We start from the raw sequence: 72089 nt of genomic DNA, 5'->3' as shown, positions 1-72089 counted from the left end.
TTTCGGTATTAAGAAAACATACACGTTTATGTTTTTTGAAAATGAATTTAATGTTATTTTTTCATTACTCGCTACTATATTTTGTTGTATATGAAATTTAGGGTACAAGTCGGTTATGTGGAATACAGCGGGAAACACGTTTTGAAAATACCCGATATACTGGATTATTTGTTAGTTTGGGTTAATTTAGGTTAAGTTAGGTTAGGTTTGGTTAGGATTAGGTTTAGGTTAACCTAACTGCTGTATTCCACATAACCGACTCCAAACTAACAAATAATCAAGTATATCGGGTATTTACAAAATGTGTTTGCCGCTGTATTCCACATAACCAACTTGTACCAAATTTAGTGTATAGGAGTAATGCTGCCAAAACGAAAATATATTAACTAAAACCAACAAAAATTAAATAATAATAAAACAAAATCCCTCAAATATACTTGCGAAAAAAAAACATTCATGGCAAATATTTCCAATATTTATTCTATAATTATTGATGCAACATTGAAAGTACATCCAACAAACGTTTAATTTGAAAAAGATTTTCCTGTTACCTGTACGTATAGTGTTTGTAAAAATTATCAGTTCTAAAATATTATGATCTGTACATATTTATTAACGTCAACATAATAAATGTAGAGGTTTGTTTTAAAATAGTGTCTTCAATAGATTTTAAAAGCTTTTTTTTTTTACTATAATATGTTTTCAATAAGAAATACCGAAATACCGATATTGATATACCTATTCATTTTGCATTGCAATCCCTACGTATATGCCTAATTTGAAACACTTCTGCCGTTATTTCATTGTATTTTTCCTATAAAATTTAGTTTCATGTCTTCATAATATTATTTTTAAGTTTCAGGCTTATGAATATTGTTTACCACCACGGCATTAAGTTACGTACCATTACACTATAAACATAAACACACAATTCTAGCGGAGAAATGTTCCTTGAATCACGTTAATGGCTTGTTTACTCAAGCGGGATGTTTACAGGTACACTTTGCCTACAAGGCATGTACGGGACTTGGAAAGTATGCTGTCAGGTGTCTGGATGATGTGACGAACGGAGTATAGCATTATATTATTATTACTATAATATTGTGTTCGGCATTCATGCACCGAACTGATTTGTCTTCATTTGGCTTCACTTAAATTTCCGAATTTTACCGATAACTTAATCAATAAATGTCACCGTCCTGATTCCAATAGATGCAAATTCAAGTGACATATGCGTCACATACGCGAATACCACGAGAAATTTGGTGAACCCAACATAGTCCAAACATTCTTCTTCTTCGATGGCGCTACAGCTCAAGTCGAGCCCTGGCCTCCTCCGCCGCCGTCCTCCAGCCGGAACGGTCCTCCGCACGTCGTTTCCAGTTTCTGATTTTTAGCAGCTGGTTACTGGCCTTTTCCCCCCTGGGTTTCCTTCGAGCATCTTCTTCGGTATCCGTGACTCAGGCATGCGCTGGACATAGCCTGCCCAGTTTAGCCTCTTATGAAGGTGGAGAGTTTTGAATCTTGGTATAAGCGGTATAGTTCCGTGTTGTACCTAATTCTCCACTCCCCACCATCATTCATGGGTTCGTATATCCGCCTCAGGATCTTTCTCTCAAAGTAGTCCACCATTTCAGCTGCTTTCATATTTAGCGTCCATGACTCGCACCCGTATGCAACGACTGTGCGTATGACGGTTTTATAGAGCCGGGTCTTAGTTTTTCTGTGGAAATTTCTGGATTTGAATATGGGCAGCAATGAGAAGTACCATAGTCCAAACCTCAGAGTGATAATAATAAAGAGAGTGGGCATTGTTCGGCAAAATGAAGTCTCTTTCGTATAATGTACAGTAGAACCTCAATTAACTTATGTGCTCCGAAGGGTAAGAGATACTCTAGTTGGCCCGACCAGCTGTTGGGCCCATCGAGCCGTCCGACTTGGTCACCATAAAGGTCAACTTTGTGCCAAATGTGACATCTTATTGCGGACGTGAAGATCTCTTCACATAGTTTTTGTATATCCGTATTACTTTAGCTTTTTTGTATTATATAAATAAATAAAATAAAAAATAAAAAAGTCTTTTTATTTCTTACAAACAAAAAAAGTAAATGACAGTGAATTGACTATATCTAATGTATATTATATACCTATCTATCTATGATTTTTCTATGATGATCTATGATGTTTGTATAATACATATATTTACTAAGATTTTTATTTTGTATATAATACTAACAAATAATTTTTATATATTAAACAGTGCTATTAGTTTATATTTTTGTATTTGTAACTTAAATAATATTTTTAATGCTAAGATACTAGTTTGTTTGGTTTGTAAGAACCCCTCTTCGGGTGAAGGCCTCCTCTAAAGAAAGAAATCCCACTGGACTCCAGCTAACGTCTTTGGCTATTTGTAGCCAAATTGGGCCCGCTGTTTTTGTGATGTCGTCTTGCCAACTCGCATGGGGTCTTCCTCTATAGCGTTTCCCTTTTATTCTATTGTAGGTTGATATGTAAAGCTTGGTTGGTGGGATAGATGCAAGGTTTGTTAGCGTGGTTGTATTTTCGTTTAGAGGGTTAGGGTCGTGATCTTCCTCGGTGACCAGCCGTATTGGAAGATGGTTTTTGTTTCTTGTTATAATATTCCATTGACATTGACATTTCAGGCGTAAAAAAATCTGATGCTTCACATCTAAACGTTGTGCCTCATGATGCACTCGATGGAGTGTGGTGCGGGGCGGATTGGTTTGGAAGGGTATTTGTTTGTGTTGAACAATATAAAAGTTATGTTGGGATAATAATAAATATTAAAAGACAACTCACTTTCAGACACGATGTAAAAACCCCGTATTCAGAATGCTGATAGTAGATAGGAGCGAATAATAGCGAGGGTGGGATCCAAGACACGAGCAGAGGCTCTTGAATAGCTGAAAAGACTTTACCGCTCCACTGAGTTTAATGAGAGAGAGCCTTATTGAAAATTATCCCTACCTGCCTGACCGAATGTCTCAGCCTTTGAGATCTTGTCTAGATAATAAAATTATATTAAAAATACAATCCCAGTTAGAATCTTTTCACATTTTCATTAAGAGATCGACTTGGTTATGACATTATGAAAAGAAAGAATAAAGTCAATTTAGATATTATTATTCTATTTTCGAAATCTTTTGAAATATCCACTCGTAATAGCATGTTAAGCACTGCGGAATTAAGTAGGTCATTCGGTTAATAATTTTTGATGAATTTTCTAGTTATCTATTTTTTTCTTTTAACAGTACACCAGCTCATGAGGCCTAATAACAGAAGTGTTTTTTTTCGTCCGATCCTAATAAGATCATAATATTATGGGCCCCACAGAGTGGAGGTTTGTATTAACAGATTTGTTTTTACGAGAAATGTATGTTAGCCACTTGCCTAACATATTAGGTCCATACTCTGATACAAACACAAATTGAAAAACAATATGTGTATTTGCCAGACCACAGAATAGATAATCAATAGAATTCCGATAAGTTATTCAATACGTATATTTTTATGCAAGGTTTTGAATGTGTGAGTGTCTTACGACGTGAGATGAAACACGCATTATGCACGTGCAATAGTTTGTGTAATACACCAATATTAAATGAGAGTTAATGCATAAACCGAGAGCAGTTGTCAGTATTCGAAGTATGACGTATTCTTGACACGTGTTTAAGTTTATCCCGTTTCTTCCTTACTCGAGATCGGTTACCTGATACTCCTTACTCGTTAGGTATTTCAGTTCCCATTATTTGTGAATTCCCTGTGCCAGACCCAGAATTCGAACCTGGGACTCATGACGTTATAGACCGACGATTAAGCGACGCTTCTATTATGAGTGGGGTGGATGATTGTACATTAGTGTAGTAGCACTTGAGCAGGCACAAAAAAACTTCCAGACTTTGACAAAATTACATAAATTTTTGGTTAATTTTGGAATGGAATCCATTGCGTTAAGCATTGGCCGCTCATAATTATCAGCTTGAATCAATACAATACTGAATGAAGGCCTTTCTAAGCTGATCCCATTGCGTTATCGCACACGGGCCTAATTAGTTACGCCGACTTCAAGTACTATTGACTTCGACTATCAACCAAGGCCAACTTTGATACATTTAAAAAATTACTTCATTTACTAAAATTTGCTACATTAGTCCCGTGCATTTTTTTATTGAAACTAGAACGTAATATGTTATTAAAATATTTCCATTCAGACACATTTCTAGCGTCATGGAAGACAGCCTTCCACAAATCACGGCTGCATATAAATGACGAGTGAAGATGAGATAACTGAAATCGTTGTTCGAGCACAGCAGTTTAGGCACAAGGAAGTTTACGTTTGAAGAGGACGAGATAACTGGGCGCCAAGACAGCGAATGAAATAAATAGACGTTCATTACGATTTTATACAGAAAGTAGACGAGGAATTTTAATCAGTTTCTATCTACTACTGCTTAGAAGAAGCTCATATTGATTTTCATAGTAACGCACGTATATATTAATAAATTTGTTGCTAAGACCCACTTAGCAACCAATAATAGTGTTTTACTTTTTTTCCGAAATAACTTCAATTCTGCTTAAAGATGGCTAAAAGTATTAAAAGAATGCACGTGTTTTGATATATTCTAAAAGTTTCAAATGTCTATCTAGTCGGAAAAATCGATTGCAAGATTTGTATTGGACAAACAAGAAAAAATTTTGTACTGGACAAACATGAATACGAGCTAATAAAAACGTGGTATAATAAAAGAACTCTCATCTCGTTGGAACTTAAACATATGTACAAAAATCATTATTTACGTGTGCATATTTAAATTCTCACCAAGTAATAATAATAATTTAAATATAAATATTAATATTAGATGTATACATTTTAAAGTACCTACCTATCTATAATTCACAAACCTCTATTTATTTTCGAATTTCATTCGATTACGTGGCGCCCGGTTGTCCCGGCGCCGAATCGTCCTAGACCCCTTTTGAAGACATTATTCAGGCGGCCAAATACGCTTTTATTGCTCAGCTTTGTTTTACAAACAATTTCATTCAATATACATCCAACTATATTCTATTAATTTTACACATTTTTTGATTTTAGTAAGTTGTTCCTTCTCCCAGGATTTATCGTTAAGATAAATCAATACCAGTTTCATCCGTAACTACATCACCAAGCAGAAATCTACATCAATAGTAATAGAATACTGGTTTAAAAAATCTATCGCAAATGCTCTGAAATATTATATCTTCTTCGAAGAAATTATGTAATATCTAATAATAATATATTCCTCATATGATCATTTCTATTAGAATTATTCCAATATCCTTTTAGAGATCAAACGTCTCACATGTTTATAGAAATAATAATAATATGTCATTGAAAAGAATCTTGTACTAAGAGTAATATAACAATATTTATACAGTCGAAATATTTCAAAAGATCATTCAAAGAAAGGTACAGACTATTATTCACTATTTGGATAAATTCAATGTGATTTTTGTACGATTGTATGTAGGTAGGTACATCACGTGAAAAGAACATATCAATAATAATTATTATAAACAATTAATCTAGTCAAAATGCTTTACTATTTATTACATTCAATAAAACGAGATATAATATTATTCTTTGCAAGACACTTTCTATTCGAATGATTGCCATTAAAAATTTAGATAGAAATGTTTTGCACGAATACCTAATAATATTTGCTTCAAAATAATCTCGCACGAGAATGATTGTTTTAAAATATCTAGCCAAATTCTCCGCCGAATTACATCTCTTCCAATGAAAAGATATACATTATAGTACAGACTTTGCATGGTTATTTATTACATTAAAAATCAAATGGCAGTGCCACCTTAGATTTTGTGATATCTTAGTACTACACTGTAAGCCAGTGGCGAATGGTGACTTTTGGAAAGAGGTAGGCTGTGGAGATCTGATAAAAAGAGCACACTTGTCAGGTATACTTACGAGAATAGTACGATATTTAGTACTAATGAATAGGTACACACTAGTAAATGACAACGACACACTAATTCAATGAAACTTCAAAAACTCATTGACGACATAAAAATGAGCGATGTGTTTAAATTACGTATTTTTCAAAACATGTATACCCATCAAAAATCATTAGATAAAATTTATTTATATTTATAAAGACAATCTATACTTTCTTATATATTAATATTCGATTAAACGCCGTTGAAATTATTTTTTTAATTTTCTAATTATTAATGATTTTGGACAAAGTGCGCAGTCGTGACAAAATTATTATGCGCGAATGCTTTATTCTCTGCGATAGGAGCTTACCTTATTTCGTAAAAATCAGTAGACTGCTGCGGTTACGAGAAGTAAAGTCCATACGAAAAAAATTCAGAATTATTTCACACATAATCGGAGATTTATTTACGTCGAGACGCGGCGTTTATTATTTATTTACGGCGCGCTGTGGTATATTCTTTAATACCTTTGCAGTTGTTTTGTAAACTGTATAAAACTGTAATACATTCCTACATATACGACATCTCTCGTTGGTAAAATAAATTATTTTTATATAACATAAAATAATGAAGTGATTAAGTATATAAATATGTCAATATGCAATTAAAAAATATTTTTCTTAAGAAGGTAGGCTTTAAATAATCGCCTAGTATGGAGTCTTCGCCACTGCTGTAAGCATCTGTCAAACTATCATGAAAGTATTCTATCATTAGTTTTCTTTCGCGGTCCGATTAAAATAAGCGATTCCTTTATTTGCATTTACGTGTATGCTTTCTTTCATCTTACCCTTTTTAATACGTCTTCTCCCTGTCTCACTCTCTTCTACACATTGTTTGTTTGTTTGTTCTTATTTTATGCGCTGCCAAACCGTTCATCCTATTGCGATAAAACTTTGTCAACTTATTGCTTGCACTTGCGCGAAGAGTATAGGCTATATCTTATATATAAAAATGAATGTCTGTATGCCTGTCTGTCTGTCTGTCCTGTCTGTCCCGTATGCGTTCCTATACCATTCATCCGATTGCGACGAAATTTTCGTCAGTTATTGTACGCACACCCGCAAAGGTTTCTAAATCAGAAAAACCATCTTCTTCTTCATTATATCTTATTTTATTTGAATGGTTCCTATACCATTCATCCGATTGCGATGAAACTTGACCAGTTGTTGTGCGCACGCCCGCGAAGGTTTCTGAATTAATACAACCATCTTCTTGTTCTTCTATTCGTATGCGTTATTATACCATTTATCCGATTAGAATGAAATTTTGATCAAGTGTTGTGCTTACCCCCGCAAAGGTTTCTGAATTGATACAACCATTTTCTTCTTCTTTTTCTTCTATTCTATCTTCTTCTATTCGTATGCGTTTTTATACCATTCATCCGATTGCGATGAAATTTTGACCAGTTCTTGTGCGCACGCCTGCGAAGGTTTCTGAATTAGGACAACCACCTTCTTCTTCTTCTATTCGTATGCGTTCCTATACCATTCATCCGATCCGAACTTTTGTCTGTTGTTGTGCGCACATCTGCGAAGTTTTCTAAATTAGTATCATATAAACACAAAGTTTGTTGTTTGTTTGTTCCATCCAACTTAGATTTTTTTTAATGCATAATAATATTATTAATAACGTTTGCATATTCTGGATTCGATTTTAATTTAGTGGTCTTTTGTTTGACATTTACTCCTATATTTTCATATTGCCATATTGTATTACACAGATATTTTAATATTAAAAAAATAATTACCTCTTATTATTTTTTTAAATATCTAAGATACATATAACCACAAAGCGACCCTTTTGCGAAGCCGGGTACTTCAGTTAGTTAGTTATAAAATATCTAGCCCGCCGCATTATATCTCCTTCGAAAATTATATAATATATAAATATATTTCTTGCAAGATCATTTCTATTTGGATAATTCCATAGTATTATACTCCCCAGACAAATTTGCGTGCGAATTAATATTGTATAAAACACAATTCCAACGTGTCATTACGATTTACGCCGTTAGTCTCTCGTTCTCTCGCTCGCGAGAAAGGGCTCGCCTGCATTAATTAAGGTGTGCCCTCCGAATTGTGTTTACACTCAGACAAATATCGCAACAACTTCTGTTTCTTCAGACGCAGAACGTGGAGAAAGTGTATCATCCCTTAAATATTTGAATAAACATTTCTTGGGAGAGGTGGATGGGCACAGTGGCATTCGCGAGAACGAAGATGGCAGCAAAAAAATCATTAATTTAATCAATTAAAAAATTACATTCCAAAACGATAATTTGATTGATAATTGAACGTAGTTATGCAGAATGTAGCCAGTCCAGTGTAAAATGTCAAATTGTAAATAGTATTTTATTTCAAGATTTTTTTTTGCGGCTTGGCTATTTTCAGCAGAATGTAGAAAAAACCTTCTCGCATCTGATCTATTTCATATTTCATATTTAATTTTTTTTTGTGGACTAGCTACCTTCTGCGTAACTATGTCCAATTTTAGGAAAATATTAACAATTAACAATGACACAGTCATCTAATTGTATGTGTATTTTATAAAAATGAGTGTGTTAGAAGTTTTATTGTATGACATATCTCAGACGGTCAATTTAATATTTCTACGATAATCTTGACGATTTTATTAACCGGAACGGCGCTCCGTTTCATTTCTAGCCATGTCATAATTACTGTTTCGGTCAATAATAAAAGTGACTCGTAATCGAACAGTTGATACAAGCAGATGTTGTCCATCCGCTATGATATAAAACTAACACAATTCATTTCATTATAATATTATAAAATTGCATAATCATAATCTAGTCCGCGATAGTGAACAAACAATAAACAAAAAAAAATAATTTCCGTATTTTAATAAAAAAAAATATATGCCCATTAAAAATTAAGGTTAGTAGTTGTGTGTAGTAACTTAACCGTAAATTAAATCACAGACAACTCTAATTAATAATGACGTCCGCGACATGAAACTACAAACTACAAATTAAGGGTCCAAGCAATGACGGATTAAGATGACCGTGTGTAAAAAATAAATCAATCCAAACGGCATACAGCATATCAGCTGTATCGTAATAAGATGCATTAAAGTTTGTCACGTAAATATAACGTGCATTCAATATTTGAGGACAGTAGACGCGCTTTATTTTACTTGTGTTTTATGACCACCATAAAATTGCATGAATTGGTTTCTCATCTACGATATTCCTCGGAACCACATGCGACTTCTTAGTGTTAATGAATTTAAAATGTTGGCATGGTTGGGAGAATCTAAAAATATCATCGACGCAGTCAGTAAGAAAATAGTTTAACAAAAACTATTTATCTACTTTTATGAAAAAAATTAGAACATGGCACTAAATATATTATTATCTAAAAATAAAATTGTTTTTTTCTTTTTTTTTTCAAAAAATGTGTAATACCTACTTAGTTTTAAACATTCTTTTTAAACTACCCCTGTATAGTCTAGTAGATGTAGCTTTACCACACCTTTTACTTATTTCTTTTTTCACCCCTTGATTATAAATCCCAAGCAAGCCACTGTTTCAAGTATCTTCTACGGCGTTTTATATATCAGCAGTCAGCGTTCTAGTACCCACAAGAGAAATAAAAACAATACACTTTAGGAAAAAGAACTATACAATTTATTACATTAAGGCCTTTATTCGGAAAAAGTACTATACTTGCGTTATTTCATTCCCATTACACTGACCTTACGGAACGACCCTAAGTTAGGACCAATGACCTTATATATTTTTTTCTAATTCAAGCTAATTACATATTTATTCATAGTGTATTTTGTATCCACGACATTTTATGTATGCATGATTTTTTTTTGCTTTTTTTAGGAGAATCTCGTCCATATTGACGTCACGTCTATAGTCAATTTTGTATCATGTCATAGTGTAGATACTATAAGGGTAGAAGGGGTTGGATAACATGTTGTGATTGGAGACAAAAGGGTTAAGGGAAGGGGGGGGTTGTAAAAAATGTGACGTCACAAATCTAATAAAATATGAACTCATTTTGTTCTGAGAATAAACATTAGACCGAAATCGGACATTTTTAACGAATTTGTGATTTTATCTCGGAAATCGTATCATTTATGGACGACCCCATAGTAGTACCAGACACAATCTATTAACACAACGCAAATAATCTTTTATGCGTAATTTTAAAACACCTCAGACACATACATAATTATATAGACAGGACTCGAATATGTATCCACTGGATTTCAGCCAATGTGCTTTACTAATTTAACCACCCGCGTCCTACCCAGTCATATCTTACTATGACTAACTACTTATGCAACTGAAGCGCTTTACATGTTTTTGTGTTATTGATGACTGGTTTTTGTGATTTTGAATATTCATTAAATAAAAAAAATGTTTATATTATCTAAAGCATTATAAGTAGTCATTTATGTTCTAATCACCCAAAATTGAGTACGGTGCTTTATTTGACATGGCATTGTAGTTAGTGATTACGGAACTGATTAATAAGATATACATTTGAAATCCAGTCGCTATGGAGCAAAGCTTTGAATCCAGATACGGTATATGACATAAAACGTAAGGAAAGTAAAGCGCGCTGAGTGTTCTCAAATATTGCCAATCGTGTCCGGAAACTTGTACGTATGCAGTTCGCCGTATCACACTACATCTTTAAATATTGTATCGAAAATATATGGTCGTATATTAAAGGCCGTCCAACCTCTTTGAGTCGTATTTATAGTAGGTACTGACATAAAATTCATATTTAAATAAAACACGGTTCTTGTTGGTTTATACTTTACAGGAACACAGCAGCAAACAAATTCTGACAATAGCCAATATACTGCATTAATTGTTAGGTTAGGTTTTCATTCTTGAATTCATGAATTTTGCCAAAATCAGCTCTGATTAAGGCTATACCTCAGTTGAGACATGGCCTAAAAAGATCGTGGCTAAACGATGCACAGATTGCGGGTCGCGGGTGCAACTGACGCATGCCGAACGAAATATAATTTGTCATATAAATCCATCATGCGTCCATTTAATGTTCTGTTTATTGTTCTATTAGTAACAATAATAATATATTCATTGACAAAGTAAGTGGGTAACGTTTTTAGTCATCTTTACACGATTTAAGAATTAATACCCCCGTCGCCATCACGAAAAAAATTGATGTATGCACACGTCGCGCCTATAGTTGAAAATTATTTGCCGTTTCAGTGAAGTATCGCCTTAAATTGAATTAATATTCATATTGAATATAATAAAAATTGGAGACCGTATAGTAAACGGTTATCTCTTTCCGATTGAAAGCTCACGGCGAACTGTGCTACGGTGAAATGTTTTACGTACAATTTACATGTAATCATTATCAATATAATGCTTGTTTCTTTTACGTGTCAATTATGATACAGATATAACTATTGTAACAGTATAATTAAACCTTGTTACAGCGTTACGAAGAAGACAACCCACTTCTCATTATTTTCTTGTTGTCTGCTACTGATAATATAATATTATTTTGAAACAATTTGTTCTTTTACCTGTAAGCCACGCAAATCACAAGGTCAAGCGAAAGTGGGTCGAGAGGCGCAAAACATGATTTTCCCTGCCTCCAGTTTTCCATGCTACCTGTCCCAGGTAGTCGGCAGGTAGGTAGATATTACCTGCTATATTATTGATAACGCCACCGCGACAGGTGCTACAATGCCGTGTTTAAATCCCTCTCATAAATGTTCACCTGAGAAACATGAGTTCTGAGAAACGTGATATATATCACCTGATTATGGCATTCACGCCCTGGAAATCCGCCAAGATACTGATATCACGAATACCTGATTCTGCGCCTCTTTATCTCTTGTTGGAGATGCAACATAAATTATGACGTGATGTTTGTTATTTTTATAAATATAGTAGGTATATATAGCGTCTGTATACGTGCATGGATTTACTTGCATAAATAATAGTGTGTATTTTAAACTATCGCGATAATAACAGTTACATTTGATTTTTTAGAAGGGAGTTCTTTGAAACAACCTGTTTCAATTATTTATTATTTTAATAAATAAATGTACACATCATAATTTAGTAGAACTGTTGTTGAATAAAATGATGTTTGAACAAGTATACGTCAGAACAAAATATTCGAATTAGACAGGCTACTATTTTCATAATAACAACATGATATTATATACCTACAGGAGTCCTTGGAATTTAATCCAATGTTATATTATCACACAAATATAACTTTTCATATACATTTGAATACCTTTTCATATTATATAAATATATATATATATATACATATATTATATGGTGGCTGCCGGCTGGTAATATTATGTAAACTGCTTCTCGCCCTTAGTGAAATATAATCCTTGTTAACTTTTATGTCACTTTATTTCTTTAATCCTCAACCCACTCACATGTGCATTTTAAACAACTACATTCGCTAACTGAAAGCAACAGTGAGTTAAGTCAAAAATAGGTACTAGTTTCGAGATAATTGAACTTTGATGTTTGTTAAGATCAAATCGTTAACAATAATATGTTTATTTTGTTTGTTTTCTACGGTTTATAATAATATATGATAATGGTAATTTTTTTAAGTATGTATAACATTATTAACAGTGGGTTATTTTAGTTATCCCATTGTTGATTTGAAGTTACATGACATTTTTTTTAATAAATGCAACATTGGTATTTTTCTCTTAAATGGAGTATTACATTTTTTTAAATCTCATTGATTCATTATGTATGTATGGCTTTCAGAAATCAATTGGCATAGTGACACGGCCCCAAAATGTAGGCCCTCAGCCGGCATTTTTCCTTAATAAATTAGTGACGTCACAACTTTTCGATCCGACCGTGAATGTCGATTTTACTTGCAAAATACGTGCCTAATCTCTAAACAAAGCTATAGTTATTGTGTATTGAGTCCCGTAGTGCAGTCTGAGTGACTTATAGCCCCTCAGAATGAACTACGGATGAATTCTCTTTCAAGGGGACCAAATGGTCTTATAAGGTGAAATGTAAGTAATTGAAATGTATAGGATTAAGGTTAAAAATAGATAATAAATTGTAAACGACTTATGGGATATCATTTGCTAAACATTGTAAATAAATGTTCATTTCTATTTAATCTGATTTTGAATTATATAAAAATAAATTTTATTTTTCTAAATTGAGTCGCGATGTTTTCGCCGCGGCCAAAGTAAAATAACTTAAATAAATAAATTATGATATCAAATATTGTCGTATTTAAAATCTAATGATTACGTTTTGTAAGTACTGATTACGCACACTTAATTTAAATAACAAATTAATATTTCGAATTATAATAAAAAGGGTACCAATTTAAGTACCTACTTTTGTAAAAGTTAAATGAAGGAATTTCGAAAATAGAAATTCTGACAATGTAAGTCTAAGGACTCGGTTGCTCTCTTAATTTAAAAATAAAAATTATTCTTTAGATCTGTCAATTAACCTCGACAGATCAATATTAAATTACCCAAAGTAGGTAATTTTCAAACTTAATAAATGAAGGCTTGTCATAGAAATTTTGATTGAAACTAATGTTATACCTTTAAGTTGAAGTGTTCTATAAATATAATTGAATAAATTTTAACCGCAACCCTTTCCGATCATCCATAATTAGCCCGCAAAAGTTCTGCATAAAAGAAACGGACAAGTTTGTTTTTCTGCCATTCTCTTTGCAAATACGTAGCCAGTCGGTAGTCTTAATGATTCACGCCTCTGTTGTGTATTATTTTTAGCGAAAATATTTTCATTTTTCTTTTCCGTTAGCTCGATAAATGAACTAACAGATATTTGGACAATTTGTGCCAAAAGCCCTATAAGGACTTTCACGATTGTTATCAAACTTGTACCGCCTATAGGTATTAATTAATTATATATTTTTATTCTATTGAATGTTCATAATTTTCCGGAAAAGCCGGGAAATAAACGACTTTTCTGTGATTGGTCCAAAACTTTGGCCATTAGCTCTGTGGAGGAGGTAGAACGATCTCCCATTGGTCCATATTTCGAATGACGTCAAAATCTCGGGTTTTTCCCGCTGTGAATCTATATAACGGCCTGTATTTTATGTACCGTTAGTAGTCGATCTTCTCATATCACCGTGAGGTTTTGCCTGAGGGCCCACCAAATTCACATAGTTTTAATTATTTTCGCGAAGTAATTCGTTCACGAGGATTACGTCCGACGTGTCACGAGTTGATACGTCCTCGTAAGTGACACGTGTTCGGGCTGTCAGATGGTATAGTAAACATATCACCACAGTACGCGCCACCTATTCGCGATCTATTATATATATAAAAGGAGCATAGCTTCTTAAAGTTTACGGTCGGCGACTCTTAGTTATAAGTGTGTAATCGTACATTAATTAAACATAAAATAATTATAATTGATTAACTTTATTTAATAATTAATTTAAATAAGAGTATAAAATAATTATGTAATTATTCGAAATTAAACTAAAGTGTATAATTGTCGATTATAATTAATTAAGAAAAGAAATTAAATTTGTTATCGAGAATAATTTAATAAATAATTTGAATTGAATTACCAAAAGGAGTTTTCATTTTCATTTTGAAAAACAACCAACGAAACATTTCGTGAAAAACATCTAATACTAAGGGAAGTGACAGATAGTCAGCTGTCTTTGACGTTTACGTAAATATTTACGAAAATAAGTTCGATCTGAAAGACAATCGGATAATTAATGATCTAGGTGCTAACCTATCACTAGGTAGTGGTCCTAATTAATATAAAGTTAAATAATAATGATCAAGTGTATTCCAAAAGTGTCAATCGAGAACTTTAGTTGATCACCCTCTCCCCGAATAGTATCGAGCTAGCCAAACAAAGGTTCTTGATCGGTCCGAGGGCAGGACCGGTTGTAGATAAAGTACCTTTGAGACTATTCCAGGACCGGGGTGAACGTCAATAGTCATCTCAAATTCGACTTTCTGCTTTCAGGTAGCGATAGGTATAACAAAAACAGAATACTGACAAGACAGTACCCACTTAATCTACATACCTACATTATTAATTGTCCGTGATGAGTTCATACTCTACCGCAAAGAAATGTTAATTACAACATTAACCTTCCTCTTGCTATGCTAATAAAAATCGTTTCTTAAGGGCGGACGTGCTCAGCGTGGGTCAAAATGGAGCTTTTCTTCTATTTTCAAAGCATGATCCTGGACATTCCTTAAACGTTGTAGATAATCAATTTATATAATTTTGAAGCCTTATTATCCTTTATATTTATTTTAAATATTTGATGACTGCATAAAGTATTTTTATTACATAAAATAGTATTCCTAATTTAAACCTCTCGCTCTGATGTTTTATAATATAGTCATATTTCGGTACATAACTGTGCAGTGGTGTTAAGATTTTTACATTTATTATTTTTTAAACGCATTTATAAAACCATTAGTATAATTTATGACGAGATAATTTTTGTAAAATATTTACGATAAAAAATTATATTGATAATCTCTGTGATCCCAAAATTGACAAGAATTAGGCATTTTATTATTCAAAAAATGGGCAAGATTAACACATTTGAAGGTAATTCTAAAGATACCGATTATAAGCTATGTCTTTGACCTTTCAAATGTCATAAACATCCCACGAATAATGATTGCTGTATAATAATTATTGACCTAAGAATAAGGTAGTGTTTCTTTGAAATACGCCATTTCTTTTGGCATTCCCCAGTGGTTAAGCTACAACATACGGCCATAGCCATAAATTGACAAACTAAAACTGAAGTAGGGAGTAAGATCATGATAACGCGCGTATTTGAACTTTATGCAGTCATCAAATGTTTAAAATAAATATAAAGGATAATAAGGCTTCAAAATTATATAAATAGATTATCTACAACGTTTAAGGAATGTCCAGGATCGTGCTTTGAAAATAGAATAAAAGCTCCGTTTTGATCTACGCTGAGCATGTCCCCCCTTAACGTGCCGTGATATTGCATTACCGTGGTAGTTTCATGATACAGCAGTGTTTTAAAATTCACATGAAATTCAGCTTCAGCTATTAAAATAACAGAATGATCTAGATTCTAGAAAAAGATTTAACATCTTTGCTCATAAACTTACCAGTTCGAAAAAACTCGGATCGAATGAGATTCGATCTCTCAGTCGTCACAATCTAAACGGTTGCTCAATTATTAGTTCTATACAAGTCGACATTTTCTCACAAATACATTAGTTCTTTGATTTGTACAGTCACGTGAATAGAATAATATTAGTCTGTAGGTTTTCCTCGAAACGAAATAACATGACAGCATTAAAAAAACCTGAACCTATGAAAATGGTGGAAATATAAGGTTGAGAAGTGAAATTAATGACAGAGGTCAGTTCGAGGAGAAGAAAATAAATGGAGAATACATACTGCCCCTGTAATAAATGGTTGGAATCCTTTTCAAAACGTCTGAGCCAGGCATTCACAACTTTAACACGTCAACACCGGCATATTATTGGCTTTAAAACATTTATATTTTTCAATAACCTTCTATTAACCTAATTTTGCTTTTTTATGTATATTTATTATAGAAAAATGATTTTGAGGGATTCATTTTGATAAAATATCCATATTTTACAACGTTTTTCTTAGCTCGAATTCTTATTTTCTGGTGGTTCTTTGTCCAGTACAAATCTTGCAATCGATTTTTAACTAACTTCCCGACTAGTTAGACATTTAAACTTTTAGAATATATCAGAACACGATACCAATACATTTTTTTAATACTTTTAGCCATCTTTAAGTAGAATTGAATTCATTTTCAGTTCATTCTGTTTTGTATGAAAAGTTATTTCGACACCATTATTGGTTGCTAGTGGTCTGGGGTCCTAGCAACTAAATTATTAATATATACGTGCGTTACTATGAAAATCAATATGACATATCAAAATGACATTTCAGTATTATTTCTATCAAGTACATTTTTTTTTTGATCGTTTAAGCTAGTCAAGTCAAGTTTATATGATTCAACAGAAAATTTAAAAACGTTGTAAGTATATGAAAAGTTCTTTTTATCTTGTAATTATTTTTATTTCGGTGGTATATATTATGGAACATTGCGAATTTTACTAAGCGGTAAATAAATTACAAAAAAAACCTTTTAATAAAAATAATTCTCCTACTTATAAGAGGTTTTAACGGCTGTACGATTATATGTTGTGTAAGCCTGGTATTGCGATACCTATTCTGAGATTAATCTGCCTTTGAAAGAATTTAATCTAAAATTAGTATGAATAAAAAATTAATTACCTTACCCACATAATTTAACAATGATTATTATAATATTTTATGTTTAGAGCATTACAAACATATCCATTTACTAGTAAGTTAACATCGTTTATAATTAAAGTGAAATTCTGTATTGGTAATTCGTATTTAATTATACGATGTGCGGTGAGTAGTAAATAACATGGTATAAGTTGACAATAGCAGCCTCTGTGGTGTTTAAAGTCATGTCTGGCGTGGGTTTCTGCGATAAGGTGGCGTCGCGACGCATCGGGCGTCCGCGAGAGCCTTACGAGATGACGTCGATTAAATTACGGCGTCGGAAAAGCGATATCGATAGCGACGCCATACCCCACGGGAAACCATGGATCCCAGAGCAGGGCCTATGAGAGAAAACGTTCAAGGTACCTTTACTGGCTAGACAAGCATATATATTATATATTGATATAGATAATATAATAATAAATTGGTTGCTGTCAAATATGTAATATCTCAATAAATTACATATCTCACATGATATTGTTCGAGTATATAATAATGTGTATACTTTATTTCTGAAAGTAATATATTTTTATAATCTACACTTTTATCTTATTGATTTTTTTTTTGTTTGCTGTCGTAATGAAATACGGTGAAAAAGTTTCAAGTATAAATCAGTGGTGTTCACGTATCATCAGTGAATAACTCACAAAAGTATCAAGCCTTTCATTTTGGCCATTTTATACTAATTAATACTTGTTTTAACCACGGGAAACCCCGAGGCACTAATTTTGACTTCCCCAGCATTTATCGGCATATAAATATACCAATGTATTTCTACCAGCGCGTTGGAGCGGAGCTCGGAGCAGGAGCAGAGCCGGTGCACCGAAACTTTGTAGTACTTCACTGCTCCAGATGTTTTTTTTTATTATTAAATTTTCGCCATAAAATCCAATGAAAATATTATATTTGACACTTTGCAACACTGGAATTATTTGAAATATGGCAACACTGCCGGAAGATGCAAATATCTAATGAAAGACAATTTTCTATCGGCAATTTTGTTTATTATAATTATTATAAATGAAAATGACGATTTTAAAACCACTTATTTTTTATTTTATTTAACATTTGTATACATATAAAACTCTTTTTACCCGGAGTGGAGCAGACCCTGGAGCAAGTATTAGGTCCCGGAGCGGAGCAATTATTTTTGAAAATCCCAGTGATTGAGTCCTATTTTTGAGTGGTAGTGGGATAGGCCACTTTGATGTTTACGATATGTTGCATGGCTTTTGTTATACTTTGGAAAATATTTTATAGTAGATTTGTGATTATTATAATTTAATAATTTTATGACTAGTTTGAGCCGTTCTGATGAATCGATTGCATAACCTGCGTCAAAAAAATCGCCGCTGATGTCGACACTTTTTCTTGTCCAGTGTCCATTTGTGTTCGCCAACGACTAATAATTAAAATGCAATAATAACATTCTCAAATAAAAATAGTGTTGAATCAGCCATCGAAGGAATGACAGTTTTAACGGATAACGAAGCACAGCGCCCGGAATCCGATAGTTGCGGGTTCAAGTCCGCAGTGTAAATAGCATTCTGATATTATATAACGATTCGCGAAGTACACTCACTCAGTCGATAGTTTTTCATTATGTTTATGAATGACAATGATAAAATGACATGTTAATGACAAAATTTACCCTCAGAAAGCGCTTAAAATAATATATCCGTATTCTTTGGTTAATTTATGAAAAATTGTATTTATCATTATTATAAATCAAAAAAGGCATACAGTTTTTAAAACTTTTATGAACTCTTTTATTCGATCCAAACTCTAAAAATAATGACAGTGTTAAGATTGATGATCACTTTTTTGTTTCTTTTTTTGGTATAAAAGGAGATATTAACTTTTCAAATTACTCTAATGAAGAATAACAGTTTTTTACTTATATAAATATACCATTTACTACAGATATGATAATATTATATAATATCTGCGAATGGAAAAGTGAGGTAAGTCAACAACAACAACAAAAAAAATTGAATATGCCAAATTAACCATACTTAGCTTATTTACAAAAAAATAACCTGCAAAATTGTCCAAAACTCAATATTCTAATTATTTCATACTTATCCCCACTTGCCTTTCATACATACATAGATATATCGTAGAAATAATAAAGATAAAATAAAAACTTCAAGACGTTTTTATTTTATCTTTATTATTTCTACGATATATTCATGTATGAAAGGAAAATAGGGATAAGTATGAAATAATTAGAATATTCAGTTTTGTAATAATTATTATGGAATGTTGATTCCATCTATACAAGCAAAATTGCAAAAATAGAAAATTTGTATATTTATGGAGTTAGATTGATCAGAAGGTCATCTCTAATGGGTCTAGGACGATTCGGCGCCGGGGAAGCTGGGCGCCATACAATCAAATGAAATTCGAAAATAAATATACGTTCGTGAGTTGTAGGTACTTTTAAAATATATATTTAATAATAATATTTATATTTAAATTATTATATTATATGATTTGTGCATATTTTTAAGTTCCATCGAAAAGAGAGTTCTTTTATTTTTATATAAAGCCTCAGGCATGAAAATAGTTATCAATCCGCAATAAAAACATTGTGTTAAGAGCGTACATAAGTTAAACGGCAAATAATTTTCAACTGTATGTAGAACGAAATTACGGCCGCGTTGTCATTCAGAGAGCGATAGTCGAGGCGTCTGCACGTCGATTCGTTTTGTCATGGCGTCGGATGAAAATATTCTTAAATCGTGTAAAGATGACTAAAAAACTTTACGTATGTACTTAAAATAGGAAACATATCAATGAATATACTATTATTATCACGAATATAATAATAAACATAACATAAAAAGGACGCAAGTTGAACTTGTATGACAAATTATATTTCATTCGGCTTCCGTCATTTGCACCCGCGACCCGCATTCCGCGCATCGCCTAGTCACGATTTTTTCATACCATGCCTCAGCTGAGGTATAGCCTTAAGAGCAAAATGAATTTAAAAAGTAGTAGATAAATTTCTCGTCTACTTTCTGTATAAACTCGTAACGAACGTCTATTTATTTCATTCGACAGTGCGGCGCCCAATTTTCCTGGCGTCCAGTTGTCCCAGTCCCATCTCTTGTGGCCTAAAAGTAGTAAAACTGTCTTTTGGTACAAAAACAACATAATTCTTATTTCAAAAATTTCTCCTGTAAGTTGTTAATTTTCACTAAACCCATTTTGGTTCAGCGATCTCGGTATGTTGACAAAAAAATATACTGTTACTTATGTGTGGACTAAGTACCAGGGTCATTATAAAAACGTGCACATTCGGCGTATTCTGATTACGACCCTCGCTCTAAGGGACACCCCTGTCAAAGGCGGCATTACATGCAGCACCTAATATTCAGGGCAAACATTAGCCGTATCTGGCAGGGCAGGGCGCTATCAGCGATCTCGCATCCACCGGCTGCGGGATAAGGAACCTCATTCACACCTACGACCGCAGCGTCGCCTCCGTACCGTTTTGTATCGTGACGTCAGCACATTTCGCAGAAACGAAATATAGGATACGCCGATAAAGTCGAATGGTACACATTGCAAATTTAGGGTTGACAAAAAAATCGGAGGACCCATTCGCTTAAGAACCCAATTTGTTTTATTTGTGTATAATGTTTTCCTGAACATCACATTCGTCCTTAGAATTCACGCAGGAATAGAGTCCTGCGTTGAGCTCAAATTTATAGCCCAAAAAGAAAAAAAATATTTATCGAAAATAGTCCCTCTCTAAATATTTAACACTTAAGTACGTTGGCCTATAATAGCGTCATGGGTGCTAGGTTCAAATCCTGGGTCTGGCAAATACACATATTGTTTTTCAATTTGTGTTTGAGTCAGGGTATGGGCTTAAAATATGCTGAGCAAGTGGCTGACATCCATTTCTCGTAAAAACAAAATTTGTTATTGCAAACCTCCACTCTGTGGAGGCCCATATGATCTTATTAGGATCGGACATAGTCAGAAAAAAAATATTTATTTGCAAAAAAGAAAGTGCTAATACTTAGATACTTTCCTACCCTAGATAGCGGCCGAAAGCAGTCTTGCGTATAGAATTGATGCGCTGTAATGAATACCATATAATCGTTAGGATCCTTCAATTACATATTTTTTTATGTATTGTTTCTGTCTTATTTTCTTGTTTAGTATTTCGTGAGATTTTTGGATGTCAGTATTGCAATAATTGTGTGTCTCGTAGCTTTGTGCAGAACAAAGCTCCGAGAGCCCATCGCTCATTTTATTGTATTGGTGAGTCGTTAATGACATGCCATACTATTTGAGAAGTATTGCCATCAGTCACATACAAATCACATCATTTTTTATTAAAACGTTTTTATTAGGTCGTATTCTTATTTATCCGGTAGTTGTTTGTTCGGTACAAATCATGCAATCGATTTTTAACTAACTTCCCGACTAGCTAGACGTTTGAAACTTTTAGAATATATCAAAACACGATGCCAATGCATTTTTTTAATACTTTTAGCCATCTTTAAGTAGAATTAAATTCATTTTCAGTTAATTCTATTTTGTACGAAAAGTTATTTTGGAAGAAATCCGTAATCCAATCCACTATTATTGGTTGCTAGGGGTCTGGGGTCCTAGCAACTAAATTATTAATATATACGTGCGTTACTATGGAAATCAATATGAGTGTCAAAATGACACTTCAGTATTATTTCTATCAAATACAAATTTTTTCATCGCTTAAGCTAGTCAAGTCAAGTTTATATGATTCAACAGAAAAATTTAAAAACGTTGTAGGTATATAAAAAGTTATTTTTATCTTGTAATTATTAATAATTAACTTACATATTATTACATTTTAAATAATTATTAAAAAGAGATATTTATTGAATAGGCCATTTTGATGTAGGTAGTATATTTTATTTAAAACATAAATACTTCACTATTTATTTTTCTATTGGAGGGACTATATAGAGATACGTAGATGTATTATTTATCGTATTATATAAAATACATCAATTCAAATTACCTGTTTTATACACACTAACAAAATAACATTAAATACTAGTTTCGTTAAAATTTCCAGGTATGTAGAAGAATGGTTATCTTGAACTTCATTGATTATAACTTTACGAATACTGTGAATTGCTATATAATTCCACAAAACTTTTTATTTGTATCTCACTATTAAGCTTTGTAATCGTATATTTACTCATTATTTTTATTCGTTAAAGTGGCAACCTTGTAAGCACAGCACGTGTAGTATGTTTGTCGAGTATCGGAACAACCCGGTCTAACAAACGGGATACATTATAAATACATTTAGGGTGGTTGGCAACACTGAGAATGCTGCCGGGTGGGAAAAACGAAAATCGCACAGGAAAACCGTAGTCAATAATTTCCCATGTTAGTGCCACAGACTTGATACCGAATACTTGGGAAAGCTAATAATAATATAATAATATGTAAATATTTAAAATATACATAAGTATACACAGTTAATAAATATTTATTTACGTTATATAATTAAGTGCTTTCTAGGAAACCTCTTTATTGATGCTTCTTCTGGCCTTAATTTCGGATAAAAGAGGAAGGTTGTAAATGGGGCGAACATCTCCATCCCATATAAACAAAACGAAAATTAAACGCCATAGAATTCAGACTGCCCAATAGATGACCCGGAAAAATTATCGTCACATCGTCTAAGGTCATATATTATCAAAGATAGAAAATAATAATATACAATCATTCAAGAGGCTTTGCTTCAATATACCGTAAGGGAAACAAAGAATCGGGAATCGTTGACTACGATGATTGGACTGTGTAGCACCTAACCGATTTTTTTTTTAAAACGGTACATGTTCAAACACGCGCGTTATCATAATCTTACTACCTACTTCAGTTTTAGTTTGTCAATTTATGGCTACGGCCGTATGTTGTAGCTTGACCACCGGGGAAGGCCAAAAAAAATGGCGTATTCAAAAAAAACACTACCTTATTCATAGGTCAATAATTATTATACACCAATCATTATTCGTAGGATGTTTATCACATTTGAATGGTCAAAAACATAGCTTATAATCAGTATCTTTAGAATTATCTTCAAATGTGTTAATCTTGCCCATTTTTTAAATAATAAAATGCCTAATTCTTGTCAAATTTGGGATCACAGAGATTATCAATATAATTTTTTATCGTAAATATTTCACTATAATAATGTCGACATAAATTATATTGATGGTTTTATAAATGCGTTTAAATAAAAATAAATGTAAAAAATCTTAACACCACTGCACATTTTTGTACTGAAATATGACTATATTCTAAAACATATTAGAGCGAAAGTTTTAAAATAATACTATTTTATGTAATACAAATACTTTATGCAGTCATCAAATGCTTAAAATCAATATAAAGGATAATAAGGCTTCAAAATTATATAAATACATTATCTACAACGTTTAAGGAATGTCCAGGATCATGCTTTGAAAATAGAAAAAAGCTCCATTTTGACCCACGCTGAGCACGTCCGCCCTTAAAAGAAAGACAGATTAGTGATTCTTCTTGTTTTAATTTTTTGATTATATTATGTAGCTGTCAGTATATTATAGATCAAATATCTATTTGTAATGTATCAAATTATTCTACCGCAATAATAAATTCCCAGCAACTCATATTTCGGTAAACAACTCATTACCTGTGTCAGCAGATTGGTTGGCGATATTAAATACGGTATCGCAATGGAAAATTAGTCTAATATCCATTCCCATGTTATCATTTTATATTATGACTGTAATAATAAATAAAATTCACAGCTACTCGTATTTAAACGGCTGACTCGTTCAATATAATTATATACTAGATCTAGAATAGTTTAGGTATTACTTTTGATTGTATAAATTACGAATAATGATTTATCAAAATGTCACTCGAATATACGTTTCCAGTCTGTTACCATCGCAGTCTTTATATCGCTTCGCCCAACATCTGATTGTACCGAGATGCGGACCTCGGATCCGTACCTATCATAAGTTTCGTATTGTAACATAACTGCTGTAACATACTATTGTACCAACCGTTACGGCTAGTAAAATTCGCTCCTGCATACATCTTCGACTTCTTCATCATCATCCTCAACACCATAACCTATGACACATCGACGACTCCCAAAGTGATAACCCACACATCATACACTACAGTGGTGACCCCGAGTGGGACATCGAAAACAACATATATTTATATATTATATAGAACATTTTTTTTTTTTTTTAAAGCTTAAAACGGGTTTTTTATACTTACCTCCAAAGACATTTTAACATTCTTCTTTCGTAAAATACATTATGAGTTACTTATATCTATCACGATATCTAGCGAATCATGGCACCTTACGAATGCTCAGAGCAACCGTATACTGAGCTCCAACAACAAAATGTTTACGACGAATACTGGGTGTGCTATGACTTTAGGAGTAATGTGGAGATAAAAGATCGCACCAAGCAGCCTCACATCCCGCTGAGAGTGAAGAGACGACGTCGGAACTGACTCGGCCACGTGCTGCGGATGCCAGAAGAGAATAATTTCAACCTGGCTTCCCTGTTCTTCAAGCCAACCGGATTTCAGCGTCGTAGAAGGCCGCTAAATACTATCTATAGAGTGTATACAGCTGATAATATAAAAATCTCTTTAAAATATTAATATTTTATAGCAAACATATCTAAATATGTACATATTTTATATGTACACTTTTTAAAATGGGTAAATGTAAGATATTATAGTTGAGATGCTGGTGTTTACAAATACATAGTAGTTGAACTATTGGCACTTTCTACGTGATTATATATTATAAACGAACACTATTTAACTGGGATGTCAGATATATCGACGTAAAAATACACCTGACAACTATTTGCGAAAATATTTTGATAAATTTAAAAATACATAAGTAGGTACCCTGCCTACTAGAGGTGAGTTGGAAATACTGTCTCTAGTTTGTGTACTCAAGTTTCGGATGAAACTACCCATACTCAATGTGTGTGGCCCAATAAACTTATTCCAAAAAACTTGTGATGATATCATCGCGAGTCGCCGTTCTGTGCACTCGTCTTTTGGTAGACTTTCAACACTATTGACATTAAATGGGCACGAACGAGATAGCACTTGAATATAGGTATATTTTAATTTATTAGTCTATTGTGTTCGAATGTATGAATAATAGGTCATAAATTTTGTGTCGCAGCACAGTGGTGAGATGACGCACAGGCTTATGCTTGTTATATGACCGCTCAAAACATGTTTAAGATTTTAAAAAATCACTGATATTCATTTTTGTTAACAAGAATATTGTAACCTAACAGAAAACAACTCATAAATTTAAAATGTGTTTAAAATTTTATAACAAATGGACTTTTCAACAAGCAGAGCTCAGCGTATTTTTAACGATTCTATTGAAGCCGATACACAGTCTGAGTTCCCTAAGCCGATACGTATTTCAAATACTAATATGGTGTTGGTTTTAGTTTCAGTTGAGTATGAAACTTTCGTCACATACGCACGCCAAACGCTCTGCATAGTATTCCAAATAGTAGTAAGTATTTTGGAACAAGTTTATATACTAAGTATTTTTTTATACTGGTAGTAAGTATACTTAGTCTTCAAAATCGACCAGTTTTCCCATCTCTACTGCCTACCTTTAATGCAAATGTATTTTTCAAATCTGCACGTATCATTGCTGGTCACCAAGGAAGTCCACGGGTAACGGAAGTAAACCAGACATCGCGTAATCCGACAACAAATTACGGTCCTCTTAAACTTTTTATGTCAATACACTTTTTCCATTAGTATTTCGGTATCGAAAAATACTGGGATACTGGTTTTGAAATACCGGTATTGCGGTCCCTAATTATTATGACCTAATGGCAACAATACACATACATATATTTTGAGTATTTAGTAGAAATAATGTATTTCAAAATTGGAATGGAAAACGTTACATCGCTAAATGCCTATTACGAAAAAAATATATATTATGATGATAGCATAGGTGCATTCATAGTTTGCAAAGGTACTACTAATGCAAACGGATATCCTTACCTGCGTTGAACGGACTACGGGTACGAAACATTTCGAGACACGAGGTCCCTTAAGACTTGCTTGCTGTACTTAAAGGAAAACGCTGAACTCCGGAAGAGATTGAAAAACATTATTCATTGTGTGCATTTGACCAGGGAAATTCAACCGCAATGCCACATACTATTTTCTCGTATCATGTGCATGGTGCAATCAATTCCATACGTCGCTGTTTATAGTATGTACAGTAGGTATCGGTCAACTGTACCTAAATAGTTGTACGTATACATCATGACCGTGAACATTTAATAAAAAAACATATGGTAAAATCCTGCTGAGACCGGACGACACAATCTTCGACTAGCATTTCACCTTGGCCATCTGGGATTCATTTCAGTTTCGAACAAGACCTAAACAAAAAATAAACAAAAGTGCGAGTGAGAAAGTATTCGGCAAGTGTATAATCTTTGCAAAATGCGTTAGAGTAAAATAGAAGACATATGAATAAAGTAGTTAAGTTTTAGAACGTGAAGCTTTAGTGTACCGCTTGAGTGGACAGCGTTCGGCGGGGCATGAGCGGCGTGCGCAACTCAAACGTATAACCAAAAAAAAAGACATTTACTACGAAGATATTACACATGGTTATACGTTTGAGTTGCGCATGCGGCTCGCACCCCGCCGAACTCTGTCCACTCAGGCCGTATACTTACACGACGTTTTTTTTTATTTAAAGACAATAACGCTTCAATTATATTGAATTAGACCATTTGGTATTGATTGGATCTTTTCCAATCGGACTTCGCAATCTCTAGGACCGGCCCTGAAACCATAGGTTAACGAATCCAAAATCAAAATAATGAAAATAAATTTAAAAAGCTAACTGCTCAATAACGAGACACTTGAAATAGTGGAGATGGTTGATAATTTTTGTTTGAATTACAAACACCGTTGGTTGCGAAACGAGACTAATCACCAAATAGTCACTGAACCGACTCGCTCATCTAAACTCGCCGAGTCTGCCACACATCCATAAATCAAACCGTCTAGTAACGTGAATATGTATAGGATGCGACGGCACCGAATGACCGGCAATGACCGAATGCGAATGTGAAACCGCAACACTGGCGGCTTCGACTCGCAGCCCGAGACGCGTGCGATTTGTTTCTATCAACACTAGGAGCGGAATGCAGAAACATTTGTCATAACTAAAATTTCCTTAGCAGAAAACACTATGCAGAAACATTGTCCTTAGTTAAGATCATTTCTATTGAAAATAATACCATATTTAAAAATTCTCGTTAGGTAAATTATTTTATAATTGTTAAACGATGACAAAAATATGACAACTGCATTTTATAAATGCAATAACTATAAATACATATTAATATTAAATTATAATACTCTTATGTTTCCATTATAAGTCATTATACGTGATTCCACAGGCACAGCAAGATATTTTTTTTTAACATGGTAACACTACCGTTAAGTGTTATTCTTCACCTGGTATTTTGTATTTCTGCGGGTTGGCGTATAAAAGTAAAATAATATTCTACAAGTACATGCCAAAAGAATTAACACTATCAATATCCATATTGAGATACATTGTTTAATAAATTTGAGTGTATGGACTGTGTTATAGACATGCGAATTTATTTTGACAGCAGCTGTCAGTGGTAAATGGTAATACAGAAGGGGGCGTGTTCATAACAAAAGTAGTCTATGGTTAAGGATTCCTTAACTCTATACTCAGGATTGTCTATAGTTAAGTCATGCTTTTCGGCGACTTATCCTTAGGAACGAAATCTTAGATTGTGCATTCCGCTCTAAATGTGCTTTTCAAACTAAAATGTCGCATTCCATCAATGTGCAGAGCTTCATTTGGCAACGTGATGACGTCACATCGACGTATATTGCAGACGAGACGAGTTTAGATGTGTGAGCCGACTAAGATAGCTAATTAGTCTTTATCAAAATGAACCAAAGTTTGCTTTCTCAAAACTCTGGTCGTCTCTGTTCTTTCTTTCGGTGTTAAAATTTAAAAAAAAAACAATAAAGCAAAAAACATACCTACATGCGTGTGACTTTGCGGTGTGGAGCTGGAGGCGCATGATATGGATTCCATGAATGGAAACGAGAATGAATATCTTCGGTCGGCTCTCTAAAATATCTCGACAAAATGTTTCCAGATAGTTGTGCAATTCTTTGGTCACGTAGCCGAAATCAAAAACTTGTATTTAAATAAGCTCGTCAACGACGAACAAGGAGGTCGTCCACACTACAGTCTGGCCAAATGAAGGATGTGAAATATGAATGCATCTTGAGTACCTATAATGTGGAAGAACCATTTTAAAAATCTATCCTATAAACTAGAAATACAAGAATATCGTATTAGTCTGGACAGTGAACGTCTCTTGACCGGTGGATACTCGCTAAATTTAATATTATACAGCATACATACTCGAGTTATTAAATTCCCAAACGTTTTCAGTTCACATCGTCCTAAGACCTAACCCAAAGTCGATTCCTTTTTTTTGTGCTTCCGCCAAAATATTTTCTTCTCGATGCACACTTGGCAACCATAACCGTGAAAGTGTCTAAATTTATTAGGTCAATCAATTATTGGTTGAAAATTTTATAAGCTCACAGATAATAGTACTTTATTATTATGTTTAACCTTCCCTTTCCGATGCTAATAAATTCCGTCCGCTCCGGTAATGTCACCTTGGGTTACCGTACGATGTTGACAATATTACAGTAGGTAAAAAGGAAATGACTATTTGGCAATATAAGTAAGTCTAATAAGGTTTCATCGTCATTATTTATTATATGTTGTACCTATATATAAAATGATCGTAAAGGCATCATAACTCAATTGTAATGTTAATTAAATTTGAAGCATCTAAATCAATTATATGTGTTTACTGGATATTGATATCGATGTTAAAAATAATAACATAAATATGAAGATGACGAAGTGCGTATTAACTAAAATATGTACAGTTTATTGGGCTGGGTAACCTAAGGTGACATTACAGTATCGAAAGTGTTAACACAAAATACACATAACACCCAAACAAAATAATGCTGTGGGTGGCTTTGAATAAAAGCAAATTTACTAATGACAAACAAACCAAAACACGCCACACATTTTTTCGGTATTATTCTGGTTAATCCAGGATTATCTATATGCCAGGGATGTGCAGTTAATGGTACATTTGGATTTTTTTGTACATTTCTACTTCGCCACTGCATGACGCTAGTTGTTTTAATATATATAAATTATATTAGTTAGCATTGTTATTATTGCATAATTTCATAATGTAGGTATATTATAGAGGTCACTGCTATCTCGCGCCATATTTTCAACATCTACGTTAAGATTTTTCTTTTTTATTATTATCAACTATATACGTAAACAAATTCATGGAATTAAATTATTTTTTAGAAAACAGTTAAAATAATAATTGTTCAATAGAAAAAAATTTGCTCAAGAGGTCGAACTGAGATATAGCTCACTTTTCAAAACAATTATCGAGGAATATTGGTCATTTTATTGCAGATATTACATGGCTTTAAAATGTATCCTGAAGAAATCTGGAAATTAAAAGTCGTCAATAGATATTACATATATATTAGAGAAAATAATAATAAACACACCTATGTACTAAAATACAGCAGAGCTTTTGGTTACTGTCAAAAGCTTCAAAAACCACGAAATAAATAAATGCGTTGGTTGATTCCTTCGATTCTAATTTCATGACAGAATCGTAAATTGTATTATAATTGTACTATAATTCAACATTAATGTTAGTAGGTCAATTAAACAATAATATGATCTATATTTTTGAAGATTTCATCTATCATTTCAGAAATTTGCTGACATAAGATTATTTGTCGACGATGTATGATTTTGATATTAGACGTCCGTATTAAAGACACACCACGACATTCACATTCTTCATTATTTACTTACCAATTTCTGCGATGTTTCTATAGAACACGAATGAAGATTGTTTTTAAATATACACTTCCAATTAACACTCAATGTTATATTGGTAAATAAACATGATTCACTTTCGATTACTGACTTAAAACACAGGATTCTTCACACATTTACTACGGGAACTGCACCATTGCATTATAACGAGAATTCAATTCCGCTGTATTATTATTATTTGACGAAACATATCAAAAACTTGAGAATTTTCCAGGGGATCAATGTTTTCATGCCACCATCTTGCGTTTTGACGTTTCTGACACTTAATTCAAAAATAGTGTACGCCTACTGCCATCTGGCGAGGGGTCTTCACAGCGCGTTCGCATTTTCCTTCGTACCAATTTTCCTAGTTCTTAATTTTCATGAGAGAGAGCGCGCTTGTACTTCGCGGTGATTTTTGAAATATTCAGCGCGCTCATTTGTTATCGGCGTATTATTTTCGTATCCAAATTATTTAATGTCATCTAAATCTTAATTCAATTTTCGCGACATCGTTTCCAAAATGAAGTTGTGGTTATCTTTTCAATATGTCAAAACCGTACCTTGGCAATCAAAAGAATCTTAACGACAATTCTGTCGCTTTGAGTGATAATTCCAATTCGTCGAAAATTTCCGATCCGAAATTGACAGTTCTAGAATCGTTCGGTTACACCATTGGGAGAACTATTGGGACAGGGTCTTTTGCCACTGTTAAGGTATGTATAAACAACTTATTCGCCTGTGTGGTACATTTTCTAGATTAAGCGACTTTTTCACATAAGAGTTGATTGTTTTATAAAATATGATTCCAATCGGCGGTCGCAATATTTTTTATAAATAGATTATTTTTTAATATGTCGCTTAGTCACATCATAGATTCCATTGACACGTGCCCTGCGTATCGTAGAATTTCGAAAGTTGTTGAAAAGGCAGGCAAATTACTTGGGTCAATATCCTCAGTCATGAGGTCCTGACAAAAAAGAAGAATTATTATTCCATTCACCTAAATAATTTGTATTTTATTCGTTCCGTGGGGTACGTATCTAAAAACCACCCCGTGTGTGCTCCCCTGAATGCGTACTTTGGAAACATTTGGTATAAGTATTTAAATAAATGAGATTTGATAATTATTATTGAATATAAGATATTTATAATTTATTTTAGGTTGCCGCAAGTGAATATCACAAGTGCAATGTTGCCATCAAAATAATCAGCAAAGAAAAGGCTTCTAAGGATTACCTGAAAAAATTCCTACCCCGAGAAATTGAAGTGGTGAAACGGTTACGACATGAAAACCTCGTGCATTTTCACCAGGCCATTGAAACAACGCTGAGGTAGGTCTTATTTTCATATTCCTTCACCCTGCTTACTGAAGTAGGTTTAATAATAGCTTACAATCAGTCCAAAATAATGATACCTAGTATTTTTACAAACCACTCCTGCTGTTCCCTTTATGTAATCGTATGGTTGGTAAATTGTAAGAAAACACTAAACTTGTAGAGAGGACAATTAGCCAAAATCATGACATAAATATTGTCGACATCTTCCTGTCGACCTTTCAATGCTGAACATCCATCAGCAAGTGTTCCGGCGATGCAAACGGACGAGCTGAAAAAATCCACAATATTGTAATATTTTTATAATTTCCTAAATCTTGATTTTTTTGTCGACTAAAAATATTCGAATGTGCTGGAATAAATATTCAATTGGATCATTTACTTTCCAAAGAAAAGAATATGGTTGTTAAGTTATATTTTGTGTTTAAAATTACCGGTGCGTGAAAATATGTCACAGAATTATCTTCATGCTATTTATCGAGGCTTCGCGCTACTCATGAATCTGACATACGACGATTTGACAGACGTCTCGCGGAGTAAGTTACAGAAATAGTCCTAGCATCTGTAATATTTTTATGTTTTAGCTATCTAATTTTGGAGTGAATCAAAAAACAAATTACCTTATCAATAATTTCATATTATTATGATTACGATGTACCTAGTTGGTATAAAAAAACCAAACAATTACCGCTTTTATTTCTTTTGATGCAAACTTTTGATGTTTCATTTGTGTTGAGTTATAAAATAACATCAGAAATTTTGATAAATAAACGTAATACATAAATATAACTACGTAATCTTTCAGCAGAATCATAGTAGGTATATTGATTTATTCACAACATAAGTGTCACAAAAACTTGCAAATGTTTGTGTTTCATTCGTGCCCTCATCTTCTTAGGCCATGTCCGCCCTTTTAGTTGGAGCAGACGAAAACCACATGGCGCCTTCAAAAAATTATGTCGCTCGTCAGGCTTCTTTCGTCATTCCAGGTCATACCGACATCCCGTAGATAGCATTTAGCGGTCTTCCAGAACGCCGGAATTATGTTGACTTGAAGATCAGGCAAGAGGTTGAAGATCTTTTTAGGCGTCCGCAGCACGGGACCGATCTATGACCAGCGTGATGAGAGGTTGCTTGGCTCGCTTTCTTATCTCCAGGTTACTCCTAAAGTCATACACACATCCAGTATCCGTCGTAAACATCTGTTCGTTTTCGAAGCTCAGTACCTATACGGTTGCTAAGTCTTCGTAAGGTGCAATGACTCGCTTCCATTAAGCAGAGGCAGTGGTTTGAAAATCAACGCGAAGAAAACTAACATTTCGTTCAATATCACCTGTCCCGATCTAGATTTAACCCTGATGAGCGACGTGTAAAACATCGAGTGTCGACAGCTTCAAATACCCCCTGGGGTGCACACCACGGGAGATGTAACCTTAAAGCAGCATTGAATAGGCGGCATTTGGTTTTAACAAAATACAGTCGTGAGTCCCAGATACTCCGCTAAGAGTTGAATGTTGCTCCAGCCATTCCTATTCAGATGGCGAGTCCTGTTTGCAAAATGCCATCTCCCGTGACGTGTACCCTCAGGGATTGGGATGCGTGCCGCTCGTTGATAGATCTACCTACACTATCTCGAACATCAGATCACTCATGTAAATACCTTTTAATTAAATCAACGCATATTACCTACAATACCGTAATTGCATGGCTACACCAAAGAATTCTAGTTTTCGTCTCCCGGTAATGAAAAAGGTTGAAAACCTTTGCATTAGTTTTTCTACTAATGCGAAATGAAATTAATATTTTTTTTATTTTCAGAGTGTACATAATAATGGAATATGCAGTCAATGGTACGGTTCTTGACATAGTACGTAAAGAGAAACACATAGACGAGGTTAGAGCCCGGTACTGGTTCGAACAGCTCGTCAACGCCGTGGACTATTGTCACCAGAGAGGTGTGGTGCACAGGTAATGTATCACCTATCTCAATTCCCAATATAATGATGTACCTATTATCAATTGTATTTAGATCCAGATTTAGGATTCAATAGTATTTGTGACGCTGTCCACCTTTTCCTCTTCCCATCACTCTTCAGTGACGTCCCTAGACAAAATGCCGCCTTTAGGCAGCGCCAAATTGCCGCGCCAATTATTTATATCCTCCTTCACCCTGCAGCGATGCCATAAAAATGATCTACGCGCTGCAGCGCAATCTGCGCGCTGGAATGGCGGGAGGCGCAAGAGTTGGCTATGGATTGAGGGAAGTGGCGCGAACTTGTGCTTGCCATATGCCCCAACGCTGGGTCGTGACAGGGTGAAAGAAGAAGAATTATTTATATAGTATTTTGTATCATCCTGTTCAATGGACTCCAATATCTAAGAAATGTGTTGTATGGACACATTACCATTCAAAATATATACCACAAAATATACAAAATTAAATTTAGATATAAAAAGCAAATACATAATATGTACATAATATAATATAAGTTAGACACTTACCCAAATCACCAGAGTCTGAGGTGCATGCAGAAAGCACATCTAAAAACAGCGTGAGATTATACAGAAATCAGAGATACTCAACCAGTGAGCTAAATTTTTTAATGGAAAAATATTTTCGGTATTACTAAGTTTAGGTAGCTATTTCTAAATAATATTATTGCAAATGATTCTCCTCAGTTTGTCGCTCTTCGAGTAACTGCCACCCACCTCCTCCCACAGCCTACCTCTTCCCAAAAGTCACCCTTCGCCACTGATAACTGGTGTCCGACGTAGGCCCAAATTTTTATATGTTATAAATATAAATAAATAAAACCATCCTATAAAAGTAAAATAATTTACAAGCAGGTACCTCATTTAGTGATAATAACTTGGCTTGATGGATTTTGATTTCAGGGATATCAAATGTGACAATTTGCTTCTGAGCTCTCATTTTCATATTAAACTTTCTGACTTTGGTTTTGCAAGAGGTAATATGAAATTAGCCGACGGCATGTACACATTGAGCTCCACGTTCTGTGGCAGCTATGCCTACGCGTCACCGGAGATATTAAAAGGCATCCCGTATACGCCTCAGAATTCTGACATATGGAGCATGGGAGTTGTTCTGTACGCCATTGTCTTTGGACGTCTGCCGTTCGATGATTCGAACCATTCAAAATTGATAAAGGTAAATTAAAGTAATATATTTCATTCATCTGCCATATCCGTACGAACAGCAATCTTACCTTTAAGCCGGCTCGCACATCTAAACTCGTCCGTTTGCAACGTGTCGAATACGTCGATGTGACGTCATCGTTATTCACAGAATACACGTTGCCAAATGGAGCCCGCACATTGGTAGAATGTGACTTTTTAGTATGAAAAAACATAGTTCCATACATGAAATGCATATTCAGCAGCTCAAAAAGACAGTGACAACCCAGTCTTTCTTGGGACTTGGGTCTGGCACACCAACTACTTCCCATTAATTTTTTAAAGTGTTATTTCTTGTTGCGACTTTTATTTTTGTTTTTCGCAGTTGGCCTTTAAAGTCAAGGCTCAGTCCAGTGTGACTAGTATACTGGCTCTAGTTACATGCAACATTCAGCTGCTTTTCCGCAAGTCAAAGATCCGTACTACGGTCTTGGATGGATTGTGCAATACATTGGACCTATAATATTCATACAGTGCTTTCAGCGCACGGCATAGCTTTTTGTCGATATCATCAAACCCCCCAGGGTTGAAATTGCCAAGTCATCTGCATATCGGAAATGACTGGCTTTCTCAGATATCTACTTTTTTTTACATTATAATTAAAATTTAATTTAAAATCTAATATATAAAAATCAATATTTGTTTGTTTGTGTGTTTGTTTGTTTGTTTGTTCGTATTTTATGCCCTGCCATACCGTTCATCCGATCGCGATAAAACTTTGTCAGCTTTTTGCTTGCACTTGCGCGAAGAGTATAGGCTATATCTTATATATACAAAATGTATGTCTGTCTGTCTGTCCCGTATGCGTTCCTATACCATTCATCCGATTGCGATGAAATTTTGGTAAGTGGTTGTATGCACACCTGCGAAGTTTTCTGAATTAGAAAAATCATCATCTTCTTCTTCTATTCGTATGCGTTCCTATACCATTCATCCGATTGCAATGAAATTTTGATCAAGCGTTGTGCTCACGCCTGCAAAGGTTTCTGAATTGATACGACCATTTTCTTCTTCTTTTTCTTCTATTCTATGTTCTTCTATTCGTATGCGTTCTTATACCATTCATCCGATTGCGATGAAACTTTGGTGAGTTGTTGTGCGCACGCCCGCGAAGGTTTCTGAATTAGTACAACCATCTTCTTCTATTCTATATGCGTTCCTTTACCATTCATCCGATTGCGATGAAACTTTTGTCGGTTGTTGTGCGCACACCTGCGAAGGTTTCTAAATTAGTATTATATAAAATACAACGTTTGTTGTTTGTTTGTTCCATACAATTTTGATTTTTTTTACTACATAAAACGTTTTCATGTTTTGGATTCGATTTTAATTTAGTGTTCTTTTGTTTGACCTTTACTCCTATTAGAATTATTTTCATATTGCCATATTGTATTACACAGAAATTTTAATATTAAAAAAATAATTACCTCTTTTTATTTTTTAAATATCTAAGATAAATATAACCACGAAGCGGCCCTGTGCGAAGCCGCGTACTTCAGCTAGTAAGTAATAAAAATTCCTATCTTACACAATACTTCATATCGATGGAGTAGTTAAAGCTTATATTAACAGATTTTTTTGGCGAATAGTTTTTAACCATTCGCCCAACCCATATTTTGAAAATACTACAAGATGTACGTAATATTTGAACCTACGTCGGCTCGCACATCAAAACTCGTCTCGTCTGCCGCACAGCCATAAATCAAACCTTTTAAAAACATCGCTCTTATGTTGCATATTAAGAAGACCGCGCACATCTACCTAGCGACAGTCGCATGTAACCTCTCGAAACGTATAGATATTTGGATGCGGCGACCCGCGAGCCGGTATAGGAATGACCAATTTGTAGGTGCTCGTATGCGTCTTCGACTCACAACCCGAGTGGCTTGCGATTTGTTGATAACAGTATCAGATTTTTTTTCAAACTAAAAGTCGCATTCGACCAATCTGCGGAACTCCATTTGGCAATGTGTGTTTTGTGAATAACGATGAGTGTAATGAATAGACGGATAAAGACGGATGAGTGTAACTCGTGTGTTCACACAGTCGAGACACAGATCGAATTCAGTGTAGGCCGGCTACGACTCACGGCTGTAGCCAGTTGTAAACATATTTATGAAAAAACAAATTTATCAAGGCAGTTCAATCACTTTATTTGTTATACTTGCCTATAAAATTAATATTGAATTCCTTCGTCTTTTTCTTCAGCAGGTACAAAGTAAGTTGACATTTCCTTCTAAGCCGAAAGTTTCCAATGAGTGCCGCAGGCTACTCGGAAAAATCATCGCACCCTTGACCGTAAGGATAAAAATACCACAAATTCTTCTCGACCCATGGCTCAATGCGAAAGGAAGTTCCGTCCATTTAAAATTAGCACACAAGGTAACGTAGTTTTTAAATGGGGTGCCCAGTTCCAAAATCCATTATTCACATTTTTTAGTCAATCACGTATAATGAATAATATCCGTCACAATTATCTAATATTTCAGGTGAGAGAAATCGATCAATAATCGTGCTTTCATTCCTAAAATCGGTATTTATTAATTTTTTCCTACTTTAATTAAAACGTGTCCAGTTCCAAAATCCCCTTTCTGTATTCGTGTAACTTAGTTATTTCTAAGTATTCGATGTTAACGTGAATTTCGTTTTTAATTTAATATGTATAAATTATGAAATTTTAAAATACCTAATATAATAACATACCTAGTCAATTTTTCGTGGATTTCTCAAAAAGGACAAAAAGGAATAATGGGTGGATTTTGGAACTTGATGACAGATTATTATATACCTATTTTGGAGTATAACTTTGCACTTTTGACTACACTGATAACGCCTCTTTGCGTGATTACCTCGCATAAAATTAGATGAAATTTTATTATATTTACTTGTATTAATATATGTAGTAATAGGAAAATAAATAAATAACATATTTATGTAAAATATATTTTTAGAATATATTACATCGTTTTCATCCTAGAGCCGGGAGTGCAAAGCTATAAAGTAGCAACTCTACCTCTAAAATGTTAGTAATTACGATTATTCAATAGTATGAAAGAGGGTGAACAAATCGTTATGCAAAAGAAAAGGGCGATTAGTCTAAAATATATAAAAAATATCAGAAACTAAAATGGCCGTATTCTCTTTTCGTCCAATTAGCGACACAGAAAGAAACGCCACTGTATGCAGAACACTTCATTTGCTTTCAAAACAACCTAAATCCATATTATGATTCACTTTCAAAACCTTCTTCTCCTTCCTGTCTGTCTAAAACCGCTTTACTCCAATTTAGGACGCTCAAGTTCTTTAAATCTAACTCAACACTACCCTTCCATCTTGTAGAAGGTCGACCAGATCCTCGTTTGCCTTCCGGTTTTCTAAATATCAGTTTCTTTAGCATGTGAGGCTCGTCCATCTCGTGTACATGGCCCACCCATCTAAGGCGATCAATTTTGATAGACAATACAATGTGCATGCCACGTACCTCATAATTGTATTTTCGTTTCCACCCCAACTGTGTGTCATTGACGAGTCCATGGATACCACGCAACACGCTCAGCTGAAATGACCCAAACACTGTTTCCATCCTTTTAGTCATGCACCAGGTATCCAAGCCATACATGACAACTGTTCTTATTCCTGTTTTATACAAGATGCATTTCAAGTGTTGTTTCAACATCTTGGAACGTAGCACCTTCATTAGACCGAATCAGCATTGTTGTTACCTAGCACAATTAGTTCTTCTTTTAATTTCCATTTTTAGGCTACTCTCACTTGGGGTCCCAACAAAACCGCCCGAACCAAAACTGCCCGGACATTGCCGCCAGACATTACCGCCAAACCAATTTAGAAATGAGACAATTTTTATTTTTACATAATATTGACGAGCACTGGTACGGGCGGATTTGGTTTGGCGACAATGTCTGGGTGGTTTTGTCGGGGTGCCTCTCACTGTTCACACAATAAAGGACCTCGGGTACATGAAATTCTTGATCTTCAAAAAACCTACTCGAATCCAAATTCTAAGTGGCTTAACCTATGTAACCACATTTTTAAACAGTAAATAACTTCTTAAATGTTGCTTCCACGTTAAGAAGAATCTTATTTATTATGTAACTTAACTTAACTAAGCCCAGAACAATTTCGTCACCTGAATACTACAACTAGATAACTCTGATTTGATCATTGTTGGGAAAATGAAATTTAAACTTTAGGTACTTGATTAACATAAATCTAGATCTAGGCTATAATTATTATTTAAAATAAAAATGGAAAATTGTGCTTGTCTAATTGAGAACAGTTAAATAATGTCCAGTTGTATGAAAAAATATTGTAGATATATTATGTTATTATTTATTTAATGCATTTATGGTTTTAGTTATCTAATATTATTTTCAAACACAAAATTAATACAGTTCCCATTAACTTCTGACTTACCTAGTTTTATAATTTTGTAGAGAAGGAAATGTAGAAACATATTCAATAGCTATCTCAAAAAGAGTGAAAATCAAGTTATCTAATTGTAGTATTGAGGTGACGAATTGTTTCCTAGTTTTGAACAATTAAGCAGGTTTTGATAATAAGATTCTTATACAAATAAACAAGAAAAGGGACTAATCGAATTAGTAAATTTCACATAGAAAAATAGAAGCTCTCATGCAAAATTATCTAAAACCTTTTCCCTTGGCTCTCCTGAAAACTAGTGCTTTTAGACTTTTCACCGTCTTCTTTTCGCAAAGATAAATATTTTGGAATATGTTTATCACTCCCACAGGCATCCTTTTTTTTCTTTCAACCAGTGTAAATATGTTTTTGACACAATCTGTATTTATGGTCTGAATTATTCTGCGATATGTGTAAGGCAGAGGTTCTTTTATGTTGTTTAAAAACCACAAAAGTCACAACTTACTGTTCTCATGCAGACAACCTATAGTTATATGTATTTTGCCGGACTTAATTTGTTAATTGTATATTTCTTTTTACATTACATTATTTTATTTATTGTTTAGCAAATAAAACACGCAGATGTGGCGGGGCAATCAAAAAGAAAAAGTTTTAAAGACTCTTTGATGGACGCACAATTTCAGAATGAAAATGAAAGCATTATGGGTAAGACAACGATTATATTCCAATATCATTTAGAATAATTTCGTGACCAATTTGGACTTCAGCACTGCCGAAATAGCTACCATTAAACCTGTATTAACAATGCAGGTTTACCGGAAACAGGTATCAGAGCCGTATACTAAGGAAGATATCATGGTAAGGACTTCAGCGGGTCTATTCTATATACAAGGCGACTAAAGACCGCTAAATTGATGGTATTTATTACATATTTGTATTGAGGTATTATAATTGTTACAATAAGTTAGCCGTCTAAACAGTCAAAACTGTCTACCTCGCTCAAAATTTTATCACAGCCAAGAGAGGTACTGTTAAAATATAGCACTTACTGCAACAATTACAACCATCTTATTGTAATTGTTACAATAAGTGCTACTAATACTTTGATACAAACCTACCCTAGTTAGCCGTCGTATTTATCACTTTAGCGGTCGATAAGTATAGAATAGACCCACAGGACATAGATGTAGTAAATATAAAGTGTTTCTATACATAAATAGAACTAAATAGTTTTCCAGAGAATTTAATGTACAAACTGTTTTACGATAGACCCATAGCATGCTAAAAATGACTACATCATCAAATTGTGTAACACTCCAGACTTGTTTCGGGGCTTGTGACAGTTAATTTTATTTGTGTTGTATGAATTTCTGTTTTTTATAGGGACTGTCAAATGGGAAGACTCAATGATAATCGAATGAAAAAATGATAAGCTGCAATATGAAACAAATTTTGTTTTATTTTAATTTATATTATCTGGATAAAATAAATAGTTGATTTAGGTAAGTGAAAGCTGTCATCTCAGTGTATTTTGCAATGTGCCATCATGGCATAGCTCATCTTAATTTCTGGTAACCAAATAGAAGAGTTCCATAAAACAAATAATGTTTGGAATCACTGTGTTACAATAAACCAACAAACTGAATGTGATAGTTTAAATCAAAGAATTTGAACTATACATTGAAAGTCTTTTACGTTATTTCTGTTGACATTTGAAATTATTTTGCAAGCATAAAGATGGTTAAGTAAACTCCACAAATATTAAGATCGCTCAGTACCCATTCTGATTTTCTTACATACGCAACGGTGGCTATTTTTTTACGTTCATTGTGATTACTTACTTGAGTGCAGTTATAAACGGTTTTACACAAATTTTACATATTTCAACTAAATAATAATGCCAAAGTGTATTAATATGTCCAGTGCTCAAAACACGCCTGGCATGTGGCCATTGGATACATATACATTCACCTCTGACCAGTTAATTACCACATTTAATTATCATGCTAATTGCTACACGTCAGTCTTGTCTTGAGCACTGACTGAGTTGTGGCAATTAACTGGTCAGCAGTGAATGGGTTTTAAGTAACAGACTGTCTTTTTATACGCCCTGCAAATGTCATAGCACTAGTATGAAGTTCTCCACAAATGAATATGCAATGCAGTCACCTGTAGCTAACTTAATTATATAGTAGACTAGAAATTCTTTTCTTTTGCTTAAATTTCATACATTTATGCTCCATCTTTACAGTAGAAGGTTTGCAACATCTTTGGTCTCAATAATGTGTTGATTGAAATAATAAGACACGTGAAACATTATTGTATTTTAATTCTTTATTACAATTCTCTTCACCAACATTTTTTACAGATTAAAAATTAACATACACAGCATATACAATTAAAAAAGGATATGCAATCAATCTTTATACAACAGAATATTATTCAAGAGGGTACTGATGAATACATAACAATTTACACATATTTAATAACATCTGAAGTTATCTGCGAACCAGCCTGCTATGACAATACTTTTGATTCTCGATTGTTCAACGAATTCATTAAAAAAAATATGCAGTCCATAGAGCATATGAAGTTTGTATGTAGTCCCATTTAATTCTCTCGAATCTAATTTTATGAACACCCAATAAAATATTCTTTTTAACTGTGACAACATTCTTACATGATAGACTGATTTTCAGACATAATTTTATTATGCTGTTCAAACAGATGAAATTTTGCAAATTTTCCTTACATAAAATTAAAATACTCTTTCGGTAAAGCGTACTGGAGAATTATTTCGCAATCTACATTCTCTTGCAGCACGCAAAAATCTTTCAAACAGCTTTAACTTCACGTAAACATTTAAAAGTATTACCTACATATTCCTTAATGATTTTACAAGCTATAAATCTAAAAATTCAAGGTAATAAAACCTTGATAATTTATTATAATCGTAACAAGTACCTAATCCTTTTTTTAAACTGTTGAATCAAAAGTTATATATTTATTTACAGTGATGGAATGGTCATAATATAATTTAAATAACTAAACGCAATTAATTTCTGAACAGCTTCAACTGGACAATGAAATGAAGATTATTTTCAATCATATTATATGGGTGATGTAATGTGCAAAATTTACACAATGAATCATAAGGATTAATAAATTAGACGATCCATTAATACTATTATACAAGTTAGGCAATCGCGGAATACCTTTACATGGTGACAGAGGAACGATTATTTGCATAGAATTGGTGCGCAGATAACAGAAGAGTGAAGATGTACAGACAGGCGGCGATCCAGCAGTTGTAGGCATTCTGAAAATGAAAAATATAGTAATTTATTATTTTATAAAGATGGTAATCAAAGTCATCTATCAAATATTATGTACCAACAATATGAATAACTCTTATGAGTCGATTATTTATATTTTAATGTTATATTTTATTTAGATAATCATTGAAACAATTTGTAGTGAGCATTAAAATAAAATAAAAATATAACAATGACCATATTACTTTACACAATAAAGGTACATTTTAAAAGTTTTTATGGCTCAGATGCATAGATTGTAGATTGTATGCTCCCTCTTTACCATTGGCTAAGCAAGCCAAATGTACACAATCACCATATTATAGAGTCCAACATATGTACCGTGCGGCCCATGGCTGGCAAACGTTTGTCGTACTTCGATGCAGTGTCAAGTCTTCGCAATTCATTTGCAATGCTTGGCCCAATGTGAAGAAGGAGCTTTTCATTAAATCAAAATAACAACGAACACCATGCTTAATGGAATGACATACAAAAATCTTAATTAACAGGGCAGCATTGCTTTCAAAATTGTTGCCATTTTTTAAATTCAGATTGTCCGATAATTATTTTTTAATTGACATACGACAGTAGAAGTATGAATATGAATTAATAGTTAATATAAACTTTAAACAGTTGAATGGTTGCTTTATCAGTGGCAATACTTTTACCAGTGCCTTCATCATGTGTACATATTTTTATTGGCACAGCAATGAAATTTTATTTTATATTAAGTTAGCGTCTGTTGACTTACTAAATGTCAATCTAGTGACTAGTGTTAATCTATTTTAAATAATATAATAATTAAATACTGCTAGTCTTTGTGTTTATGCAGATAATCGGTGCTCAAAATAATTTTGGTTTTGTCAGAAACAATAACTAACATTAAAAACCGCATTTATCTAAGGTCTGGTTAAAATATGTAATACCTGTGTATGCACACTAGTTATACATTAAACAATAAACATTATTTACTCGATTAAAAGCCAATTAGTGTTTAATGATTTAATGATATTCTATGCATCTGGGCCATAAGGCATAAAGCCCAACAAAAAAGCGCTCGATGCGCTCACTACTGAGTAGGCCCCCTCCCACCCGCGCATTACCCTTCACCTATGTAATAAGGGGCCCAAGAAGTACAAAATAATTATTATTATCAGCGTCTCTCATAACAAAGCAATAAAAATATTATATTATTTCGGGGCTTGTAATTAATATTCACAGCGAAATATCGGACATGCAATAAAATTAAACAATGAGTTCTCTGTTATTAAATAATGGCTTCTCGCCCGTCGATCGACGACGATTCCAGAGCGTGATTTTGCTCACCGTGTTCAATGAATGGACTACGTTGTATTTTCGTTCATTCGTATCGCCGAGAAGCCAAAAAACGATGACTCATGGGGCAGGCGGGCATAATGCGTCGTCAAATCCAGTGTGCGCTGGCGTATTTGATTACGTTGTATTTTCGATGATTTACGCGCCACTTGTGAAATTTTGCGCGAGAGCCCCACTTGCTGCGTTAAGTGGGTTTTACGCCTAAGGCAATAAATGTACTCCACTATGCATTTGTTGATTAAATGCAAATATAAATATATCAAGGATCATGAATCATTTCTTAAAACAAAATCAGACAAGAAGTTAATAGAAAAATTACACTAGTAAACAAACTCTACAAAAATTTTTTTCCAACACTGACTACACGTGATTTGAGAATGTAAGACTTATTTTAATGAACATAGATCCAAAAGATTACCGTAGTTTACAGAAACACTTCAGATCAAGACTCCTCCCAAAGAAAACAAAATTAAAACTACACAAAACCATCATCAGGCTCAAATTGACCTATAGAGTACTGGGCCTCATTACAAAAAAGATGAGAGGAAACTAGATGTTTTTAATTGGAAGATATTGAGAAGAGTTTTCATAGCCATATGTGGCAAAGATAGCACATAGCGATGAAAGTACAAGCACAAACCATATCGACCGTGTTTAGGAAAAAGGGCGTAACCCACACAGAACAAATTTTACAGGAGGCAAAAAACGTTTTTTGAATGATTTTGGTTTAATATTAATAAAAAAAATAGGCATTTACATTGGGTGCATGATGATTGATGATTTGGTGTAATATCTTTTCGATCTACTAATAATTAAAGAAGTTATTACAGAAAATCATTAAAATTGAGGGTAAATTAAATGCTTTTTTCTTTAAATTAAAACTTATTAAACCTCAATTAAAACCTAAATTTAGATAATAAATCGGCATTTGCGGCTTACTTCCTTTTTACAGAACGTGTATTTAGTTGTGTACATTGTTAATAACTAATAAAAGCATTTTTCGAAAAATCGAGGTTTACACCCTTTTTCCTAAACACAGTCGATATGCATTGTACAGTGATCCCTTGTGATCAACTTTTTTATGCATGCATGCAATCTTGTAATTTATACGATAATACGTGTTTACAGGTGCATTTTTTTGTTATGGTCGCTATAAAACGCACTGTCAGCAGCAAATCCATGCACGTGTAAACGGGGCATCACTACGAAAGCAGATTCTTGTAATCTACCATATAAAATTATTATATTACTTCGTATAAGTGAATTATGAATTAAATTTGATACATTTGTTACGTGTTCGACAACTTTATAACTTGAGGTTTGTCTTATGTATAGGATGCATGTTTAGAATAAGCAAAATAAAATAGATTTAAATAAATAACAAAGCTCACCTGCTGATATCCTCTATCGGCTTCAGCATAGAATTCCTCCATAGAACTGTAGTGTTCTTCCAGTGGAAGATCTTCCATAAGGGCAACACTTCGATAAAAAAAGAATATTCCCATCAACACCTATAACAAAATTAAAAAAAAAACATTTTAAGATTATTATTACTCATTGTTTTACCATTATTAAGTATATTGGGAACGTGGATGCAGTGATTAAATATGATACTTCTACGTGCATTTTGTCAATGACTATCAAAGTTTCAAGGATCGAATGATATCAATATTGATTGAACCTTACAACGCCATGGTAAAGCTGGTTACTAATTACATTTAGATATTCTTGGATAACTCGAAGTTATACATAAAAGTGCTGCATCTGCAGTAAAAATTGATCATTGTCTACTAAGATATATCTTGAAAAGATAACATATCATATTGGTCGAACATAATTCATTCCCATGGATGTCTTTTGGGTAGGGCAAAGGTGGGTTGATCTGCTTACCAGTTGGAAAATACCCCACACGCTTATGATCAGGCCACAGAGTGACAGTTTAGGTCCGCAGATCTTCATTTTGTTAAAAGGTTTGAACGGAATCTAAAAAATTGAAACACGAACAGTCAGAAAACCAAATGTCAGCTGCCCCTGTCTCATGTGATTTACTCAGTGTTACAAGACTGTTGATGGACGAATCGATACTACTATAAAAAATAGGTATACATACACATTCATCATACATAATATTTGTAAACATTTTGTTAAAAAGTTTTCGTCATTATAAAAATGGTGTTTTCAGTAATTAATAAAATTATTTTTTTGGTCAACATAATATTATATTATTGCATAGTATGGTACAAATTTTAATGCCCATGATCCACGAAAAAGCTAAAAATACATCAGCGTAAAATTCGTCGGTTTTTTCATATTTTCCGTGGATATTATGTAATTATAATCATCATCATCAGCCGGGGTCAATCCACTGCTGGATGAAGGCCTCCCCAAGCTTCTTCGAACTCTCTCGATCCTGTGTCGTTCGCTGCCACGTATTTCCACCGAACTTTACCAGTTCGTCAATCCAGCGGCTTTTAGGGCGACCCTGTGGCCGTTTTGTACCCCTTGGGTACCACTGGATGACGGCATTTGTCCAGCAGCCATCCTTTCGGCGAGCAATGTGCCCCGCCCATCTCCATTTCAGCTGTTTGGCAACGTCTATTACATCGCGTACTCCTGTCTGCTTCCTAACCCATTCGTTTCTCTTACAATCCTTTCGCGTGATGCCCAACATACACCTCTCCATGCCTCGCTGTGCGACTCTTAGCCTTTGGACATCTCTCGTGTTGAGGGTCCACGTCTCGCAGCCATACGTGAGCACGGGTAGCACACATTGGCCGAACACCCTACGTTTAAGAAACAATGGTAGGTCACTTTTGAAGATACTATTCAGACATCCGAAAGCACTCCATCCCAGCTTTGTTCTTCGAGCAATTTTAATCGTGCATGCTTCCGTCTATGAACACCTGCTGTCCGAAATAGACGTAGCTGCTGACTTGCTCGAGTTGGGTGCCATTAATACAGATAATCGCAGGGTCCGAAAAACAGTTCCTCATCACTTTTGTCTTTGAGACGTTTATCTTTAGGCCGACCGTTTGACTGACATCCGCAAGTTCTTGCATTCTACCTACTTAGGTCTTTCGGGTCTTGTGAAAGTATAACAATATTATCATCTGCAAAGCGCAGGTGACTGAGGTGCTCCCCATTAATTGGAACACCTTTTTCCTCCCAATCAAGTTTCCTAAATATTTCCTCAAGAGTAGCGGTGAATAGTTTAGGTGAAATGGTATCACTTTGTCGGACACCATTGCTAATGGGGAATTTACACGATCGTTTGTGGAGTTTCACGCATGCTGTGGCATCCCTGTATATACTGTTCAATATGTTTATGTAGCGTCTGGAAATTCCTTGGTTGCTAAGGGCGTCTATAATAGAAGATTTTTTTTATTGAATCAAATGCCTTCTCATAATCAATGAAACCAAGGTATAATGGCAGTCTGTATTCTTGATACCGTTCAATAACTTCTTTGAAGACTTGGATGTGGTCCATCGTGCTATAGCCTCTTCTGAACCCAGCTTGCTCTCTCGGTTGATTCTCATCTAGAGCAGTTTCTAGGCGGTTGGAGAGTATTTTTGTAAAGAATTGGCAATTAGCTGATTGGCTGATAATTTTTCAAGTCTTCCTGATCTCCCTTTTTATGGAGGATGATGATCGAGGCACTTGTCCACGCCTCTGGGATATTTTCTTCGCGCAGACAGGTTATGAACAGCCGTGCTAGCACTTCGTTCACGATCTGTTCGGCTCATTTGAGAGCTTTTCCATTTTTCATGCCTCTTATTGCATACTCTACCTCGTAGGTAGTGACTTCAAGAAGACAGTTTTCGTCATCATCGTTCCTCAGATGGTTTGAACTTGTCGCATTTTTTCCATTTTCGTCATTATAGAGCGAACTGTAGAATTCCACCACTCTGTTCAATAAACTATCCCAGTTTCACAAAACAGTAGTGCCATCCTCCGCTTTTAGTGCTGTGATTTGCCTTCTCCCTATCCCCAACCGTTGTTTGTTTTTGTTCAGACTTCTCCCTGCTTCCACAGTAGCCTGTATCAGCGTCATATTAAATCTACGGAGGTCTTCACGTATGTTTTACGGAGAGTTTTGCAAAGAGTAGAGTATTTGGGATCGTTTGATACTTGAATATGACTCTTTGTTTTCCTTCGCTGTTTCATTAGATTCAACGTATCGGTTGTAAGCTTTTTTGGGGGTGCGGGCTCTGATGCAACTTTGTCTGGTTGTTCTGCAGATTTTAGTATTATGCGCGTTATGCTTTCTGCATTCGAGAGGGAGATAGGATCATTTTCAGCCTGGAAAGATGTAAGTCTTTTTGTCAGTTCAGTCTGAAATTCATCTTTGCTTCTCAAGTGTATAATACCCTTGGGCTTCCTCAGCAGTTTAAATCTTTCGAGATCAGTGTTAAATCTTATCTTGCATCTCACCATGCGATGGTCACTGCCTGTATTGAATCTGTTGAGTACGGTGCAGTCTTGAAAAATATCCTTTTTGTTGGCGAGAATGTAATCAATTTCACTGGTTCCTACTGCTGGGCTCCTCCACGTCCATTTGCGAGGAGGCTTCTTTTTGAAGAAGGAGTTCATGACATGCAGGTTATTTCTCTCGGCAAACTCAACCAGCATGTCGCCTCTTGTGTCCCTCTGGCCGTATCCAAAGCGCCCGACAGCTATATCGTCGCGATGGTAGGAGCCGATCCGCGCATTAAAGTCACCCATTATGATGTTATAGTGGCAATAACGCTTGTTTTTTTTAATTTATCTATGTCTTCGTAAAGGTCCTCCACATCTTCATCGAGGTAGCCTTGTGTAGGAGCATACACTTGTATTAGACGAAGTTGGTATCTGCTATTGATTTGGATGATCAGACTTACCACCTATCAGATAAACAGTCGAATTCCACTATGCGGTCTTTCCATGCTTTATGAATAATAAACCCGACACCGCTAGTGCGTCCACTTGTAGTTACTTTATAGCAGAGCACGTCATGTCCACTGTGTAAGTTGATGATAGCTTCATCTTTACGTCGGACTTCGCTGAGGCTGACGACGTCCCAGTGGATTCCGCTGAGTTCTTGCTGAAGTTCCTCAAGTTTTGCATTGCTGGATAGTGTTCTGGCGTTATACGTGGCTATTAATTGTCATCGGTAGGCAGCCGTTACCATTGCTCCGGGGATTGTTAGCACCCTCTGCCTTCCTTTGCTGATTGCTGCCGTGATCAGTGTCAGGTTGGCCTCCGGAGAATAAGGGCCGAGATTTATTGTTGTTGGTTTTCATCGGGGGGTTTTCAGACATAGCACACCACGCTGTCCAGTTGGTGTGCGGTTTTCTGTCTGGGTTTCCATCCCATAGCCAAAGGTCTCTCGTTTTTAGGCGCCAGAGATTCGCCTTTCACCCTTCTCTGTCAGCTATGGATAGACTGCATTGTCTCGCCACATTGCCCGGGTGACGCCGCGGGGAGGCCAGAGATAGGATTTGTCGGTTCGTGAATGGGTAGCAACTCAACATTTTATAGAAGTAGGCTTATTAATTGGCATCAGCATACTTCATTGAGGCCAGAACTCGACCGTTTGTCACCCGTAATTAGGCTTTAATTTTATTTTAACGTCAATTATTGACTGTTGATTATTTATTACGACTGTTTGATTAAAATACTTTACCATGTTGTATTAAAAATAAATAAACATAATATTACAAATTACAACATTCATAGTAAAAATTGCAATATTACCTACCTACCTACCAAATTGAATAAATTGTTAATAAAAACCCTTCATATTTTGCTTCATATTTATTATCATTCTCGTGGTCGTGGTTTTTGAGATCTCTCCCCACATCCTGTAGCGGGCCCCTAGCTAAGATATTTTGTAGGGTCCCTAACAGTGGCGCACCCAGGATTTAATATTAGGGGGAGCCAAGTAGAAAAGTAAAATATATTTTACATGCAAATGAAAAAAAAAACATTTATGTAAGTACCTAGGTAGAAGGATTTGAAAATTTTATTTACAGAACAAAATCAAGTTTTCTTTTATTTTACAAAGCTCTTGAATTACTTCGGCCGTGGTTACTTTAATATTTCTCTTTGTGTATATAAAGTGATGCCAATCCATTTAATCTTGACTGCGTCATGACCTTAGGTATGTTTTTAAAAGGCGTAAGGTTGAAAATGGTCTTTCACTGACGCATGTTGTGACGGTAAATGTGTTCCAAATATGTTACGTAAATTAAAGATGTTTGGGTAAAACTTTTGTCGCATTTTGAAATGGCATCAACAGCATTTCTGCATAGAGTGACTGCATTTGATTTATCGAACTAATTATACCATAATTTCAATTCGGCGTACAAAATTTCAAGATTTGTAGAAGGCATATCACGGTCATAAAATTCGCACGGCTCACGAAATTCTTCCCATGCACTTTCTGTTGGAGCATCTTTTCGTTTGGAAGCAGAGTTAAAAACTGCTTCAGTACTTCGCGATGTCGCATGAAACGTTCATTGAGCTGATTTAATATCTAGTCAATAAATGGAACAAAGATGGTCCTCCTGAAATAACACACACTCTTCTACTGAACTCTTCTTCTACTCTTCAACTCTTCTACTGAATCAGCTTGGCAGTTGGGCATTTACATTTCAATATTTGTTTCGATGTAGATTCAACAACAGTTCAACATTAAAATATTGGCTTTTGCACACGCCTCATCATAAATAACTTTAAAATAAGATTCTGTTGTTTTGCGAACGGTATTTAAATATCATCAACAATATAGTTAGGATAGTTAAAAGGCCACTGTCTGATTTTTGCAATATTTTAGACAATGGCAAGGTGTACGCAAATATAGTTTGCAAACATAGAAATGATAATGTAAAACCAAACTCACATAACGAATTATTGAAACGTTTTGCGTTCGAAGACGAATCTCTATCTTCCCAACAAGTAATTATTTCTAAACTATGAATCACTGCATCAAATAGTTCTACCATGGTAATGATGGCTTCATGCCGTTCCATCCACCTAGTTGGGCATACTTGACGTAGTTTCTGTCTTTTAGTTTCCGGTGAATATTTTTTATCAATATTTTCAACAAGGACTGCCTGTCTCCTACGGTTATTGAAGAAATTATATACTTTTTTTATATACTTTTGTCTAAGCCCAATGTATACTTTATAGCTTTCAATATAAGTGTTATAACCGTGTGTGAAATGTTCGTAGACAGTGTCTTTTTTGGGCATATCGCCGCTACCGTCCCGCTGTCCGCCCGTCACTGTGGCCAAGCGCTTAGGCATAAAGTCCACTAAAGCGGACTTGCGGGGCGCTCGCGCATATTCTATGTGAATCATCGAAAATACAATGTAATCGAATACGCCAGCGCACACTGGATTTGACGACGCATTGTGCCCGCCCGCCCCATGAGTCACCATTGTGTTGCTTCTCAGCGGTCGAATTAACGAAAAAACAACGTAGTCCATTCATTGAACACGGCAAACAAAATCACGCTTCTGGCAGCGTCGTCGATAAGACGGGTGAGAAGGCATTATTTAATAACAGTGAACTTTTTGTTTAGTTATTGCGTGCCGATATTTCGCTGGTAGAATGATGTCATCGTGAATATTAATTACAAGCCCCGAGAAATTTAATAATATTTTTATTGCTTTGTTATGAGAGACGCTGATAATAATAATGATTTTGTGCTCCTTGAGCCCCTTATTACATAGGTGAAGGGTAATGCGCGGGTGGGAGGGGGCCTACTTCGTAGAGAGCGCACCGAGCGCCACTTTGGTGGGCTTTATGCCTTAGGGTTATGCAAAGTAAAACTAAGGGTAGGTGTTGCATGTACCTATGTTAGCGTTTTTTTTAATATTATTTAACAAATTCATTTAAACAACTGTTGAGCAGTCAGCAGTCGGCAGTCGACATCATATGAAGCATCGATCGCAATTACCTTTTGCGATAGCCAAGTAACATGAAATCCCTCAACATATTCGATAAATAGTAGCATACTAAAAATAATTATAAAATAAAATTCTACTAGTGAGTTAACATTAATTTATTTCAATCATCATAATACTATCACATCGACCAGAGTTTTTATTATCGAAGAAAATTCATCTGTGTGTGTGTTTGTCTCACTTAACTCGTCGACCCCTCCTAAGTCCTGACCCCAGGCTGTCACCCCCCTGCCAACCTTGTGGGGACCATGCCTAGCACAACAGATTATTGAAGAAAGGTAAATACCAGGGTAAATTCGGTAAATTCAAAATTTCATTTATTTGTACCCATGTACATGGTCAGTTTTCGGTAATGGTAATATTTTTATATTATTTTTGATTTATTTTACTAGCAACACTATTATCAGAATTATACGTGAATCATGGTGGATAGGCTCGGTGAGTATTTTGACACTCAAATAAAATTAATAATAAATGATGTTAAATGTTATTCAGATCATAATGTCTAACTTTAAGTAGACAGTAGATACGAAAACAAATTTTAGCACGTTTTTCTCACAGTTACCGTGGCGTTTGCCGTTTAATTTTCATTTGCATGACATTAATTTGTTAGCACAGTTCCTTTATTACTCTTACTTTCTTATTTGTCATCTGTTAATTTATTCATTCTTTCAGTAAACAGCGAGGCAAATGCCAGGAGGATTACCATGGTGGAGAGTTGCTTCGGCAGCTCGGGACAGGTTAGTGAAATTACTATTGCATTCGACATTCATTAAAAAAAAAATAAGTTTTCATTTTATAGTTGGGCCATACGTCTCTCAACAACAACTCGATTTATCATCCCGAGTTTTATCACATTAATCTTCGGAGAGAGTTTTCTAAACAAAACGTGTTGTGCAAATTGTCTCGAGATTATAAAATGATTATTAATGATTGTATTTAGTGTTGGTATGATAATGGGGGGTTTAATGAATACATCATAATAAATAAAATTCGAATCACAACAGGTGTTTCTTAAAATATAATGCTCTTCATAAAATTATGAAGGTTTCATGTAGGTACCTAGCAACTCTATGATATCTTATTTTTCATGTATGTCAGTGTTTCCCCATCCCAGTCCCCGGTCATTTCAGACCCCGTATGATTTTTCTATGAATGAAATATTTCTCTATAGTCTCAGTTTACAGAAAATTTACATATAACCGTTAGTCTGTTTTGCTCGGTTGAAATTGACAATACTTAGATGCGACCAAGTCGTATGTTTATATTCAAGTTGGGTGCATTATAATTATTTATACAAGGACCATTGTTCAAGATATAAAAAAGATATGTCCTGAAAGATTCCAAGGACTTTGCGAAAGGCTAAAACTGTTGCAGTTAATATCTGCAATGCATATTATTTATTCAAGTGTTTAATGACAATACATTTAATAGGCCATCCATTAGATCCTTGGGACTCAAGTCCATCAGTCCAAACATGCCTGTGAAAATGTAATTATGCGGCGGATGACAATTTAAAATAATATACTTAACACAAACGTAGACCCATCCAAACCAACCTGCCTCCCCTCACACTCAGTCTTAATCGGCCCTATCGAAGGCCCTACGTTTGGATGTGATGCATCAGCAGTTTTTTACACCTGGGATGTCTCAGGAGCAGATACCCAAGACAGGTTGCCCTGCACTCAAGTGTGCTTTTCTAAAAAATGTAGATGACAAATACAAATTAATTAAGTGAATGGAATTTTAGTTCTTCTTTGTCAGGAACTCACAGCTGAGAATAGTGACCCGGACGATTTGGCTGTCGAACAGCGTTCTCAACGGGTTGGCCTCTCTCTTTTCGGCACTATACGACACGCAAGGCCTGTGTTAGTGTACTCATGTAAATGCAACTCGTGCAACCATCTGAGGCATCCAATATTTGCTTCAATATTCTGATGTGGAATCTCTAAAAGATGAGACATCCTTATTATTATGACCATTAAGGCCACACGCATTCGATAACCAATCGTGGATGTGACAAATCACAATAATTCGTGGGTTAGCACTTGTAGTTATAGTTCCAGGCCAGGTGTTCATCGATAGACTCGGTGTGAGTGTCTTTGTATGGAGAATGTAACCGGAGGTGAGGTAAATGCAGAAGTCACTGACACCTACTAGTTTTTGTAACACATTAAGCCAGTTGCCATATATGAATATTGCCACATGAAAAATTAAAATTTGGGTATCTAACCATGAACAATCAGTAAACTTTGTAGAACATATATTTGTGTCTCAATGATGCCCTATCTTTTCTTATGCGAATTGACCTTTCTTTAGTAGTAATTGTAATGTGAGAAATTGTTTGTTTTGTAGCCACTGGCAGTGCCTGGCAGGGTGCTGGTGGGGGAGGGGGTCCTCACCAAGATGTGCCGCAAGAAGCCCAAGCCGCGTCAGTTCTTTCTCTTCAACGACATCCTCGTATACGGCAATATTGTCATCAATAAGAAAAAATATAACAAACAGCACATAATCCCGCTCGAAGAGGTCAAACTGGAATCACTTAAAGATGACGCACGTGAGTTATTTTAATTAAATTTATCTAGGTATATTGATTTTACTTAATGTAAAACTTGATTTAGCTGTTAGTTTCAACAGGTGGGTGGGGAAATTATTCAAACCATTTTGTCCCACTAGTTTTTAGTAATCTGTCACATTTGTATGCTACACCCGCACTATAATACATCTTAACACACTTAAATAATGGATACAATATAAATGATTCATTCTAGGTGATGAGTTTTATAATTATCCTAAACAACCCATCGTGTAGTGAATTTGATACGTGTGACAGTGAAAACTCGTTCAATGTAATTATACATAGATACTCCTCATAGTGGCGAATTTATAGTGCTATACTGATTTTTTTATCTTATGTGGAGCAAGTAAAAAAAATTAAGTAAAGTCTATTAATTTATTTTACTCGCCTTACTCAAGTGGAATACAGTAAAACTTGTAACATTTTTTCAATATTAAAACCTAGCTATCACCATCTGTAATTTGTATTCTTAGTTAAATGAAAACAAATAAGTATGTTTGGCAAAGTTTAGCGTGCACTATTTGTTTAGGATCTCCACAGCCTACCTCCACAATTCGCCACTTGTGTGTATTGATGGTTGTGTTAGCAGCGGAGTATTGCATTTTTGTAGCGTCACTATTATATACAAAGATCTGATGATAATTAACCTTTGCTGGGAGATTTCACTTGAACGAAGAAGAGTAATCACGTTGCTAATATTAGTGCCATCTTAGGGGCTTAAATTTTAATTATACCTACTTTGTCAATGTCAATATATTTTTTAAAGAGGTTTCCCTATTATGCCAAGCACTGCAAATCATTCGCCTCAAATGTCAAAGAAATCCCACAAGAGAATACATCGGCAATTCATTCACTTTTGTTATGTGTTCTGGTTTTACTAACTTATTTATTACAAAACAGTTTTAATTGAAATCAATTAAGACTTGAGTATATTCTACTAGAAAAAATCTTTGAAAAAAATACGATGACTGTTTTCAAATAAGGAATGCCCCTAAATTTATCATTTCATTTTACGCTTCTGTGGTGTAGAGATCTATAAATTTACGTAATTCGATGCTTTTTATAATGAAAATATATCTAAAACAATCAGAAAAAATATTAAAACTATTATTAGTAAACGTTTTGTTCATTGCGAAGAAGAAAAGGAGTCATACCTAAAAAGAGAGCTGATACATTATTTAAACACGCAATGACAGGTATGGCACTGAGAAGTCTTCTATATGTGACTACAGCGACCTCTGGTTATCGACGAGATCTTGTCGGACAGTAGTTTCTATAATCCCATTTCAGTTTATTACATTTAATTCCCGGTTTTACATTCTTATTTCCCACAATTTATGGCTAATAAAATATTCAAAATTCAATTGAAATTAAAAATCAAATTTATTTTAACACATTAAATTAAATGCATTGAAGACACATCTGCAGTTGCTAAAGCGAAAGTTACGCAACACGATTGGTGGGCGATCTTTTATTTTAGCCAATTAGGGGTGGGCACACGGTATTGTTTGTCATTTTGCGGTTCGGCTCGAATGACAAAGATACCATATCATAGTATCATACTAACTACGAAATACATCGAGAGCCTAAAACTATTTTTAGTAGCATTGATGACGTACAAGACGAAACCTTCAAATCAGTTTATAATAATTGTTGAAAAGGGTTTATATCAACAAGCCAAAAATATGCACCAAACCAAAGAATTTGGCCTATAAATAGAAGGAGCCTAATGCGTTATTTCTGTTATTATATTTGAATCTATTTAGCTAACACATGAGTTGGTAAACTCGACAAATATTAACATTGATCAGTTGGCATTCCTATTTTCTGACACACGCAATGGCTGCCATTTTTTATGTTCATTGTTTTTATTTACTCGGCCTTAGTTTGCTGGGTTTTACACACATTTTATAGGCTTTTTCAACTAAATAATAATGACGAAGTATATTATTAGTTGCTCATCGCACACGCCAATTAATAAATAGATGTCATCGTAAAGGTAAATTCATATGTGGACCAATGGTCCATTTTTTGCTTCGATTTCATACATTTAGACTCTCTATATAGAAAGAGGTTTTTAACATTTCGACACCTCCTACGTATAGTATTGTAACTAACAAAATGACGCTTTTCACTTTTTTTCATTTTTCGTATCCATAGTACGTATTACTTATGATGCCATTTACAGAATTTAAAAATTCGTATTATAAGTGCATTTTCAAGCATTGCATATTTTTTCTGTATGTTTAATTTATCATGTCATGAAAGTCTTAAATTTATTTTATGTTTTATGAAATGACTATAAAAGCAATTTTATATAGAGAGTATTTTTTCCAACCTACCTATCTGACGACCCATACCATAACTTTTAATTATTGTTATTACCGAATTATGATTTTAAATACACAAAAAATCCTAGGTGAAGAATTGTATCTAGCATATACAATATATTTCACCATACCATGACGACGTAAATTATAATAAGTATCACATACAACTAAATGCATGTAAGAGGTTCCACCGTAAACTATTGTATGTGCTTTATACAATATTTCGAACAAATTCTTTTTCGCAGTATAATGTTGTAACTGCATTTTCTGATAAACCACAAAAAATATTAGATATCCTTTAATACAAAACAAATCTATTTATAATTGACAATGGACATCCCAAATTTGGCGCAAAACATTCAAAAGGTCGACTTACACCAAGCTTTTGTATCTTTAAACCGCTCTCCTGTAAAGTTGCGATTTTGAAGTTACAATACCCTATGTAGGTGGTGTCGATTTCTTCACAAAACCAATTTATATATTTTTTTATTAAAAATAATTTAATTTTTCATTTACATTTTTTTGTCAGTAAAAAATGTAAAACCTTTCACTGTATTAAAATAGGAAAATCTAGTATTAAACAAATCTTTATTGGACAGTCATCCTATTTTCTAAGAATGTTGTGGTTAATAGTAATAATTTTAATATGACTCATAACTGCAAACTGCATCACAGCAATATAATAAAGTCTGACTTCCAACTCATATCATAACTTGTTTAAAATAACACACACATTCCAATTGCCTTGTACTGAGTCAATAACTCATAAAATCCTGTATTGCCCACATTATAAATTTGAATCTTATCTGGCTCATATTATTTACAAATCCTCATTTCATGATAGCTCGAGAGTGAATATTTCAACTAAATTTATAATAAAAATTATTTTATCTGATGTGCAGCTCATTCAATAATTTTTATCTAATTTTTTTGCAATAAATTATTACAGTTTTGTATTATTTACGTCCAGTTAAAATGAAATATACTTACTGCCTTATCTAATTGTGTTGAGTAGTCAAATTTTGCAATGCATTACTAGTAAAACCTGCTATTTTCTCGTTAATAGATAACATCTAGATTGATTGATTGCACTCAATATACCTTGGGTATTATTGTTGTTTAGTTTATTGACATCCGCTGAACTTTATTTTGAATTCTGAAAAAAAATAGTAACCTCAGAAAATCGAGGTTCAACGCATTGGTTGAATTTCTCTGTGGAGTGATTGCGTAGAAACAGAAACAGAGTCCAAACGACCAACATTGAGCGGTTTATAATGCTCCATTGCAGTGTCATGGAAATGATGTATTATCGATAACAATTCTTCAATATTACGGAAGCTGTGAAATAACCTGACTTATTACATACATAATCATAAGCCGGCTCGCACATCTAAACTAAAAATATGTTGAATAAGTTTACGTGACGTCATCGTTATTCACAAAACACACGTTGCCAAATGGAGCTCGCACAATGGTGAAGTACGACATTAATTAAAAAAACATCTAGTTTTGCTAGCAACAAATTACATGCGATTCATGCTGGGAGTCGTAGCTACCAGTGTTGTAACCTGCGCAAACTGCTACGAGTCAGCCATACGGGTCATTCATATTCAGACGTCAACCTCGGCAGTCCTCGGTAGCCACATACAAAATGGCAGATGAGCGCAACGACTTTAACTTTATTCAAGAAAATGAAAAATATCCGTGTATATATGACTATACGAGGACCATGTGCCTGATTGACGGATGATGATGTCGCAATCTCTTTTCAAAATAGCCAAGTAGCCTGTGACCCCTTGCGTAAAAAGGCATTTTTAATAGCATGAAGGAAACACATTAAAAATAATTGTAGAGTATTTTTCAGATGAAATCGTAACCATGACATTTTCTTCTGTGTTTCTAACTGATTATTTTTGTTTGTGGATATATTTTATATGGAAACTATTTGTTCTCAATTTTCGTCGAATTCTCTCATTTTCGGTCGAGGGGGGTTAATCGAATGTCCACTTCTGAGACCGTGGCTTTTAAATCCATCGTGTTTTGAATAACTATGTGGATGTGTACATGAAAATTAAACTAACTGTCGTGCGAGTATCATATGAATACATATACAGTATAACACCTATTTTACGTTTTTTAAGGGACTGAAAAAAAAAACCTAATTGGAGGGAAAATGTAAAAGGGGGGGGGGGGTATTGAAAAAAAGAACATTTAAATTTTATGTTTTCAAAAAAAATAACATTCAATTAAAATTTTTATTAAAAAAATCATGCAAGTATATTAGTTTGTTGCATTTTTGTTTTTTTGTTATTTAATTCTCTTTCAAGACTATATAAACATTTAAAAGTGTCATCTTGAATATCAGCAAAGCTTGTAAAGTAGGTTTTTAAACCCTCGATGAACCTTATTGCTTTTTCTTTTGTTGGAATATCAAGCTCTTCTTCATCAGACAGTTCTTCAGCAGACAAGTCTGCTGGTGTTAAATGACTGTCAACAATCTCCAAACACCTTACGCCATTCGAATGTCACGACCCTTGTCATTGTCAAGAGCGCGTAACTCGCATATTTTGAATATTTCCGACGTAAATCGCGGGAAATAAAAACGTAAATGCGGGTATTAAATGTACTGAAATACATCGGGACTGAAAAAATTACACGCAATTGCCGGGAAAACGTGAATTCCGGGCACATAAAAACGAGGTTATACTGTATTTATTTTTTAGAGTAATAATCTTGTCTTATATTGTTGTTTTAGAATTTCGCAATGGATGGCTCATTCGCACTGCATCAAAGTCATTCGCTGTGTACGCAGCCACCACTACAGAGAAGGACGAATGGATGGCGCACATAGACAAATGCATCTTAGATCTCCTTAGAAAAAGTATGTGAGAACAAGCCATTATGCCAACATGAACTGCCATGCATAATTTTTTTCAGATTTGCACAAATATTACGAACGCTAGTAGAATCTCAATTATCCAGATTTCAATGATTGTCAGATTTTTATGAACATTAAAACACATCAGAGCATAGAAGAATGGTGAAATTTTGGAAGAATCATTAACAATTTTGCCTCTAGAACCTTGACGGTTAAGTCACACTTAAGTTTATTAAGGAAATAATAGGAAGGGTTATGATCCCCCTTCAAAATCTCAATGAAATCATATAATTTCACAACTGAATGTGCACATTTTTTACATTTTCACTACTCAATTCCTATAGGCTGGTGCGATCGACCGAAATCCATCCCGAGACCAATTAATGTTTTTGTTATGCTTTCAGGCGGGAAGAAGGCGGTGGAAGTCCACGCGGCAGTGTGGGTGCCTGACAATGACGCTCCCGTCTGCATGCACTGCAAAAAAACACAGTTCACAGTACTCAACCGTAGGGTGAGTTACGTGGGTCGGCTTGCCTGGCAAAAATATCTATTTCTGAAGGAATTTGACAGTTGCAACAAAGATAGTTTGATTGGTTTTTACAATAACATTTATGAAATACAATTTAAACCTTACGTATGACTGAGAACTTACTTACTCAGATGAAAATGATAACAGAAGAATGACGCCGTGTGCAGACTAGTCTTTTTATCGAAAGTGGATTCTATATAAAAAAAAAAACAATTGCCCAACTTAATTAACCAATAGTTTCCACTGCAGTTGTCATAATTTTTCAGAGTCACATCTGAACACTCAGCCAGCTTGAAAGATACCCGTTGAAATTGGAAATGAAAAGTTCATATTTATCTAAACCTTTTACATGTGTGTCTTTTTATAATTTAAAATATAATTATTATCATCTACTGAAATTGTAACACATCTTTGAAATTGTTTTCTTATATACGTGAACGTGGGATGCTATAAACCTACTTCATAGAAACGCCATATATTTATTTTCTTTAAAATCTGTTTCATAGGAATTTTGGCATTCATTGATATAATTGAAAATGGGTTAAATCAGGAAGCGATAATTGAAGTGATCTATGTTCATAAGTAACCAAGTTTAGTAAATCGACTTCAGTGTAAAATATGAGATTATAAATTCTACCTAACTGTTGAACATTCTTTAAGTGAGGTCTTGTCCTTAAATGATGTGTTATGTACATGGATTTATCATGCAGGATAGACTTTTAGCTTAATTCGCATGCATCCACAATTTCTTGGCAATCCGTAACGCAATCAGAGCTGATCATTTATTGGCCTATTGTTATTGGGCGGTATGCATCCAATGGGATTTTATATCACTAAGATGCAGATGAGCCCAAACTAAACATGAAAATAATCAGACCTCATAAATCTACTGTTACTAGTCTGAAAGATATGTATGTAATATATCTCCATACACATCTCCATAAAATCCAGCTTCGTCTCTTAGTTAAATAGAATTACACCGGAGGTCGATTGCGAAGTCATTTATATTATTATCATATCAACCGACATTATTTTAAATTTCACGACTACCTTTAAACATGATTTTTTATTAATGTCAATGACATTTTATTTTGCTATTCATTTTTTTTTTTAAAAAGTTTGCAAAAAGAAAATATTCTATTTGCAGTTCTAAATGTGCTTGACAGTTTGACTACCGAATTTGACACTAAAGCGCCAAATATGTTATGATGCACGTCTCGTACTATCATGTGATGTCACAGTAAGCTGCCACTACCGGAAAAAAGTGTGTAATGTCATTTTTCTTGGTGTTTAAAATGTTATCAGACTAATGCTCTCATCCTGTAGCACATTTTGAACGTTTAAACGAACATTGTCAGTTGGCAAAATCTGCCGAAATCACCAGAACAACAATGAAGTCACCTCACGCGTACCGCACTGCATCGACACCCACATGACTCAATGAACGTTTTTTATCATTTTCTACATGCTTACCCATTTTCAAAGCATGTCAAAATCGCGTGTTTTTTGTTTTTAGCGGTTGGCACTATGTATTTTCTATAAGAATGTTGTCTATTATCTATGGTCTGCAGGTTGGGTTCATTTCAAAATATTATCTGGATGTAATATCGCAAGTAATTTTAACATACACTTAGAAACTGTTAAAATTAATTGATATTAGCATGAATAATAATTCAAAATACTAATATATTAGAATTGGCACTCTCCATCATTGAATTTAGAGAGATGGTGATCGTTCAAAATATTCTGCAAAATGACTCTGAATTCTGCATAGACTAAATTTGTCACCGTGACTGTACAAAACGTGCATCTCGATATAATCACAACTTAACAGCCTTACATCTTTGTTTATAAGTTTTTTTATTGTTTGAAGGGGTATACAGTAAAACCTTGTTAACCCGATCGCCGCGGATGGGACATATGTTGTTTTTAACATAAGCACTGATACTGGGCGGATGTCGCACCACCTGATACCGAAAATTGAAATGTCGGTAAAGTAGGAAATACTTCACGCATAGTATTCATTTTTGTATTGAAAAATGCTCTGATTCGTGTTAGTACCTCCATATCAATAACTTTGTCAAAAATATGTTGTTTTAATTTCATAAACATCGATCTTTCGAACCCTCTCGATCTATTGAGATTCGCCGGTACGATTGCATCAGTTCAAATCTATGCGCTATTTTACAGCGTCTGCGCACTAGGTATACCAAATATTTTCATTCGAGTTGAGTGTGCGCCGAGTGATTTACCGTGTAAAGTTGAATATTCACCGCTATCTTTACAACACCATGTTTGCGGGAATAAAAGACAACCAAAAAAAAGAACCGAAAACAGAAATGTGTCGTCGAAATATTTCTAAATATGTACTTGAACTTGTGTTCTGGATTATGTCATATTACTCATGGTCATGTGTCACCCCAATTGTTTGAAAGTCATAAATCGTGCTCATTATTGAAAGTCGTAAATATGAAGTAAAGATGCGTCCACATGGTATGAAAAAATATAATATATTATTATATTTTAGTTTAGACGATTGCGAGTTTTACCAATAAATTACGAATTACTATGAAGGAATAATATATAAAACGTATAAATGATTGATTAAAAAAAAACACACACGGGTATACAATATAATATAAAATATAAATCATGGAATATTGACTTTTCAACTTTATTACATATTATCTTTGCTGCAATTTAATGTGTATAAAATTTTAAAACCTCACGCAAAAAATGTTTTTATAGCATATTACGCAGATTTTACAAAATAAATATTGTTTTTTTTTATAAAAAATAAAATGACAATCACTAACATAACACAATGCTCAATAAAACTGAAAAGTTTTTTTTTTTTTTTTCGACCATGTCCGATCCTGATAGGATCATATGGGCCTCCACAGAGTGGAGGTTTGTATTGACAGATTTTGTTTTTTACGAGAAATGGATGTCAGCCACTTGCTCAACCTATTAGGTCCATACCCTGACACACACAAATTGAAAAAACATTATAGTCCAACGCTTATGCCGCGCGGCCACCGTGGGCGTTTAATCTAGTATAGTCTAGTGGGAAAGTTTAATCTAGTAAAAATCCAAATTTCACTCAAAAAAGAACAAAAGAAATTATTAAAATATTTCAACCAATGTGGACTCAACTTTACGCGAACCGTAAAACATGTAATAATATGCGACACAATAAAATCTATTTCAATATTTTTAAATGGCATTTTTAAGTGTTTCTAACATGAGTAAAATAAAATAGTGAGTGATTTATTAAATTTCATGGGCGCACAATCAAAGAGACGCGATACTTTTTCAATGCAAGGGACTATGGGTGTTTTATTAAAGTAAACACAGCTAAATTCAACAATCGATTCTATTTTTTGTGTGGCACTTCGAACCTTATGTATCTAGGTATGATAACAGTTATACCAGCTATTTTTAATTGCCTTATATATCACCATACTACAGTGAAGAATAGCATTTAGAAAAACTGTACCGCAGACAAGGCTTCTTACGTATTGAAATGTCCGCGGCGATCGGGTTAATACGAATTCCATGGGACCGAAAATCGAAGAAAAATTAGAATTACGAAATGTATGGGGGGAAAATATTAAAATATTGAAAAAAAAATAGATGTGAGTACCGAATTGGGTCATAAAATGTCAGGACTATTTTTATTACCATCATAAAATAAGTAATTTTTGATGTTTTAAGAAAAGTCCTGTCATAATTTTCAACGACTGGCTCATGAAATAGTGTACCTACTTTATTACGATTTATTGAATATTTTTATATGCCAGGGGCTGTAAAATCATTTTGAATTACGAAATTCGAATTAAAGGTATGGTTTTATATGAAAATATTGTGCAAGGGATTTTTTTTTGGGAAAATTTCGAATAACGGCGAATTTCGAATTATCAGTGTTCTTACTAACGAGGTTTTACTGTATTATGTCAGCCAAAAATAATCAAATTAAATACGTTGTTATGAAAAATTAATCAAAATTTTATGTACAGGGAGTACATGGAGTTTAATTCAATGTTTATAATTAGTCCTACAAAGCAGTTCCATGTGTAAGACAATGTTGCAGCAAACAATTCGTCATATACTAATCCATTATCATCTGGGTAACCCTATTTAAAGTATAGTTAACAATGATATGAATGCGTAGACTAATATTTTTTGTGGTGTGTTTCTAGCACCACTGCCGCAAGTGTGGGTCAGTGGTTTGTGGGCCATGCTCGTCCAAGCGCTGCCTGCTGCCGGGGCAGAGCAGCAAGCCGTTGCGGGTGTGTCTGCAGTGTTTCGACCAGCTCAGCCGCGACAGACAGCGGACCAGTGCCACCCTCACAGGTCAGTTGTAACCGAAGCTGTTGGAACCCCCAATCTTTTCAAGATTCGGTTCCAGTGAATAAATTAAATAGGATTAGGTTCCGGATCTTTAAAAATCAATATACATATCATTATCACATTTCTGTAAGTATTAACTGTAGGTGTTCAACCACAATAGTAAAAAAAATGTAAAATGTATACTTCACTGACATCCAATTGGCCGGCCATGTTGCTCAGCGAGTGGACAAATGCCGTCATACAGTGATACCCAAAGGGTATTGGACGACCACAGGGACACGGTAAAAACTGCTGAATAGACAAACTCATAAAGTTTGGTGGATGTACACGGTAGCGAAGAACTAGGGACTGAAAAGAGTGATAGGAACTAAGGAAGGCCTTTCAGTAGATCGACCCTGATGATGATAAATGTATTTTAATATTTAAAAATGATGTTTACTTTTTCTTTGTAGTCTTATACATAAATTCTAACATGAATGAATTTTTCCTAAGGTTCAGAAACAAAAATAACAATCGTGTTTGAATTACAGAGAAAGGTGGTTCGACAGCGTCCCCACGGACTGTGAGTGGAATCGCCAACCCTTCAGCAGTTGGCGGAGGCGCTGCAGAGACTGCGGGGTCGGGCGGAGACTCATCGGGGGAGGATGACAGCGACGATGAGGATGATCAGACTCACCGAGCGCAAGACGAAAACCTTTATGAAGTACGTACAACACTCACTTATTTAACTGACACTATTGATAGAGCTACTGTTAAATCAGATAATGTCCTCTCTTCAGGTGTTGAAATGAGATATTCTACAACACTCAGTTTTAAGACTAAGTTTGCTAAGTCAAAAGGGCGAATGTGACAATTTTTTGAAATGATAATTTTATTAATTTTGTCATATTACATTTTTAACGACTCTACCAATAAATACTTGTGACTATGTCGTGGAATAACTCTTGCTAATGCACTTTCGGGATACTGAAAACTACATTCTTAGGTTCTTCACAATCAAACCTCCTAAATACGTCCATACACCCCTTTGCCATAGCACTCACGGTATTATGAAAGTGAATTTTAAAAACTAACCAATACCATCTGCAATTTGTGTGATTAATTCAATGAAAACAAATAAGTATGGCTAACAATGTTTAGTGTGCACTATTTATGTCGGATCTCCACAGCCTATATCCACCCTTCGTCGCTGTGTGAAGTAGATCCAGTGCACTGATAATAATGAATTATTTCAATTTAATAAATATTATTCTCCAGCAGGGTTTCCGAAGCCATTTTGGCAAAAAAGTCCTTGAGCGGTTAGAAAGTATCAGCTGTAAATGATGTTCCTCTGTAAGACAATATTATCATAAGTTTTCCGTTGTGGGTGTATTTTATTTCCATATGAATGTGTGTGTGTATGCGATTGATTGTGTGTGTGCTTAATTAAATGTGTGTCAGTGTTTAATATTCAAAGGGTTTTCCGTAAGGATAATATTTACACACAGACGTATTATCCAGTATTTTAATTTTGATTTTTTATGTATAGTAAATAATGAACTGACTTTGAAACCAAAAACTAAATACCAATTTTTTGAGTCTCCCATTTTTTGATTTGGTTTAATTGTCTTTTTTCACTAAATGTATCTTGATGATTTTATTTATTTATATAATATTGATTGTTATATTTTGTCCCATACTAATACAACCGTTTTGAATTCCGTATAATAATTTTCTGTACATTTTTAAATGATTGGTTTTAGTGTAATTTAAAAAAAAACTAATTTAATGTGCAGAAGAGTACATTTAAAACAATAAATGATATGCGAATTCCAATGCTCAGTGAGTGAGCTTTAGTGTTACTAAGTTCAATAATACATACACAAGAATTATTAGTGCAAATAGCCTTGTACATTTTACGCATACGTAAAATGCAGCCGTAATCATTTTGTGTGGATTTAAAATGGTTTTCGATCATGTGAAATTTACACACCAATCTCTTGACGGATTACCGTTTTTTCAACTCTGAATTCAAAATATTTACTATTACATAAAATGTTTTTAGTATCTATGCCCACATAACATAAATTTATGGTAACGAAACGAACCATATAAACGAAAACGCATCAAATGGCACATTCTTATGAACCATGTTGGCTGTTAAATAGTTACTATGTAGATACCTATATTTTTATCAATTCTGTATTTTCAAGAAAACTCCGATAAATAACATTTTTCATTTGTTTTAATTTTTAAAAAATATGTTATTTCTGACACATACATATAAATTAATTATGAATTCTTGTGTTTTAATCTGGGATTTTAAGTTCAAAAAATCGAGTGGGATTCCAGGATTATAAACACTTATGAAATCCAGTACGATATAATATGGCACGAACGATCTTGAGACATATGTATATGTTTTTGTTTCTCAAATATTATTGTTTAACCCTTTTACTGCTGAGAAAACTCCCAAGCGTTTTTTGCCAAAAAATCGTTGATTTAGTTTTTTTTAAATAAATAATTCTACACATGTTTTAAAAATTTGAAACTTTTTTTGTGTGTTATCAATGGTGTATAAAGCAATAATAAGTAATAATATTGATAGTTTACATCAATAAAACAAAAGAAAAAAATAATGTATCAATATGTATTTAGAAATGAACGGATAAAACTATGTTTGAACTACAAAACAAGTGTGACATCATTTTTTTATTTATAATTGATATATCAAATTTTATAGTATAATCTATTCTTATCTAGGATTAACAGAAAAAAAATAAACATATTATTTCTCTATGAAATAGAATTTTTATAAAGTAATCAAACAAAATCGTATAGTGTCAAGGTATTCAAGAATATTATTCAATTCACGAAATTGCAAGAGAATTCGATACAGTATGGAAGACTAACTGATATGTGATTGAAGTAATTTCAAAAAATAATTTTCAAAGCAATAAATCATTTATAATAATATTTATTCATGTATTTTTTCACCATCTACCAAAAGAACAGTGGGCATCCATTGTTTGTTCCGGTCAGTTCATAAAAATTACAAAATTCATTTTGTAATGTGATATATGAATCATAAAACAACTAAAAGAAAATCATAACTTAAAATGTGTCATAAAAATAATGTTTTATTATTTTTATGACCCTCTTTGGTCTCAGTTCCACAGCAAGAGCAATTATGACTTTTGAGTTATTGGGTATGACAAATTATAAAAAAGTGTGACACTAAAATAAATATTATTCACACCCAACACAGAGTGAATATAGTGCTTTGTCTACACCAGACGAAATATGTCAGGAAAAAATTTGGAATAAATCGTAAATTTGGTTCCTAACTTTCGGCCGATGGATCGGCCCAGATGGAGTTTTCACATAAGTATGGTGGGCCGAAATATTGGCCCAATGGGTGTAAGAGGGTTAACATATGTATTTCCGTTATGAATTAGTTTAATAAAGAAAATTTTAGCCTAAATTTAAATACTAACTTTTACTAACCCTAGCATATTAACTACTCATGGTTTTAGAATTTTCAGCCGACATTTTACAATGACGGCGAAAAGACTGAGGAGATCCACGCGACCCAAGACAACGGAGCCACGCCCAAGTAATGGCCATCGACACTCAGACTGGTCACGTCAACAACAACCCGGAGGGTACAAGATTTTCCGCCGCGTTATCTCTTTAGTCAATTTCTTCAGCCAGCGTCTGAAAATATTGTTATTGTAATATTTAAAAGTCATCCTAAACCAAGACAATTAAGTTCACAGACATTTTTGATATTTTCAGACTTTAACGTGGTATATTCGTTTAGTTTTTTTTTTTTTTTTTCACATTTATATTATGACAATTCACAACATAGTCTAGGTGCCACATTTAAAATAAACTATGTAAAATTATATAGTTCTATCCAACACGGTTACGAGTATTTCAAAACCTTCAGTTCGCCGTGTGACACTTTTAAAACACTGGATAAAACTGGTAGAAAGGTTTCCGCCTGACTTATTTTGACAAAAGGCACTCTAGTTTAAGTAGTACGGAACTCTAAATAGTGTAAATTGACAGATTATGTGCTATTTTATATTTTACAACATCACAAAATGAAGTTCCTTAAAAGAAGACATTAAATATATACTATATATCATTTTTATTTATAAACATTCTCAATGTGACCAGCGATAAATGGCATGGTTAATTTATCAATTGACATAAAATATTTTTTATTATCTTTTGTATTTTAAACACTCATACTTTTAAAAGAAAACCATTCAGCCTTCACGAACTCTGTTTATTAAAAGTAATTAATAAAAAAAACTGCTATAAATAATAAATTAGCCAATGATCATTACTTTTTTTATTACTCTAAAGTCTAATGCCTTGTTGGTTAGTATAATTACATGGACATTTTCAATGGAAAATATGGAAATGTGGACATTTTTAAGTCTAGTCTAAATTTTTGTTTTGTGACTGAAATATATATTTTTTAATGGTAACCTCACATTTAAAATGGTAACTATTCTACGCCTTATCGAAATTTCTTGATTTAAAAACTGTACATTGCTAATTTATTAAATAATACATTCTTTATGCTGTTGGCAGATAATATTATAATAATCTGCATAATAAATATATCTTGAAATGAATTCCTCATCGGAGTGTGCTATATTACATGTTCGATTGTGTCAATATCAAGTGCATCATTTAAGTGATTATATAATTCTATAAGTTTCCCTGTACACTATTTTATATTGTATTCGCTTGGAAGCTATTGCACAATACATTTTTAACCTAAGACAATTCTCAATATTGATAATTTTTTAAATTATTTGATTTCAAACACTTCGAAATGTTTTCGAAATTTCACACACAATGAAATCAAAATTATGTATATTTTTTGTTATTGTTCAGTCAGCCTTCTATCACGGCATGAATGCTGTCATATATAGTGACCGCAGAAGATGGATTTGGTTTGGTTGGAAAGTAATACACCGTTTACACGTACATGGATTTACTGCTGACAGTATGTATTATCGCGGCTATAACAAAAAAATGCAAAACACGTATTATTGTGCAAATTGCAAGATTGCATGCATGGACCAAAAAAGTTCAGAAGCTTCTGAATTTTCACGCGACAATTGGACTATGTAATATCTGCGCTTTGTTTATGTGAAAGCGTTTAAATTATGTACGCTAACGTTATACCCCGTTTACATGTGCATGGATTCACTGCTGACATTAGGTATTATCGTGGCCATAACAAAAAAATACATGTGTAAAGACATATTATTTTGCAAATTGCAAGATTTCATGCATGATCAAAAAAATTCAGAAGCTTCTGAATTTTCACATGACGCGACAATTGGACTGTGTGATATCTGCGCCTGCGTAGTAGAATTATACTGGCGAACCTTCCGGTAAAAAAACGAACTACACTACGTAGGGAGTCATTTTGAGGTTAACCGATTTTCATGAACTGTCATAGTACCATACAATGACAACGCCGCGTCTCGCTAACTCTTAAAGAATGAGATTTACAATACATTCAGGACTTACGTGTTAACAGTTATTATCGCGATAGTTTAAAATACACACTTGCTGCAAGTAAATCCATGCACATGTACAGGCACTATAAATGTGACTGAATGGCAAGTCTGTAGTACATAAATGGTTCAACTGTAATATAATTAAAAATGTTTCAATACAGATAATAATATATATACTACAGTATAAAACACACCTTTCCTTAATTCACTGTTTATGTCTGTTTCTTAATTGCGGGTATAATTTTTCATACAGTGTAGAGTTTCTGAATTTTGTGACTAAACTTATACAGTAAAACCCCGTTAATACGAACACGGTTAATTCATATTTACTAAAAATCATAAAATCTATTTTTCCATTAATTCAATGAATGAACCATAATAGTCATCATTGGTAATATTCTTTAACGGAAAAATATTATGCCGTTAATGTTACTGTTTTTTCCATACATTTTATATTTCATAATTTGAATTTTTTTCAATCTTACGTCCCATCAATTTCGAATTAACAGGGTTTTACTGTACATATTTTTTATTTTGTTCACGAATCAGTTTGTTATAACAAAAATCCAACTGCCAGCAGTTACGGCATTTAAACACACCAGACCGTGTCCTGGCAAATTTTCTACAAAAAGAATAAAGACGCCAGGAGAATAACATATTTACCTATCTATTATTTTTCACTCATGCTCGAAGACACTGCGAACCCCTTTTACAGAAGTTATTGTACATATTACATCAGATTATATTCGACTAACACAGAAATATTGTAATATGGTCGATTCAACACCAATTACCAACACTTAAAGAAGTCTGCGTCAGTGTACCTTACTAGTTATGCGATACCACTATTGTAATCTCTTCAATTAAAATTCTGATCCAAGTTGCTCTAAGAGAGTTCAAAATTATTAAGTCCCATTGAACTGAACTCTAAACCTGATTATGACACGTTAATGAATATGTTTATTGATGTTTAAATGTATTGTTGAAATAATTTAAACTTTGTAATTGAGTGTTTTTTATTGTTAAAAGCAATCATACATTTTCATGTTATTACTGCCTGTGATAGAAAACTGAATAAAATGTACATATTACGTGTTATGTAAGTGTTGGCCATAATTCTCAACATAGAATAAAAAATATTGTTTTACATCTACAGTGTTGTGTTAAAAACATTTGTTTTGTTATGGTTGATATCTATGGTGTGTAAAATATCATAATAACACAATGTATTAATTTCACAATAATTTCGTTAAATTTGAATATTCACCTTGTTTCAAACAATTTCCAAAAACTAGCAACTGTCTGTTAATATTTATTGTCGTAGTATATTCTTGGGTTTTCACCGTGTCTCCTTCTTCCTTCTTTACTCGACGTTTCGGGCTCGTTGCAGAGGCCATTATCAAGAGTTATGGTCAAGAGCTCATTATCAAGAGATAATGGCCTCTGCAACGAGCCCGAAACGTCGAGTAAAGAAGGAAGAAGGAGACACGGTGAAAACCCAAGAATATAATACGATAAAAAACAGCCGTGAAAGCCTCAAACATTATAATATTTATTGTATTGGTCCATTCCCAAAAGAAGTCAGAATCACAGTAACATTTTTTCAGGTAATTTCTATTAAATAATAATTTTATTTTAAAGCTTTAAAATTATCATTTATTTTATATACAATTCTCCGTAACGTATTTTCTCCCATTTGTAAAATTAATCAGACTTTTGTGTTAGTAGGTATTGTTATTTTAAAATAGGTAAATACAATAAGTAACCAATCAAACATGTCAATGAAAATATTTTTTATGTTTTTCAACTGTGCCAAGACTAATTATTGGCCTCACCGTCCATTTTGCATGGTATTGTAATTCACACTGTATTTAATGTTAACTAAAATAGTTCTAATTTCTACCAATGTATTTAATTCAATTGATTCAACTAATTTCACCGTATTGATTCTTTACAACTTATGTAAGAG

At 34.0% G+C, this 72089-nt stretch overlaps 4 protein-coding genes across 5 annotated transcripts; 2 read left to right on the top strand and 2 right to left on the bottom strand.

Annotated features, from left to right (window-relative positions):
• The first annotated feature begins 30937 nt into the window (after nucleotides 1-30937).
• On the top strand, nucleotides 30938-38768 carry LOC147074563 (testis-specific serine/threonine-protein kinase 4-like). The gene is made up of 6 exons (XM_085943977.1): nucleotides 30938-31105; nucleotides 31554-31723; nucleotides 33545-33694; nucleotides 34622-34895; nucleotides 37130-37303; nucleotides 38682-38768. The coding sequence occupies exons 1-6, from the start codon at nucleotides 30938-30940 to the stop codon at nucleotides 38766-38768; spliced, it is 1023 nt and encodes a 340-aa protein (XP_085800103.1).
• A 2866-nt stretch (nucleotides 38769-41634) lies between these two features.
• On the bottom strand, nucleotides 41635-46025 carry RNASEK (Ribonuclease kappa). Its single transcript, XM_085944113.1, has 3 exons — nucleotides 45862-46025; nucleotides 45363-45482; nucleotides 41635-42641 (listed from the first exon to the last, which is right to left on the bottom strand). The coding sequence occupies exons 1-3, from the start codon at nucleotides 45928-45930 to the stop codon at nucleotides 42540-42542; spliced, it is 291 nt and encodes a 96-aa protein (XP_085800239.1). The 5' UTR covers nucleotides 45931-46025; the 3' UTR covers nucleotides 41635-42539.
• A 1994-nt stretch (nucleotides 46026-48019) lies between these two features.
• LOC147074561 (uncharacterized) lies at nucleotides 48020-48694 on the bottom strand. Its single transcript, XM_085943976.1, has one exon. It carries the CDS (start codon nucleotides 48692-48694, stop codon nucleotides 48020-48022), a length of 675 nt encoding a protein of 224 aa, XP_085800102.1.
• A 3632-nt stretch (nucleotides 48695-52326) lies between these two features.
• Nucleotides 52327-69832, top strand: LOC147074560 (pleckstrin homology domain-containing family F member 2-like). Of its 2 annotated transcripts, none has more exons than XM_085943469.1 (8): nucleotides 52327-52359; nucleotides 52597-52661; nucleotides 54277-54478; nucleotides 59585-59710; nucleotides 60112-60218; nucleotides 64439-64592; nucleotides 65120-65292; nucleotides 68114-69832. In XM_085943469.1, exons 1-8 carry the CDS (start codon nucleotides 52344-52346, stop codon nucleotides 68186-68188), a joined length of 918 nt encoding a protein of 305 aa, XP_085799595.1. In that variant the 5' UTR covers nucleotides 52327-52343; the 3' UTR covers nucleotides 68189-69832. The 2 variants fall into 2 exon arrangements, with proteins under 2 accessions (XP_085799595.1, XP_085799594.1); XM_085943468.1 differs by having other exon boundaries at nucleotides 68105-68880.
• Nucleotides 69833-72089: the final 2257 nt, after the last annotated feature.

This window comes from Rhyacophila brunnea, unplaced genomic scaffold (assembly GCF_057557595.1).
Source record: "Rhyacophila brunnea isolate RB1 unplaced genomic scaffold, BYU_Rbru_1.0 scaffold_16, whole genome shotgun sequence".
Classification (NCBI taxonomy): domain Eukaryota; kingdom Metazoa; phylum Arthropoda; class Insecta; order Trichoptera; family Rhyacophilidae; genus Rhyacophila; species Rhyacophila brunnea.
Note: the sequence above shows the minus strand (reverse complement) of the source record. Positions and strands in the feature narration are given on the sequence as shown.

What these genes read in the sequence shown, in the direction of transcription:
- LOC147074563 (XM_085943977.1), top strand. Translation starts at nt 30,938, where the DNA reads ATGTCAAAACCGTACCTTGGCAATCAAAAGAATCTTAACGACAATTCT. An exon ending in GGTCTTTTGCCACTGTTAAG is followed by an intron (nt 31,106 to 31,553) that starts GTATGTATAAAC and finishes AATTTATTTTAG; the next exon opens with GTTGCCGCAAGTGAATATCA. An exon ending in ACCATTCAAAATTGATAAAG is followed by an intron (nt 34,896 to 37,129) that starts GTAAATTAAAGT and finishes CTTTTTCTTCAG; the next exon opens with CAGGTACAAAGTAAGTTGAC.
- RNASEK (XM_085944113.1), bottom strand. Translation starts at nt 45,930, where the DNA reads ATGAAGATCTGCGGACCTAAACTGTCACTCTGTGGCCTGATCATAAGC. An exon ending in TGTGGGGTATTTTCCAACTG is followed by an intron (nt 45,483 to 45,861) that starts GTAAGCAGATCA and finishes ATTTTGTTATAG; the next exon opens with GTGTTGATGGGAATATTCTT. An exon ending in CCGATAGAGGATATCAGCAG is followed by an intron (nt 42,642 to 45,362) that starts GTGAGCTTTGTT and finishes TTTCATTTTCAG; the next exon opens with AATGCCTACAACTGCTGGAT.
- LOC147074561 (XM_085943976.1), bottom strand. Translation starts at nt 48,694, where the DNA reads ATGGGTGACTTTAATGCGCGGATCGGCTCCTACCATCGCGACGATATA.
- LOC147074560 (XM_085943468.1), top strand. An exon ending in GCTTCGGCAGCTCGGGACAG is followed by an intron (nt 52,662 to 54,276) that starts GTTAGTGAAATT and finishes TTTGTTTTGTAG; the next exon opens with CCACTGGCAGTGCCTGGCAG. An exon ending in ATCACTTAAAGATGACGCAC is followed by an intron (nt 54,479 to 59,584) that starts GTGAGTTATTTT and finishes TTGTTGTTTTAG; the next exon opens with AATTTCGCAATGGATGGCTC.